The sequence below is a fragment of the Argiope bruennichi genome, chromosome 4, assembly GCF_947563725.1.
Source record: "Argiope bruennichi chromosome 4, qqArgBrue1.1, whole genome shotgun sequence".
In the NCBI taxonomy this organism is placed as follows: domain Eukaryota; kingdom Metazoa; phylum Arthropoda; class Arachnida; order Araneae; family Araneidae; genus Argiope; species Argiope bruennichi.
Window position 1 is genome coordinate 143,807,248 of NC_079154.1, and position 72,089 is coordinate 143,879,336.

At 29.0% G+C, this 72,089-nt stretch overlaps 2 protein-coding genes across 2 annotated transcripts; one reads left to right on the plus strand and one right to left on the minus strand.

Moving 5' to 3' along the window:
* Positions 1 to 2,287: 2,287 nt before the first annotated feature.
* On the minus strand, positions 2,288 to 7,663 carry LOC129966494 (uncharacterized). Its single transcript, XM_056080921.1, has one exon. It carries the CDS (start codon positions 7,661 to 7,663, stop codon positions 2,288 to 2,290), a length of 5,376 nt encoding a protein of 1,791 aa, XP_055936896.1.
* Positions 7,664 to 12,301: 4,638 nt separating this feature from the next.
* On the plus strand, positions 12,302 to 47,435 carry LOC129965480 (uncharacterized protein PF3D7_1120600-like). Its single transcript, XM_056079386.1, has 9 exons — positions 12,302 to 12,928; positions 15,845 to 15,958; positions 18,527 to 18,577; positions 18,710 to 18,782; positions 26,411 to 26,543; positions 29,914 to 29,998; positions 37,795 to 38,098; positions 40,523 to 45,155; positions 47,191 to 47,435. Exons 2-9 carry the CDS (start codon positions 15,849 to 15,851, stop codon positions 47,244 to 47,246), a joined length of 5,445 nt encoding a protein of 1,814 aa, XP_055935361.1. The 5' UTR covers positions 12,302 to 12,928; positions 15,845 to 15,848; the 3' UTR covers positions 47,247 to 47,435.
* Positions 47,436 to 72,089: the final 24,654 nt, after the last annotated feature.

Here is a 72,089-nt window from a genome sequence, read left to right on the forward strand (position 1 = left end):
TTTTCTGCAGTCCCAATTTAAAGATATAGCTGGCCAATTTTTTTTCTGAAATAAAAATTTCATTCCCAAAACTGTATTGTGTTCTCATATAATAAAAACACAATTTAAGACATTATTTGGGAACTTCATAAGTTTTACATTTATTTTCCATTAGCCAGTTGCAGTTATATAGTTTCTAAAAATAATTATGCTTTGATAAATTCTTTTTAAAAAGAAAAAATCCAAGTAAAATATTGCACACATAGATTCATAGTGTCTCTTTTAGAATGTACTAAGTATTCAAAAATTGATTATTCAAAATCAATTGTAGTATTGGCAATTTGAATCTTGGAACGTTTTTTAACGATAAAATGCGACACATCACATGATTCGTGAGAAGATATACTAGTGTTTAAAATACTTAGGTAAATTTTTCCTTCTTGTCGCTTTCTTTACTTTATTGATCCTGAAACTGTAATTATGGTATCTATGTTTTTCAGTTGTAATATTTTTTTTATATTATGCGTTGTTCTCATTCTTAATAAAGTTTACACATTTTGCGTAGCATTTTATATGTAGTTTGTGCATTTAATATGTGTCTATTCATTGCAAAACCCTCTTGATAATGTTAATTCCTTTCATTAAAATTTTACATTGTAATATATCAATTCAATAGACAAAAAAAATTTCATATTAGTATTTCAATTTAGTTACAGGCTAAATAATTTGCTGTTTTTATTATTTGATTTTTGAAAGTTATATAGTAAAATATTCTACATCCAAAGCATCTCCTATTATGCAATATCAATGTTTGTTGGACTAACTCGGTCAAATATTCATGTATAAATGTTTTTCATTGTTAGTCTTATAAATTATGAGAATTACCTATATAATTCAGTAAATAAATAGTTATTTTAATTATTTATTATTTATTTTAATTATTTAATAACTACCAATTATAGTTATTTTTTTTAATCGCTAACCACTTACCAAAGACATTTTTGGCAGGCATTCAGCTAAGTGTAGCCTTCTGTAACCAATCTGTAAATATTTTTACTATATTCTTTAACACTGTAACATTTCTATATTTTAAGTGAATAAATATTTTTCCTATATCTATAGCACAATTATGAAAATTACATATATAATGCACAATGGTTCCAATGCTAATTGAGAGTATATTATCTGTTTATCAGCCATTCATATTTTGGTTTCCTTAATGATTTTGAAGCAAACCTAATGAAAACAAATATATTATTTTCTTAACTGCCTCACAAAAATGAGCTTTTATGTAAATATTTGAAACAAGTTTTAATCAAATTGCTTTCATTCTGTTTACTTTGGTTCCTTGTCTTTGTTTCTAGTGTCCATCCAACTTTATTTTGTGTTTATTATTTTTTTTTATTGTAAAACAATAAAATAAATAATGTAAAATTATAGAAATATATTTCTTCTCATAGAAAATAACATATTTTTATATAAATAATAATAAAAAAATGGAAATAACTATTTTCATTATATTATTTTAATTTGTATTAAGTTTTTTTTCTGCCACTTAAAGTCAAATAGCACAATAAGTTCTTCAAATGAAGAAATATATTTTATGCTTTTGAAAAATTCTTTGTTTCTAATAAAACTACAATGCTATATTTTTTAATAATTAGATACAATATACCAATGGAGAAACTAAATTGCATTTGAAATTTTTAAAAAATCTGCCTTGAAAAATTTAGATTCATTTGTATATTAAGTAAAAAAAGTATTTCATTTCTTATTCTATATTCAATAAAGATAATAAAAAAAAAGTTGTTTGCTATAGAAAGTTTATAAAATATTATTATTTAAATTTATTAAATTAAAAGTTTCTATAAAATATCTATTAACTATCATCAAATTTATTCAATTCTTGAGAGCTGAAGTTCTACAGATTCACTAGTTTTTAGCATAATTATTGTAAACAATGTCAGTAAAAATATCGTTGCGGACGCCTTTTCTATTACAATTCACTCAAATGATCAAAAGATCTCCAGATGAGTGATATACTCACGAAAAAGTGTATTAATCAGTGTTCTTAAATGCAATTAACGACCTGATTGCATATCACAGCTCTTTATTAACGGACAAAACACATTCAAAAACAAACTACACTATTTACAAGATGTTGCCATACAGTACAAGCTAAATCAAAACAAAACAAATAATTCTTAGGTTATAGGTGGATGGTTTGTATTCAGACATTGAAAATAATATTGCACAATCTTAAATTGAACACATACATAAGACAAAAAAATAAACAGAGTGAAATGTTTTACAACATGTTACATACTCCCACCTTGCAAAGTGATGGGTTACAAACTGAACTTTGCAATATAAACAAATTGAAATTTATAATACTTAATTCCTCGTGAAATCTGGTTTTAGTATGGTGTATCTCCTCAGAAATATCAGTCCTTTCAACAGGAGAATTGGGAACCTGCTCAGCAGGTAAATCAGGAACATGATCAGCAGGTGAATCAGGAACATGGTCAGTAGGTGAATCAGGAACATGGTCAGTAGGTAAATCAGGAGTCTTCTCAATAGATAAGCCACTTTTTCCTGAGGTCTTCAAAACATCAATTTCAGTTTTTGCTGACACTTCCAATGGATAAAGCCTTTGGAAGGGACGGAACCTCTCACCATGGGAGGTTCTAATTCTCGCTACTCTAGGGACACCATCTTTGCCAGGATAAACCTCCAAGATAACACCAAGAGGCCAGTCAATGCGTCGAATATTGTCATGACCAATCAGTACAACATCGCCCACTTCTAAAACATCACTTTTCCTTGTCCCTCTGTGGACCAGAAGAGCAAGATATTCATTTCTAAATCTTTGTCTAAGATCTTCACGCAACTTCTGCAAATATTTGGTGCGCTTTACCAACGAAGATCGATCTACTTTATCTAAATCTGGCGTTTCATAGTTGCTGTTTCCGTGAATAAACATGGCTGGAGTCAAAGGTAGCAATTCATTTGGATCATCTTGTATGTATGTCAACGGTCTAGCATTGATTATGGACTCACAGTCACATAAGATGGTTAGGAGTTCTTCATAATTTATAATAGATTTTCCTAATACTCGACGTAAAAGCTCTTTGAGCATTCTCACAATACGCTCCCACCATCCACCCCACCAGGCTGCTGTGGGTGGGATAAATTTCCAAGTGATTTTCTGAGCAGTTGAGTACACAGAAATTTTATCCCAATCTAATGCTCGCAACGCATTATTTGTCCCTACGAAATTAGTACCGTTGTCACTGTAAAGTACTGAAATCCTGCCTCTTCTTGCAATGAACCTTCTTAAGGCTTGAATAAAAGTATCAGTAGTGAGTGATCGGACTAATTCAAAATGCACTGCTCTGTAGACAGCACAAGTAAATAAAACAATCCAGGCCTTTCCTTTCGACTTAAGATAAAGAGGACCTGCATAGTCTACACCTGTTACTTCAAATACCTTTGTCTGAGTAACTCTATCTTTAGGCAGTGGAGCGAAGGGTACTTCAAGATGTTTAGCTTTATAACGCTTGCAAATCACACACTCAGAAAGAACCTGCTTAACTAATCTTTTGGCTCTAATTATCCAAAATTTCTCTCTAAGCCGGGCAAGTAATATTGAAGAGCCTGCATGCATTGCTTTTATATGCTCCTCACGAATTAATTTTACTACAATATCATTGGCAGGTAAGAGAATTGGGAACTTGAAATCTTCCTTCTCACAACTATCTGCTAGTTTGGTTCTTATTCTCAGAAGCCCATCTTCATCTTTAAATGCTTGCATTTTAGCAAGAAATTTCTCATCTTGAAAGGCATTTGACTGCATGGACTTGAAACACAAAATCTCTGCTTGTCTGAATTCTTCATAGACTAAGCTTCCTTTTAGCTTGGTTGCATTTGAAACGTTATGAATAAAACGTAGAATCCATGCCACTACTCTGATGTTTCTACTATAGGTGGAAAAATATTCACTCTTTATATCTGTTGTTTGAATATTCACCATAGAGGTCACGATAGCTCTTCTCTCTTTATTCACTTCTTCCTCATTGACATCTACTACAACATCACTAACAGGCCATTCATGAGACGAAAGATACAACCAACTGGGACCTTCCCACCATTTCGAACTGCAAAGCTGCTTCGCTGAACACCCTCTACTCGGACAGTCCGCTGGATTCAGTGATCCAGGAACGTGTCTCCAAGCTTTGACTGGTGTCAGCTTCCGAATTTCTTGAACACGGTTGTAAACAAATACACCCCACGGTTCTTCTCTCTTCAACCAAGCCAGCACAGTAGTAGAGTCTGTCCAGAAATAAACATTGTCTGTTGGAAACTCTTTCAAGACAGTGGAAGAAAGACGAGCAGATATAGCAGCACCAAGAAGTTCCAGCCTTGCAATAGTTGTTTCCTTTTTCCCACAAGGTGCAATTCTAGTTTTACTCTGCACCAGTTGTATGTGTACAGAGTTTCCACTATCAACTCGTAGGAAAACAACCGCAGAATAGGCTAGTTTGCTTGCGTCGCAAAAAAAATGCAATGAAATATGCTCAAATCCGCTATCACAGTGTAACCACCTTGGTACTTTAACATGCTTCAAATATTCCAGCTCCATTAGCCACTTCAGAAAATCTTGACGTGTTTTTAGATCTACTTCTTCATCCCAACCGATTTTAGATTTCCACAAATTTTGTAGCCAGAGTTTTGGTAGTAGCAACACTGGACTGGTAATCCCCAAGGGATCAAACACTTTGTGGGAAGCAGCAAGAATATTTCTTTTCGTGATTACCTCTTCCATTAGTTCTCTCAAATCAGGAATATTTATTGAAAGAGTATCACAATGTCTGTCCCAAATCGTTCCCAGGATGATTGTAGGACTTGGTATTGGATCAGATGGGCTAGAGTGCTCCCACCCTCGTAAGTCAAATTTTCTTTCAGCCATGATCTCCGTGGCTACATCAATAAATCGTTCTAGCTCCGACTGGGTTTTGACGCTTGCTAAACAATTGTCCACGTAAAAGCTGTTCATCAACTTTTGAATAATGCACTCAGGGTATCTTCCACGGCCTTGCTGCGCTTCTTCCAACTTTCTCTCCAAGTGGTATTGGATTGTTGACCCAAGCAAGAAAGGGCTGCTGGAAACACCAAACACCACTCGGCAATGTCGGTAATGTATGAGTTCTCCTTCTTCACTGTGCCACAAAAATCGCAGGAAATTTCGATCCTCCTTATATAGACTTATTTGTAAGAAGGCCTTCCGTATATCAGCCGAAATGCCAAACCTATACAGTCGAAACCTTGTTAACATGGAAGGGATCAATTCAATCAAGTTTAATCCCTTTTCCAAACAGTCATTGAGGCTGACCGCTCCCTTTTGTTTTGATGAAGCGTTAAAGACGGGCCTAATTTTCGTAGTGCTGTTCGGCTTCACCACATGTCGATGGGGCAGATAGTGACAAGCGGACTTTATTTCCTCTTGGGGAACTTCTTCAATTATGCCTTCTCGTTCCCATTCTTTAAAGACATCACCGTATTCTTGAAATAAGTTTTCCTTCTTCAGCTTATGGGTTGTCACTTGCAACCCTTTGAGTGCCAAATTGAAGTTGTCTGGAAGAGGCAAATGACCGTCAAGCCAAGGTAGGGAGACAAGGAATCGCTCTTCTTCATCGACCTTGACAGTTCTTAAGAAGTGCTCCATCGACGCTTTATGAAGCTCCTCTTTGGTTTTTTGTTCTGAAGGATCTTGGATCCCCAAGGAATCTAATCTCCATAATTGGGAGATATCCATCTCTTTCACAAATAGGGAGGCCACCAGCATAGCATTGCATAATGACGACATCTCATTCTCAGGAACTTTACCTGACAGAGTCCAGCCAAGTAGTGTCTCCATGGCAACAAGCCCACAGGATAGAACTCTACGCTGGCCAGTCATGAGCTTCCCTATCACATCTGAACCAAGAAGCACTTGAACAGATTGTGGCTCCTCCCCTACATCTGATAGCCTGATCTTCATCTCACGGAGCTCTGTAATCCATGAACCTGGAGTGACTGATGAAATTTTGTCACATATAGATGGCTGGTCTAATGCTTCCAGGTTGCATGTAACACTGTTGTCTTGATTTCTCAGTTTTATCCTATAGCAATTATGTTCGCACTTGTCAGATTTAATGCCCCCAAACAATGAGTGCATCAGAATTTCCTTTCTGAGTGGGATATATCCCATTTTCTCAACAACATTCTTTAATACATAAGTCTTTTGTGACCCAGAATCTAGAATTGCCCTAACTGGGATTTCTTTGTTACCACACACCATTTTTAATTTCAACGTTTGGAGGAACACCCTGGGACTAGAAGTGTTGTTGGCCATATTAACTTCAACATTTGGACTCTTATTCTCACTCTTGAATGAATCTTGATTCTTAGCCTCTAGAGACTCACACATAAGTGGGACATGCTTTTTCCCACATATTACACATCTTAAAAATGCCTTACAGGAACGAGATGTATGCTTTGGTGTTAAGCAAGCAAAACAACATTGCTTCTCTCTTAAAATATTATACCTTTCAGCCAAACTCATCTTCTGAGCTTGAAAACAGTCTGGGCTCGAGTGTTTCCCAGTACAGAAAACACATTCTTTCTTCACTTCTTTTGAAGTTGTAGTCAATAAATTGGCAGCTGTAGGTACCTTTTTCATTGGAAAATCTCTTACTTTTTTCTTAAATGATTGGCGATTTTCATCTGCACCCAAGCCAAAACCAGCCATAGCCAAATTAATTCTTTCTTCGCCCTCCGTTTCTGCTTTAAGAAAAGTCATCAAGTTGGTTAAACGGTCTTTAGCATCAGTTGAGACTGCCGAAGAAGCACTTCTATTCCATGCTTTCAAAAAGTCCTCTTGAAAACAAGACTCCACCATGGGATAAAGAATTGAAGCACACTTATCAGTAGTCACTCCTAAAGTCTCTAAGGCTCTCAGATAAGATTCGAGTTTATCATAGAGAGATGTCATCGATATTTTCTCATGTTTCTGAACTGAGATTATCAACTTCAATAATTCCCGAACATAAACTTCTACTAATAGTTCATCTCTCCCAAATCGTGCTTTTAAACTTTCAACTGCTTTGGCATAATTGGCTGCTGTTGCCGGGAAGCTTTCTACTACTTCTCGGGCTCGTGATCCATTTACAGTAGCTTGCACAAGATATTGAAATTTGTTCTCAGGCGCGATTTCATCATCGTTATGAATGTGTTGAAATTGGCTCCAAAATTGTAGCCAATCTTTAATATCGCCATTAAACTGTCTAAATTCTAATTTTGGCAGATTAAATTTCTTTTTAGCACCAGATATAACAGTATTTTGAGACTCACCTGTAATTGGCAACGTTGCTCTGATTCTCGCCAATTCCAGTTCGTGTTCTCTTATTTTTCCACTTTCTTCGTATTCTGTTTGCTTTTGTTTTTGTTCTTCTTTTAGTTTTCGCTGGCTCACGGCCGTTACTAAAATATTTGTCACAAAGTCTGGATCATCCAAATACTCTTTGCTATTCAAAATAATATCTTTCAGTTCAGAAATTTTTACCTTATCAGGCAGTGTCTCTCCAATTTCTTCTGCTACAAACAACAAGTCCTCTTTCAAGAAGCCCTTAGCTGTTTTAAACATGTTTGTATTCCAAAACAATGTCCTGTCGCGTAACGCCAGAAATGTAAACAATGTCAGTAAAAATATCGTTGCGGACGCCTTTTCTATTACAATTCACTCAAATGATCAAAAGATCTCCAGATGAGTGATATACTCACGAAAAAGTGTATTAATCAGTGTTCTTAAATGCAATTAACGACCTGATTGCATATCACAGCTCTTTATTAACGGACAAAACACATTCAAAAACAAACTACACTATTTACAAGATGTTGCCATACAGTACAAGCTAAATCAAAACAAAACAAATAATTCTTAGGTTATAGGTGGACGGTTTGTATTCAGACATTGAAAATAATATTGCACAATCTTAAATTGAACACATACATAAGACAAAAAAATAAACAGAGTGAAATGTTTTACAACATGTTACAATTATAATATATAAACCAAAATACAGTTTGTAACATTTAACCAAATAACAGAATTGCAAGTCATCGTGCACAGAATTGTTGTCTGTAGTATTTATGTAAATATCTTTTTTTTTTATTGGTTAGATAATGCAGACAAACTCATTTATTGTATCACTTGCATATATATATATATATATTTAGTATTATTATATTTATCTATTTTATTTTAATACATTATAAAGATAAAAACGGAATCATTTTTTAATCCACCACATACATAACTTGCTTCAACGAACGAATAATGAAACATTTAATTATAAAAAAAGTGGAACAAATATATTTATATACTAATAATAAAGTTGAATGTGTGTGTTTTGGTGCTCTACAAGCCAAATATTTGACCTACTTGTATCAAATGTCACACATATGTAGAATGGTGGATGTGTGCACCTTGGATCGATTTTTTAGAAATTTTAAATAATATTTTAAGCTGAAATTCGCCGTTTTTCCATGATAATTTCTGAAAATATCACTGCACAAACATAAATTTTACATTGTTTGAAATTTTTTTAATTATATCAATTGAATTGTAGAACGAATATTTGCTTTTTTTAAAAATATCCCCCTCCCCACATTTAATGTTACATTATTACCCTGAAATCCAAATCGTTTTCATTTTTTCATCATGTAATTAATTGCATGGTTTTTGCCCATTATTGAAAGTCAAGTAAAGAAGTATTATATTTAATATCTGAGCAATTTATAAAACAAATAGAAAAAGTGAAGTTACAATACCTCAAATTTAGAAGATAGATGAAAGGGTTATTTACATTTTCAACAGTGCCATGATGTCAAGTAACAGTCTCAATCAGAAAAGTTTATGATCACAATACACATAGTAAATAAGAATATTTAAGTAAGTCAGTTAAAATCACAATTTTAATGCTAAACTATTTGATAAGACTCATTGATATGAAGTTATATCTAAACAATTTATCTAAAAACAAATACAACCAATGTTCCTGATGAACAAACTGGTCACCTGATGTGACAAGTATGAATATATATACTATGAAATGCATAACAGAATGATGGAACAGACTATAACAAATATGAAAACAATGTCATGTTTCAATATTGCATAGTATTCCCTTTCATAGTAATATTAATCCATTTTCTGTTTGTTACATTACACAATGTTTTCGTAATAAATATATATTGCGTTTTTATTATATTTAACTTTATTACATACTAAACATTTTACCATTTGTGAGCAATGTCAGTTAGATTACATCTCAAAAAACAGTTTGCTTCTGTAGGCTCTTCTAAATTTAGCTTTTAGTTTTTCTTGTTGTGATTCAAGTGAACTTGCTAATTATTATTTAATTCTTTTTATCATGATTTCATATTTGGTAAGGATATCTTTGTATTTTATTTGATAAACAGTAAGATGAGAATCTCATTTTGTCATTGTTTTGTTATTAAAATAGTAGAAACTTTAGTAATGTGTAAACTTGCACTATCATTTCAATAAGATAAGCATTAAGATTTAGATGAGAAAAATTTTGACAAATCAAATAAAACCTTTCTCATCATAAGGATTATATATATTATAGCTATTTCTTTTTATGACTCTTATAATGAAACCAACCAAGATTTTTCAAATAAATTAATAAGTATTGCAATTATTCACAAAAGGAAGATAACACGATTACTTCATTCCCAAACACTGTAAATATGATTTTATGTCACAGAACAACAATCTGAAAAAAATTACCATGAACACATTTATTTACATTTTATAGCTGTATAAAGCTAACAATCTATACATTATATTTTTCCTCACTCTAAAAACTGCCTAGTTATGACATTAACTTATTAAAGTTTAGTCAAAAAATTGTGTAATACAGTGCTATATATTATTTATTTTCTTTAGTTTTTATTTCATGTTAATTTGTTTATATTATACTGTTAAACCAATAAGAATTGATATTTGACTATATTTCTATTTTTCCAAATGTTATTGCTTAATTCAAAATTAGCTTGTTATTTAATTGTAGAATTTTCAGGATATTATATTCATACTCCTAAACATGAAAAAAATAACTGCTGCATGATTTAGCAGGTAAAATTAATTCTTTCCTATAATTTTTTTGCTCCAATTTTTACTTTTTTTAAATGAATTTTTAAAACTTCATTTTGCCATATTTCAAAAATTTTGTGTAATTAAACTACAGGGTGACCATAAAATAACTTTCCCCATTTGGAGGCATCTACGACTAAATAGAATGAAGCCAAATTCCACTAACCCTCTTTAAAAACGTTTTCACATGGAGACATTGGTGCTACTAGAAATAGAACATGTGACATGCTGAACATTCAGGCTTTCTATATTTGTATAATATATTAGTTCAATATCACTTCTTTTTCAGTTATTAACAGGAAAATTTAGTAGTTTCATTTTTTAAAAATAGAGATTTATTCCTTTCCTATATTCAGAATGTCAGTAACAGACTGCAATATTGTGAATATTCTGAACATCTTTTAAAAGACCATTATATTAATCTTTCAAGAATATTTATATTTTGAAATATACTGAGGAAGCTGCAAGTATGAACATGAAACTCTATATAACATGATTTCTTAATAACTAGAAAAACAAACCTTAATTTAAAGAAAACCAGTATTAAAAATAAAATTTATATCCTCCGAAATATTCGCAGGGAGTTACATTTTAATACTTTTATGTAATTGAATATAATCTTATACTTGTCATAAGAAAATTGAATTTAAATAGTCCTATGTTTAAAAAAAATCACTATAAAATACAATTTTTTGCAACTTTAAATTGCTAACAGACATTATTAAAATGTTATTTTTCAAATAATACTAATTGAACTAATAAAATAACTTCATCAAATGAAAATATTTTAAATATATTTACAATTGTGTCATTTATGTAGGACTAATTTGTTACAAAAGAACTTAAATTATCAATAAAACATGAATTGAAAATAGTTTTATTTCATGCATTAAAAAGGTTCATATTTTTATTGCTCATTTAATGAGATTTATCTGTTAAGTAATAAAACTCAATTTGTTTTATTTATTGAGAAGAGGAAAACAACTTGTGATAATAAAAATTTTAGAAATTTATAATATAGTAAAATAAATCTCAATCAAACATTAATAAAATCAGAATCCTTTTAAGAAAACTGTTTCTTGAATAAAGGCTTGACTTGATATACAATAAATATTACAATATATACCTACTCAACATGCTATGTCTTTTATTACACTATGAACCCCGAGTAGGAAATAAACTTTGTGCTAAAGTTGTTTTTACAGTAAGCACTTTATAAAATTATTTTTCTAAATTTGTGTAAAAGTTATTTTACTTATTTTTTTAAAAATAAAGATGACCTAGATCATTAAGTTTTGGTTATATGTCTTCTACTCACAAAACGTGTTATTTAAATTCAATAAGTTATTTCATTCCTGTTAGTTTATTACCTTTACAAGAATTTAACATGCATTTACTTAAAACTACAAAGCACAAGAGTAATATAATGGCAAAAAAAAAAAATCAAGTATGAAAATGAAATGGTTAATGATTTGCTTTATTTCCATATTCAGGGGTGTTTGTGGGACCCCAAAAAATCCCCTGAAACTTTTACGGACTTACTACCGACATTTTGGAGTTTCGAGAAGGGGGGGGGGAGAAATGAAAAATTACGATTATGAAGTATTCAATGACCTAATTATAAAAGTTCAATGAATTACTTTTTTTGCAAAATTAAGACCTTAGAACCCAGGTCACGTGATCGCACATCTGGTCGAACGAAGTCTCTCCCTTTTTTTTCTGCCGCGCCTACTTGCCGAAAAGAATCCAGAAGAGAATGTACGAGAACCAGGGGAATGAGTCATAACTCGCAATAAGGAAAAAACAAAAAAGAAGTTTTTTTCACGCATTATCACTGCCTTTGGAGAAAGAAAGTAAAAGTTTTCACCACACACACTGACCTTGCGTTTTCTGCTTTCAAAGCAAACAAAATTACCCAGATCAAAATAAATAATTCATTATTATTCCTACTTCCTTTTGAACGACGATCCCCGGAATTTCCGGGTATCGAAGTTCAAAATCCCCGGAATTCCGGGGTTTCCCCGGAGCACAAACACCCCTGCATATTACATACTGAAACTTAAATATCACATTACCTCTTCATTCACAATGTAATTTTATACATTTCTAAAAATTATATACGATCCGTTTATGAAATGCAACACACGAACAAGTTTGTAAACATTTTCAAAGATAAGAAATAGTGATTTAAAAATAGACATTAATAGAGAGGAAAACTATATCCACATTCACATGCTAAAGTAATGACAACGTATTCCCTCGTTGATCAACGAAAAGCGATTCAAATGAACCGGGATAAGCGTTGAGCTACAACTCAACATTTAAAAGCCAACGTTTATCCCTGCTGCCCCTCTCGGGCAAACGTACCTACCTGTGAAAAGTACGGTTCATGATGGATTCGCCCATCCCATAGGGATTACGTTGTGATTGAGACGCTAGTATTCCGTTGTAGATTGGAAGGGCAGTTGGAAATTATGTCCTGCGGTTAATGCTGTGGTTCAACCAATTTTCAAACTTCTTTCGCGGAAAATTTTGAACATTTCAAATTTGTAGCTTCAATCTTCATTTTCAGTTGTTTTTTTTAAAAAGCACTAAGAGCCACTTAAATTTAGAAGCTTATTTAAAATCGTGAAATTTCTTGTTTTATATTTCTTTTTTTGAATCTGGATGACAATCCACGTGTTGTCTAGATAAAGGCAACAGATCATGTAAAAACATACTATTTTCTAAGTAAGTGTTATTTTGTGCCCTTACTAGTTTCTCATGAATTTGTTTTAATAAAAAACGTAATGTTGCAAACCTTTTCCTTTCCGAATGAATAGATCATAAAATTGTCTTATATTTTAATCTGTTTTCTGGTAAAACATTCGCATGAAATCAGTACAACGTATTTCTTGTAGTACTACTTTACTTTTTGTTTTATATGTTTAAAATGTGTATATGTAAGTAAAACAGCTTTTTTGATATAAATATCTAATACAGAATATAAAAATTTAATTTATTGTATTGAATCTGTAAAAAAACCCTTTAATTCATTGATGTCACTTTTAAAGTAAATAATTATCTTTATAACATAGTAAGTTATTATAATACTTTTTAAAAAGTATTATAATATGAAAAATCCAGTTTTTAAAAGTGCGCAATGTCAAGAATTCTTTTGGATGGTTCAATAAATTTCTTAGTTGAATTTGTAAAATTTTGTCTGCTATTTATATGCATATAAGCTATGTGTTCAAAATCATATTTAGTAGACTGGTATAATTTTGAATTATTCTGTTTGTAAAAAGATATTGTCAGTAATTATTTGTTATATTAACAATGAATAATTTATGTTGATTATGAGAATAGAATAACTTGTTTGTAATATTTAAAAAAAGGTTAATTTATCTATAATAAATTCTGAGATTGCATTTTACTTTTATTTTTCTCTAATTATCAATCATTGGATATTTTATTAATGGAAAGTTTAAAAAAAGTTTTCAAAAAAAAAAAAAAAAAAAAAACCCTTTTAACCGACATTTTTTTTTTTAACCAGCTGATTTTTGGGAGTAATTGTTAAAAATTTTCAACTAAATATTTGATGCAGCTTGATCACTAATCATTCTTTGAGCAAGATATTTTTAAATTTTGATAAGTATATAATTTGGACTATTTTAGAAATCTTATTCCATCCTGTTCATTTGGTTATGCATTTCCCTTATTTGCTGTTAGCTCCCTTAAAATTTGCAAAAAGAAGAAGAAGAAAAAAAAACTATTGCTTTTAACCTTATAATATAATTGGACCAGGGGTGATCTCTGATTCAGGTCTAAATTACGATCTGTGGATGAGTGAATGACATGCATGAATGAAGTCCACTCTGTAAAAGGGTTGTGGCATGTGTTTTGCTAAGTCGTACTCTTGACTCTAGATGGCACTACTGAAAAAACAGGAGATGCACCCTTGGCTTAAAATCACTGACTTCTAAAAGTGGGCTTGTCTATGACAAGTGCTATTAGAAACAACAACTTAATTAAAGTTTAACATCAGTCATAATTTTTTTTTATCTGCTCTGTCTGCTCCTGTGACACCTTAAGTCTAATCCTATTTCTATCCTCTCTTTGTCATAAGTAGTAATATGATTGATATTATGAGGAAATTTAAATACTTTTATAATAAAATTATTAATAAATTGGTTTTGTCTTTAACTACTTTTAACTAGCTTAAAAATTACTTGCCTTTTCTGTTGGAGAATGGTGAGCTGTGTTGAAAGATGATCCATTTAGAATAAATTCTTTATAACAGATTATTATATTTGAGGTATAATAATATAATACACTAAACTAGTATTGTAGCACCATTAAGATCAATCAGTTTCCGAAAGAATAGATAGTGGCATGCAATTGTCTTCTTTTCTTTTTTCCTTTTATGTAATTTTATTGTGGGTTGTTTTTATTGCCAGTCCATGCAAGTTTTTTCTGTATTCAGACTTCTTCTAAAATAAAAATTTGGGTCATTGAAATCAAATACTCGTTAAAATGTTGATGCAAATTAGCAAGTAGCAGTTTATTATTGTGAATATATTTATGGTATCACATTTTATTTAATATTTAATTCCATATTGTAATCATCTTACATTTATAATCGAAATGATATACATGATTTTAACATTTTATCTTTTACTGTAATATGTTATGGAAATAGGTGATTACATCATTTGTTTTACCAGAATCAGGTTGAATTGGCTAAAGTGAGGTTAACTTACATGATTAATATAGATGAACTTTGTGAAATATTAAAAAAGGTTGACAAATCTGTAGGTATGATGTTGCATTTTTTTAAAAATTTGTGTAACATTCTTTGAATGATTTTTTAATGCAAACTGCATATTTTATTTTATGTCAGTAAAAAATTATATATACTGATGCTTCATTGCCATAAGCTTTGTAATAATTAAAAGAAGGGAAAAAAAAAAAGGATTTTGACTAGAAAAAATGTATCATTACTCCCCCCCCCCAATAATTATTATAATGAATTTATTTTTGCATGTTCACTAGCATACACGTATCTTTTTTGATTATTCAAGACATACATGCCTCACCTATAGTTAAAAGATTAAACAGATACCCAAACTAATGAGCATAAAGATATGAAAAGACAAAAAAAAAGTATCTTGCTAGCTGTATCTAGCTAGCAAGATAAAAAGTATCTAGCTAGTATCTTTTTTCTTTCTTTTCTTCCTTTTGTGAAAGCTGAAAAATCGAATAAGTGGTGTTATTTATAAAGTAGTGCAATAGAATTTATTTTCAAAATATAGGGTTGTTTATCCATTTCTTATATTGAAATTAATTCATGTGACAATATATTGTTTTGACATACGTAGTTACAATATATTACAATTCCAATGCAAGTTATAATTTACTGCTTCTGAAGTACTCAATCTCGCTTTTATATTCACTGTTAAATAATATATATATTAGTTAAATTAAGAGTTAAGGGAAAAAGTAAAGCATATGGAAACATTGGAGAAAATAAGTGAACATGTAGATATATTGTGATATTCAAGAAAGTTATTTATTTTTCAGTGTGATCAAAATATTGAAACAATCTTCTTAAAAATTTATATTTAATGTAAGATGTCAGTTTAATTTTAATGTGTATTTTTATAGCAAAATGAATAATAAAATAGAAAAGCAATTTCCTTGGGTCTCCATCATTAAAGGAGGATTTTTAAAATCATTTTCTGATGACTATGATATTGGAACATTGGAATTACTACAAAAGTAAATATTTTTTAAATATTATCTGTTTTGAGACATTTTTATAGATTATATATATATATATACATTGATGTGAAACCATATATGTTTTTAACCTTGTCATAACTCTTAGATTAATTGTTTTATGGCATTCATAATCATTAGAATCTTTGTTTCCATAATATTCTCAATATATAAAACCACAAAAACTAGTAAACATTTGAATATTCTGTTAGTACTGAGAACGTGCATACTTGCAAAAGAGTCTTTACATAAAAACACTTAAGCACACATTATAACAGATGAAGTATTGTTATTGTATTTTCTTCAAAATTGTGACAATGCGTATTGTGCATAACATACTCACTGTATCATTCAGAGATGTATATACTTTCATTACCAATTTTACTGATACACCACATTTAACAGTAGTTTGAAGATCATCAACATTTCTTATCTCAGCAGTTGCTGATTTCATTTTCTCAAAAGCATGAAGGGATTTTAAATCTTGCTTTTTGGAAGAAATAATTGCAAATTTAATGTAGTACAAAACATCTGTGAGATGTGTGAAAGATCCCCCCCCCCATAAAAAGGGGTTGTGCAAGCAAGTGTGCAAGTGTCATCTTCATATGAACTAGAAGTCAGACTCGGGTGGTCTGGTGTCTTTCCCTCGGAAGCTATAGCATCCCCTTTCTGCGGTAACACAGACACGGCATCATCATCATCATCATCAAGAAACTTCTCAGCAGAGAATCTTTTAACAATAATTTGTTGAGTGCATGTGAATTTGATTTTTATTTCACTGCACCTTTATTGTTTCTTTGAAGAACCAAAACCCTTTGAGAAGGGGCAGATTTTGCAATACAAACAGAAATTTGAATGTAAGTGAAAATTGAATCTTCCACCAAATATAATCCATTTTTGTTGTATTTTGAGCAGACGCTGTAGTCAAAACAAAGTATTTGTATATTAGTAATATGAAATTTGAAATTCTTTATCAGCAACATCTTTGAAATGTTTTTGAAGTGTCTGTAATTTTTTTCACAACGCTCTTTTTGTAGATGTTCTGTTTACAAAAATTGTTGCTTCTTTGGTGGCTGAGAAACAATTTCGATAAAATATATTTGATTGTTTTAATTTTTTTCCATTCATTGAAAAATTAAATAAAACAATCAAAATAAAAATAATGAATGAGTAATAAAATAAAATTAATTATAAATTGAAAATGGTAATTTTAAAATAATTTTAAAAAAAGCGAGCAAGCAACAATTACATATAATGAAAACATAAAAGAGAATTCCAAGTAAATGCTGTTGCTAAATTTTATTCCATAAAAATAATTCAGAAACTATCATATTGTGCTTGCTATTAGTTCTTATTACAAATTAATATTAAATTTAGTTTATATTGATAAAACATTGAGAAAAAATAAATGTTGAGTGTTCTCTGTGATACTTCCAATTTTGTTTTCCTCTGTTTTATTTTATTCAAACCTCTTATTAATTGTAGAAGCAAAACAAATACAAATTTTGAAATATAAATTATTAGGATTCAAAATAAAACAATAAGAGTAAGTAATTTAATCAAAACTGCTTAAGAAAATTAAGGCAGATATTTAAAATGTGAAATGTCGCAAATTTTATTGTTCATTTAATTCTTTTTATATTGAAGCACCTTTTAAAGCAGTTGACTGTTTTTAACCAAATTTCGTAATAAAATCATCCCTCATCCCATTAAATAGCACAATAAATATTGCATGTTAATTTGATAATAAAAGCAATTAATTTACATCAGCCTACAAACAGAAACCCTAAGGCTTTTTAAATATTAATGGCATACGAGGGGATTTCATATCCATCTTTGTTCACACAGCACTATTAGATTCAAAATCAAAAGTTGAAGTGGCGTAATTGTCAGAACAAGATATCAATTTATTGCATGTGTAGTAGCAGCTAGTAATAGCTTACAGAATAGAGGAGGAACTGTTTTATGATACAAAAAGGGGAAATGAATATTGAATTCCAGTATTAATTGTGAATCAACTTTCTGGCTTATGCGCTTTGTTCTTTAAAGAAATTCAATTTGGAGTCTCATTATACATATCCTTCTTATAGGCATATATCATCTCTTTTTTTAAGTATCAAAGTCTTAAGAATAAGAGTTGCTGTTATATTTTTGTGAAGATAAAGGGATTTTTTCCCCCTTCTTATCTTTGGAAAAGATTGGGAAATTCAGTATTTTGAGGTTCTAAAGTTTTTGGAGTCAGAGATTTCAGGTGAACATTAATATTGTTTTTTTATTTTATTTATAGCTTCAGTCCACTTGAATATTTTTTTTCTTAAGAACAAGCTTCATAACATCGACAAATTTTGCATAATTTTATTCTTAAACACGTTAAAACATTTTGCATAAAAGTGATTTTGAGATAATAATAATTTTGTAAAAATTGCATATACAAATTCTGGTCAATTAAATGTGAGTAATTAAATTGCACTCTCATTCAGTACATGAAATTCTGTAACAATATGTTTCCATTAGTTGTCTTTATTTTTAATCATGATCCATTTACAGTTCTACTTTTTTATTTATCAGGAATATTACAGAAGAGATTCAAAGAATTACGCCCAAATCTAATTTGAAAATGTAAGTTGTTTTTCTTCTTAAATTTTAGACTTGTTTTTGCATTTTAATTTTATAGGAAAGTTAGTTTTAGAAATTGATTGTGTAGTTTAAGTATTGAAGGTGATGATTATAAATTCTTTTTTCTATTTTTAGAGCAAAGCTTTTGTTTGAATGTATTGAGGATTTTTACTATCACTTCTGTAGGAAATGGTACCAAAGGAAAAAGGTAAAAAAAAAAAAAAGTTTTTGTAGTAATTGATTTAAAAAAAGTGTAACATTTCAAAGATCTTTAAAGCATCTATATATGTAATACTAATGGCACAAAATCGTTCTTATTATTTATTGATTAATGGTAACGGTGAATTGTAAACTACTCACCATACAGCTGTTTCTGACTGATTCATTGAATGCTCTTATAGCTGCACTGAATTCATTTGATAAATGTTATTTGATTGTTTACCCATTTGAACTCCTTCAAAGTTCACACTTAAGATTCAATTGCTTTTAAGTGTCAAATTTTTTTCATTTTGAAGGAATAAATGAGCATTCTGGTCCATTATGTATGGAGTTTAATATAATTCACAATTTTTCTTTTTATATCCTTACGCATGGTTTATTATTGCAAAGATTGTTTTAATCAGTATTTGAATGTTTACAACTTTATGTATAAAAAAAATAAAACTTGCTAAACATCTGAAAATTAAATTAAATTTCTTGAAAATAATTTTTAAATTTATTTATTTATTATTATTTTTAATTTGTTGAGTGAAAAAAAATGAATTTCAGAGTAAATATTTGATTCCAAAGAAATCTTTAAGATTCAGTAAATAAATTCTAAACAAAATTAGTCTTCATAACTTTAAAAAAAAAATGCTAAATTAAGTTGTTTAGACTTTTCAATATACATGTAACATTTTTCTTCACACAAAGATTGATACTATTTTTTTCAAAGACTTTTTCCCATAAAACTTCAATATAGCACAAACTTTATATATATATTTGATATGGTATACTACATTTGTTTTGAAAAAAATTCTTGACAACTGTAATTTCTAGTTTTTTTAATAATTATATTCATAATTTAAAATTTGTATTGCTTTTTGATATTTATTTTATATTAATTGTTTAAAAACTATTATGCATTTTACGCATTTTTTATCTCCAGATAACACAAAAAAATAACTTGTTATGAATTCATTTATTTTGTAACATTTTTATCCATAACACTTTTATTTGCATGCTTCGTATTTCCATTAAATCTGTGATTCTCAAGCTTTTTACTGAAATGCTTTTTCTTGCATTTTTTTTAACATCATATTTAATATGATACTTAAACCAGCAATGTGAAACCATCAGTGGTGATCTCCCTGGAACTTTGTTGTTTAGTTTCTAATTAAAATCTTATTCACCTTTCTCCCCCTAAAATTGTGCTCTGTTAGTAAGATTGCAACTGTTATGTATGACATTAGTATACAATAGCTCTTTGGTATGAATCTAACATTTTTACTGAATCTATCATGTGAATATGTATTTTGAAAACTTTTTACTGTCCGCAGAAAAACCGAATTGGATGCAGAAATAGTTGTACTTTTGTTTCAGTATTCTGAGAGTACGACTTTTCAAATCTCATTGAGGGGAGAGACTTAATTCTGGAATTATTCGTCATTCTTTGACTTTGATACTTTTTTGCACAATATTTTTTCCACATGTATGGGAAGAGCGTGTAATTTCTGAAACATCATGTAAATATCCCCTCCTTTCATCTTTCCTCCCATCCCTATTTTGACGAATTAAACCCATCCGAACGCATGTGCAAAAGCGTCGGGGATTTTAGAATCCATTGTCCAAGAATAGTCACATTCGAAATTTCATTGATTTAAATCATTCCATTTATGAATTATTGTGTTTATATGCTTGTGAAAATACAGATCAATTGATAGAGAACCCTTCAACAGATTTATATCGGAATTTCATAGATTATTATTTTTTATTTTATATGCTAAACTTGTGTACCATATTTTATTTACCTAGTTATTTGCATTTTGAAGTTACCGCGCTAACTTGTAATGGTTAGGCAGGATTCTGTGAACGAATTTTGTTCTGAATTTGATAGAAATCTACTATTTTGGTCATAAGTCCATATCCAAATTTCAACTGTCTAGCTCTATCATTTTTAAATTATCATGTTTACAGACAAACGTAATGCTAAAAATATGTTTTTCGAGCTCTGGGAAATCTTGTGAAATGTGAAAATTCATTAAAAGTTATTGAGTTAAAAATTTTTGACGATTTTAATACTTTCTCTATACTTTTTACATGGGAAAATAAAAAAAAAAAATGAGGACTAATCTATCAAACAGTTTGAGTGTTTAACTTGTTTTGAGTGCAAAACATCACATATTTCAGTTGCTGTGTCTCAAGTTTAAGCAAAAATCATTACATATAGTGCCTGAATTCTAACAAAAAGTAGCTCCAAAGCAGGAACATGGTTTATATATTTTTTCGATGAAATGGTCCGTTACAGTCTGTTCCGCACCCTCGTAGACTATGGGAATCTTTCTGGGTTACTTTATAGCTTTATCTTTAATCTGAGGAAATCTTTAACAACTGGCTGCTGTTGTTAATCAAGAGATGATGGAAATTACTATTATTGTTCACAATTGGTCATCTAATAATTTCCAGGTGTGAAAAATTTAAGAGTTTCACACTTCACTGAATTAGTAATACCTAAATCTATACTATAGCTATAAATTTAATCATTATCCAATGTGTCAAGGAATAAAAATAAAGATTAGTAAAAATGGATTAGTTTAATATGTTTTATCAAATCAAATAGCAGACTGTCAAATTATTGATGTGAAAATATATGAAATTGGGCATCTGGAAATCAGAATTCTGTGAAGCATGTACATTCCGAAATTGGTGTGAGGAGACTTTGGGGAAAAGATAATAGAAACATGAAAATTGATGTTACATAAATTGTTGAAGAAAAGGTAGTTTCAACACAACCTAAGTTCTTTTCTGTTTATTACTGAAGAATTCTTAAACATGGGTAATGCTGTTTTTTTCTTTGGTACAGACAATTGAAAAACCTAAAATAGTGAACCTATTTTTTCTTTCAAATTTTGCTCACAAATGCAAAGCATAGAAAATGTTTTGTGAGGGTTAATTAAATAGTTAATTCTTTACAGGCTGTGTTTCTGTGAATAGAAGATATTTTTGTTTTAAATGTTGCTATTCTTTGAGAAAATATTATTGCTATATTTTGTATTTTGAAAATATTGATATTTGCTTTCCAATTGTCAAAACCAATTTTATGTAACTGATATCAGGGGTGTTTGTGCTCCGGGGAAACCCCGGAATTCCGGGGATTTTGAACTTCGATACCCGGAAATTCCGGGGGTCGTCGTTCAAAAGGAAGTAGGAATAATAATGAATTATTTATTTTGATCTGGGCGATTTTGTTTGCTTTGAAAGCAGAAAACGCAAGGTCAGCGTGTGTGGTGAAAACTTTTCCTTTCTTTCTCCAAAGGCAGTGATAATGCGTGAAAAGGGGGAAAAAACTTCTTTTTCGTTCTTTCCTTATTGCGAGTTATGACTCATTCCCCCGTTTCTCGGACATTCTCTTCTGGATTCTTTTCGGCAAGTAGGCGCGGCAGAAAAAAAAGGGAGAGACTTCGCGACCAGATGTGCGATCACGTGACTCTGGGTTTAAAGGTCTTATCTCTCCTGGCGTGGCGCCAATAAGTAGAGAAGGGGGATTTTTCGCCGTATTAGCTATTTGTCATTGATCGCTTCGCAACTTTTTTTTCTCCGCTGTGTAAAATTTTCGTTTCATTTATTGATGCACGTGTAAATTTTTCGTTTCTCTTATTGAAATATTTTTTTATTTATGTACGCAAGAGAATTTCACTTTGAAATTTCAGCATATGAAACAGAAATTACCCCTTAAAAATTCATATCTAATTAGTTTTACAGCATTAGATTCAGAGCTAAGAGGTAAAACCAGTACAATATTAGCTTTTGAAAAATTATCATCTTTTATGTCCCTTATTTTTAGTGATAATGAAAAGTCAAAAGTAGAAGCTGAAATAAGGTTATACCAGAGTGATATTGATATCACCAAAGAAATGCTCTACACATCTGATGAAAGTGGAAATCAAGTCAAGTGTACAATTGATAAATATTGGTCTAAAGTTTTTAATTTAAAAGATGATTTCACAAATGATTATAAGTATCCTACATTGGCTAAATTGGTCAAAGCCTGCCTTAGCTGCTTCCATGGCCCATTAGTGGAAAGTGCATTCAACTTAATGGATACACTTGTCACTGACTATAGAACCTCTCTTAAGATTGATTCCCTAGATGCAGTGCAGACTATTAAATATGATTTAATGGCTTCTAAAGAAACATCATGTGGAAAATATGGCTCAAAAAATCCAATGACTGATCCAATTCACAAAGATCTCTTACTGAATATGAACAGAAGTTGGAAAACATATCAAGAGGACTTAAAAACATGTATTTCAGATGAGTCACCTATAAAAGTCTCTGAAAAACCTTCTACATTAGCAAAAAAGCAAACTGCTTCTACCTCTGCATGTGCAGTTCTCGAGGAAATTTCTTCAACTGTAAATGAGGAAAATAAAAGTCAATCTTCCTGCAATTATGAAGTTCACCACAAAAGAAAGACAAGCCCACAAACATCAGAAAATAAAAAAAAGCAGCAGAAATTAGATAATTTTTTTAAAGAATTAATTCAGGTAATTTAAAATATTTGCATAAAATGTAGTAGTTTATATGTTTGAAAATTTATGGTTATTAATTTTGCAAAAAAAGTAATTCATTGAACTTTTATAATTAAGTCATTCAGGGGATTTTTTGGGGTCCCACAAACACCCCTGCTGATATTTTCATTTTATTTAAAAAGTAATATTGTAGAAAGAAAAATTGTAAAATTATGTTTTATAATTATATTTTTTATATAAAAGTTTTTTTTACATAAAAAATTATGTAAATATGTGTTTGCATTCCACTGAGTGCTTAACATAAAATAAATTTCTATTTTGTCTCATTTAATGCTTACAAATCCGAAACATCAACATCTTGTTTGATGCATGGTATTTATAATCGTTATTATAATAATTTTATGTTTTGCTTTCATGACTATTAACCTAATTTTCAAGGATATATATTTAATATACTGAAATATGACTCATATTAACACAATAAGATAGGAAAATATTTCCATGCCAAATGACATAACCATATATCATTTGCTTTATAATATACTTCAGAATGAAAAAAAAAAAAAAAGCCATAAAATAATAATATGGCTTAGTGATGAGAAATGTCATACGGAATTGATGAAACGAAAATATTAAAATGGGGAGCAGAACTTGTAACTGGAAGGAATAAATTTAAATTGTGTAATAGAGTTTTAAAAAAATGATTCCACTCAATTTAATACATCTTATATAAAAAGATATGGAATTTTGCAGTCATCCACCACTTGATGTATGTTGGAGAAGGCAACACCAAAATAACAAAAAATAGTGCCATGAAAATCAGTATTGATTTTGTATGTTTAGTTTTCTTTGTGATTAAAGTATTGTCTAATAAACTATCTTTAATAAAAATCAATACAACTTAAAATTCAATTTAGTTAAATTTCATGCAAAATATAAAAAATGGGAAAATGCATAACAGCAGTTTATTTGGTTTGAAATCTTTGGTTGGCTTTCCAAAATAAATCTGTAAAAGGTGTTACAGAGTAAGGAGGATGGTGATTTGAAACATCGACTTCTTGCATTTAAATGAAGATGAATTAATGAGATAGGAAAATTTTAAACTAAAAAGTTGTAGGTATTAAATTACCTATATAAAGAGCTATCAAACACTATGATAGCTTAATTATTGTTTTAAAAAGTGTACATTTGGAAAAAATATTTTGTCTTTTGAAAAATTTGATTAAAATATTTGATATCATTTACGTATGTATTACTGAAAGAAAACACCTGTTATAAATTTCGGATTGATATCTACATAATTTCTTTAAAAAAATTAATTGTTGAAAAAGAAAAAAACAAGGTCATTGGAAAATAGCTATTAGTATTTTTCCAATAAACAGAATTTGTGGACCCCCCCCCCCCCCAACAAAAAAAAAACTGTTTTAAAAGTAACAGAATGACCAATCTTCCAACCTCCAAAAAAAATTATGGAAATTAAATTTGAAAAAGAAAATCTTTCTGCTGCTTGCTTACTTAATTTTTCTAGAACATAATTGTCACCAGAAAATGGATTCAGATATAATAATTGAGACAAATTTCAGTTTTGATCTTCCCGTTTTATTTCAAATTGGCCATTAAAACCATTTGAAATTATTAAGTCGCATATTTAGAATAGGATTTTTTATTTATTCAGTCTGCAAATTCTGGTTGAGAAAACTACCTATAAATGACCCAATTCTAATGATCTTTTTGTTTTTTTAAGTTGATCAAAATTTTCAAATAAATGCTGCAAATATCAGTTTGAAATTTTTACTAGTTATTGCCTTCTATATAATTGTACTTAAAAGTAAGTATGAGTTGCATAGAAGTACTTACTATAAGTAAAATTTCAAAAATTTTGCTCATATTGAAAAAAATATTTTCCCAGATTTACACATTTTTAGAATTTACTCCTGACAATTATGTTTTACAATTAATTTTATAGTTTTTTTTAATTATTTAAGCTTTTTCTCTGGGATCAATAGCTTTATATTTAAACATGAAAAATTGGTGTTTCTACCCCCCTTCCCCTCTTATTTTGATAAAATGATCATTTGTCAATTTGGGAGATTGTTTTGGATTGTAACTAAATAATTAAGCTCTATGTTTTGTGTGTTAAAATACAATATGATTGGACTAATGTTGAAAAAGGAGAGAAAGTTACAATGAAATTAGAGTGTTTGATATAAAGTATGCTATTACAATAAAATATAGAAATAATTTTCATAATTCTTGAACAGTGTTGCCCATAACTGGGGAATAGCAGCAAAATCACAGGCACAACAACCTGAAATAAATGTATGAAAATGAACTCAAAAAATAATAAATTTAATTTTTCTTTATTTGAACCAAAGAACTACTGTTGCTACAAACTAAATCAAATAATTGAGAATAAAAATTCTCTGAAAAGAACAACAACAACAACAACAACAACAAAAAAAAAAACAGTATTATGCTCTTTGAACTTATTTGGAAAATAATAAAGAATCACTCAACAAAGGTATTTTGATCATTCTTTGAAAGTGATGATCATATTAGAATGTTGAATGCAAAAATTTTATTTTCATTTCTTAAAATGATTTTAAAGAAATAGTTTTAAAAAGATTTGCAGAATTTCAGAGATTTCAAAACAGATTTTTAGAGTAACAATTGATTGCTCTTTTTGATGATGTAGAGATTTTTTTCCCTCCTGTTATCATTAGAAACCATACTAAAAATCATTCAAGGAAAAACATTAAATAAAAAATTATACTTTAGAACACAAATATTAAATTTTAAAATTCGAGCTTAAAGGTGCAGTAAGTCATCATTACAACTAACTTTACACTAAATTTTATGGCTATAAATGCAATGGATTTGCCTAAACATTACAGTCACATATACACAAATATTCCTTTTTATTTTATATTTAAAATCTATGTCTCAGGTATAAATAATTGAATGAGTATAATTGGTAATTTGTCTTACTGAAATTTTCATTGTCATTGAGACAATTCAATAACTTGTATATTTCTTGACAAACTATTGAATTGCTGTGTTTTAAAGTCTAATTACTTTGTTTTCCATGTCTCCTAATTTCTTTCAGTTTTCTCCTCCCATGGAAGTGGCTTGGGTGCATATTTTAACCAATTTTATCAAAATTGGCCTAATTCTTAGTCAAGGAAATAAGAAATCAAAATGGATACATCAGGTATTGTCTGCAGTAATGAGATTCCAAGGTAATATGTTATTCATTCTAAAGCTTTTGCTTTTAATTTTAGAAGCATTTTAAATTACTATATAAACATTTGTTGTTGCATTTTACTGTTAATGCAATTTTAATCTTTCCCCTGATACGTTTAATGTAATGAGATGAACATGTAAATATCATTCAAAGAGATTTGTAAGCATAGATAATAATCCACGATAAGTCTTTATTGTTAGAAGTTCCCACGTGTATCTTTAATGAAGTAAAGATTATTGTAAATTAAGGTACCCAATGCATAGCCAATTATACTGAAATATAATGTATCAGGTTTCTGAGCGAAGCTTTCAAACCATGAAAAGGTATTTGATCTAAACTTATCAATTCAGAAGGGAGTTTCCCTTATTTAGAAAGTTAAAACAAAGACATTCTATTTAAAATTAAAATTAGTTTCTCAATCTGGCAGTAAGACAAATCAGTTAAAGACAATTGAGATTCTAACTATTGGATTTTGAGATGCCCTGTTTAAAAGAATTTATTCTAATGGATAAATTGAACTCATTTGACTCTAGTTGCCTTTGGCGACCAGTAAGTTGGTTAGGAAAATTAATTGTGCTTCAGTTTTATTTATATTTCTGATGCATAAATTATGTCCCATAATTTATCAGAAAAGTATGTTTTAGTGTCAAATTATAGTAGCCATGTTATTTAAAAAGTGTTACTCTTCTGTTGATTTTCCATATCAACTTTCGCAATTTGTTATGTTGAAGATATCGAGTATTTGGGTTATCGCGGTTGGATTGTATCAAAATCATCATTATCACGATGCTTTTAAAAATGTAATTCTCTACCTTCCATATACAAAACATCTTTTGTAATACTGTAACTTAACTTTTTTTTTATGCTAACGGTACAGATAATAAGCAGAATCTTTCTTAAACTTACAGTCTGAAAAAAAAACAAAAAACGATGAAATTATGAAAATGATTAATTGATGAATTATTTCCTAAACTGGTATCATTAGACAGGCAATTTGTTGATTTTTAACTCTTTAACTTGGATGGTGACTCTCACTTGCCATTCAAGACAGTGTATTATTTTGACGTTTTATTTATTTGATTCTCAAAAATGCCTAGTAGCAAGAAGAAAGAGCAGAGTAGCAAAAAGATGCAAATTAATTAAATAGGTGAATTCAACTTAAAACAATTTATATTTATTTTTTGGAGTAATAAACTAGTCTTAAATGAATAATTAATGAATGTATTAAATGAATAATTGTGCATTGAATTCCTTTTCCGAGTGCAAAGGGTTAAAAGACAAAAATTCCTGTTATGCAATAATATTTTCTAGAGTGAAAAAAATCACCAAAATCTTAATTGACTTTTTAAAATTAAAATTTTAAAAAGTTTTTAGAAACATATTCTTAATTTCTAAAATGTGTCAGTGTTAAATTTGAAGTTTTATATTAAGGATTTCATGAATAGTGAAAAGAGGTAGATAGAGATACCAATGCTAACAAAAGCATCTCCTTACATTACTGAGCATTACATCCCCTTACTGAGAAATGCTAAGGATGCTATGGAAGCACTAATGTTATCACTTTGAAATATTTCCAGCATTTAATATTTTTTTTCAGCAGAGAGAATTCAGTGCAATTTTTTAAAAATAATATTCAGTTGTAATACACTGGTGGACAAAATTAAGAGATGGAAGACATTTTCCAAACATCTCAAAAAATACTGAATATAAATAATTAAAATTTGGTATGGATATAGCTTATACCATGATAATAAAGTATGCAAAACAAAAATGAAAGTGCCATTCACTACCAAGACCTATTGCCAATAAATCCAATGTAGTCTGAACTTAAGGATAAAAGATTACAATAAAAGTGAGGCTTGTACAGTGTGTGTTGCCTCTAGTATGGTGTATGGTCACCCCTGACAGACAGACAGCATGCACGAGTATGCATGCTGTTAATAAGGGAGTTAAGGAGGGGTTGTGGAAGACCCTCCCATTCTTCCACCAGAGCAATTTTTAACTCTAGAATGGTTCGGTGGGTTGGGGGGTTGGCACATCGCAATAGCTCTCCCAAGAGCATCACAAGCATGTTCAATAGGATTCAGGTCAGGGGATTTGGCTGACCAATAAAATCGTTGAATGTCCTCGCTTTCCAGATACTCATCAACCATGAGAGCCCTATGTGGTCGCGCATTGTCGTCCATAAAAATGAACTCAGGGCCAACAGCGCCCCTGAAAAGATGCACATAGGGCTCTAGGACCTCCTGCCTGTACCTCTGGGCATTCATGGAACCATTGTCAAACACATGGAGTGGTGTGCGGGTATTTTGCATGATACAGTTACTATATATGGCAATCAACTGTCCAGGTTTTGTGTGGTATTTTTAGAGAAATGTGCGAAAATGCTTTCCATCTCTTAATTTTGTCCACCAGTGTATTAATTTTAAAAAATAATATAACCCCTTTTATTGCCAATAGGTGCAATATAGTATTTAGAATCTCCCCATCCCTTCTCTTTATGTTAAAGTTTTTCTTCCTATCCCCTTGGTCATTAGAATTGGTTGATCCATACCTTAGTGTTTAGTTGCAATCTTGAAAGTTGATATTCTTTTGAACCTTTTTGTTAACTTTGGATGTTGAAATTATGACATTTAAAAAGAAAAACGTATTTCTTTTTTAAGTGGAGGTCATCAAAGAATATTTTCCTCCTAGGGTAACATTACATTTTGAATTTTGGTGCTTAGCCTTCAACCTTAAACAATCAGTCCTGTACATTGCTAACATGCATACATAGATACACATACCCACATTCTTCTTTACTATTGGTAGATAGGTATATTGTGAATTACTCCAAGCAGCTGAATTCAAAGAATTTTCTCCCACCCAAAGTGTAAGACAAGGGATGGAGGAATGTGGGGAGTGGACAAAAGGAAACGGGGTGAAGGAGGACAGCAGATCCCTGGACGCTGCTGTGGAGAAAGGATGTCGAGAGCTATAATGATAACTTATTTAATATTTTTTGTTGTATATAACTAAATGTATATAAAGAATATTATTTTAATCAAAATATTACTAATAAATGATGTATATAAATCCTGTTTAGTCATTGACTGAGGTAACTAAGCATCAATATCATCCAAGATGTTACAACTTATTTTTTATGTAATATTTTGTTATGTATTTATTTCTTCTGTATGAGGTATATTTGTTTTTTTATCCAATACAGAATATATAGATGTGATATTGTATTTATTTTTTGATATATTATTTTTGTTATTTTGAAAATAAACAGTAAAATGAATGTGTGTGTATATTTATATATATTTATGTTAAATATCCTTATATTTTTTTAATATTCATAAGTATTCTTTTTTTCTTCATAGGCAAAAATAATCTGATTTATGATGCACTTCTGTCCATTCACAGTCTAAATAAGAAATATCAGTGTGCTTATGGTGCAGTTTTAATGTAATTAAAATTTATTTTTCTTACTTTTTAGTTTTAAAATTTGTTTTTAAAAAACTTTTTTACAAGATTACACAAAAAACATGTCAAGTCATTTAAACTTTGACCTGTTTATAATCCATAATTTTTTAAATTTTTATTTATTTTTTGCTTTTGAAAATTTTGATTTTAAGAAAGATTAAAATATGTTTTTAACAAAAATAATTTAAAAAATGCTGAAATTTTATATTATTAAAAATAGATATATTTGTTTGATTTTATGCTGTATATGCTGCATTTAAAATCAATTATTACAAAATTACAAAGAAAATTGTTATACAATTAATAGAAAAATTGAGTTTGAATCTATTTGTTGATGTTTCTTTTGGCTGTACTTCATCTTAGGCAGTTCTGAGTTAAAATAGAAAACAGCATTGTAAAAATTATTTAAAATTGATGTGATAAATTAAAGTTAGCTAATTATGTTACAGAACATGAAGAGTCATACATCACATTTTTCAAAAATTTATTAGATTTCAGGTGAAGCAAAATAAAAATTGGTTATAAGCTAATTTTTGCCTTTTTGATCTTTCTTATTTACATTTATTATTATTTATCAGTGATATATGAATTCTACTTATGTACATTAAATAAATAAATTAAAAATTGCAATATTTTTAGCAATGCATATAATTTTGCACTGTTTTCACAAGTATTTCAAATTCTATAAATATGATTTATACTACTTTATTCTGTAATGTTTACATGATAGATAAATTGCCATATTATTTACAATTTTGTCTTCAGAAAATTTGAAGTAAATCTCATTGTACTCACTAACCAACTTATTATTTTGATCTTTCAACTTTCATTACTTAAATTAATGAGCTTTTTTGAGTTCCACTTTTTTTTATGTGTATTCAAATCATCCCTCCGTTTCATAATCATTTATACTATTTTCTTACTTGTTTTGGTTTTGAAAGAATGGAAAAAGTAATTTGTTCAGCTACTTTCAGGTTTAAAAGTGCTTCCAGTGAAAAACTTCTTATTGCATCTTGTGAAAATTTTAATTTCTTATAATAATGAGCTGCAAGGGTAATTGAGTTCAAAAGTTTTGACTCATTGAAAGGGGATTTTTCGATGCTGTCACTTTGGGACACATGTTCCCCCCCCCCTCCGTTGTTAAATAATGGTATAAAATTTAAAACTTCTTTTAGCTACAATATTTATTTCCAAGCCTGATTTTTTTGTGGAGACATTAATTTAAGGTACAAAAACATACAAAGGAAAGGAAATTTGTATTCAGTAAAAAGATTTAATTAAATGAAATCTTGCCAATGCAGTCTCTATGCTAAAAATAAGGAGATAACTATCTAAAATTGTATTTTGTATAATTTTTAAAAAACAAATATGATACACATTTGTTTATTTACTCCTTCTAAAGGTCCAAAATATATTTATTGTAATAATTCAAATAACTTATTCTTAACATAATTGTATTCATTGCGTAATCTAAAAATATGCATATACTGTAATCATATTTTTAATCCTAAACTGTAAAATAGATTACTGCTAACTATGTTTGTGAAATTTTAGTCATTAATGCTGAAAAGTATTCTTTTCAGGGTGTATAATGTCATAAAAAGTGCTTAAATTTGAACACCATTTTTAAGCACTTTAATTTTCAGAAAAGACCATTAAAAGTGATTAATTTTCTCTTGAAGATGAAGAAAGCTTTCATTTTGTTTTGTTTCCGCACAAGTTGAATATGATGATTCGAAATCATGGTCATAAAGGCTTGCTTACCGGATGCATCAAAAAAGAAAACCAACAAAAGGGAAGAATTCGAAGAAGTATTCCAGATATTTCAGCGCATGTTAAGATAAGGCTTAATGATTCCTTTCCTCTTCCCCTCTTTTTTTCTCGCTTTCCGACTTTTTTGCTGTCTTTTTCTTCAACTATGTGTAAGTGCCCTTTATTAAAATACTGGAATAGCTATCTGGAAGGGGCAGCACGAAACGTGTACTATGATGTTTTAGATCTTGAAGAATTTGTTTAAGTTATGCCTAGTAAGTATATATTTGAACGATTATGTGTTGTTAAAGAAGAATATGGGATATGGTCTGATAATTTAGAACTATGAAAATAGCAGGATGAATTTGATGCGGCAAAACGATATATCGAACATGGAAAAAGCTACTATAAAAACAGTAACATATTCGATCATCATTCTCATTAATGTATAGTTTTTGAGCAATCGCTTGAACGACCTATTGCAGGTATTCAATTGTGCTATATTTAATTGTAATTAATTGCAGTATGTAATTACGTTAGTCAATCGCATAAAATCTAGCATGATGAAATTTTAACCTGAAATCTTAAATTTTCAATGATTGTGATATCTTTCGCGGTATTTTTTGAATGGCCCCATCCATTTGAACATTTTTATTTGTTGGACTAATCTTGCCAAATTTATTTTTATTAAGAAAAATAGAAACTGCTTCATTCCTTTAAATATTTTTAAAGAATTGAAAAGAGTTAAAATCTTTTTTTCACGATTTAGGTTCTTATTTTATAATTTTTCTTTTTATAACTCTTATAGAAATCCCCCCCCCCCAATAAAATCTTTCTTTACTGATAAAGTATTGTCCTGAGCAACGTTTAGCATACTGTCTGTCCACGACAAGAACACTGCTAGACAATCGTCTATGTTTACGGCGGGCGTTATAGAAACAGGTTTCGGTAGGGACGATCCATTTTGAATGGGTGGAATCGGACAGAAGTTTGGGAGGTATTCTTTTTCTTGGCGTCAATGTGAATCGATAAAAGAAAACCTGTTGCTCATTCGTCTTCTCGCTTTAGTCGCAGTTGCACGTATCTTTATATTCGCTTAGCTTACTTCCTTTATATTTTATTAATCTTTTCTTTGGTTAATATTAACTGCATTTCATTATTTAATATTTTTTTGTCTCTTAAATTTTTACATCCTTTAAAAAGATTTTATTCAACTGTATAATGGTATGAAGAAAATATTATATTATAGATAGCGCATTACTTTTTTTTTCAATAAAATAAAGAAAAATAGTCATTTATTCAGGCTTGTTTTCTCGCCTCCTGTTGTTTCAATAGCTTTCCTTCTTAACTATGATTCCAAGAATCTAAAAATTTATGAACGTTAATGTAAGTTAGAAGGATTAAAGTATTTAACGAGATTCCTTTCTACTCAGGTGCACTGATTGTGATAATAAAACGGTAGCAGATAAGTATTCTCAAACGGCGTTGATGGGCTTTGAATAGAAATGTGAAGAACATTGGGAGTGAAGAATTTTCAACCCCCGAAATGATAAAATGCATGCAGGAATTTGGATCCTTTATTGCTTCGAGCTCATGACTACTGATATACATTGAAAGGAAAAGCTCATTTATTACTCTATTATTTGAATTGACGGTTCGTGAGAAAAAAATTTTCTTTGAAATAATTGTATTTCTTTTTCAAGCCGGGGGAAATGAATAAATGGTAATCTGGAATACAGAAACTAACTTTTACCTCGTTTATCGTAGAATAATGTAAAGCGATGTTGGGCTTATTTAGTTGGGTTCCTTTAAGTCCGGGACATCTGGCACGTGCATGAATGAACACTTGAATTATCTTCAAATTCAGAATACTTTTACATATAAACTTTGCGAAATTAATTATGCTATAAAAAGCTTGTGCATATTGAAAATAAGTTACAAATCAAAGTTTGATTTTTAAAAATCTGAAAATTGATAGTATGGTAATCGTTAATTTTGCGTTTCGGGAAATAGCATATACATCAGAAAAATAAATAAATATAAATTTGGAAAGATTTCAAGCATATTTAACAATGAACATTTTACTTTATAACAGAATAAAAGCAACCTTTTATAAATATTATGAAATAATTACGATTAATTATGTTATAGTTTTTATGTTAAATTAGACAGATTACCTCGCGTTTGCTGCAAAAAATTTGATATTAATAACTTATATAAATTTAAAAGAAATGAAATGAAGACGATTAATGTTTTGTCATGCATGATTTTACTTCTTAATTAATTTTTTTTTCTTCTTGTGCAATCGTTAGACATACAAATAATTATTCAGTTTTTCTATTTGGTTTGTTTTGTTCTTTGTATACATATGACAGGAATATCAGATATTTTCAATATTCCGAGTAAACAAATGATTTTCAGTTTAGTGAATTATTTTTTAAATTTGTTTTCAAGAATTAAAAGCAATAATACAAAATATCGTCAATTTGGCGCTAAACGTGCCAACGTAAGAAACTTGAATTTCTACCTCTGCGAAATGAACTTTTCCTACAGTAACCTGTTTCTATAATGCCCGCCGTAAACATAGACGATTGTCTAGCAGTGTTCTCGTCCTGGACAGACAGTAAAGCCATTGAAGTTAGGAGCATGAAATTCGGGAAGTTATTTTTTTGGCATTAGAGGCACACTAAGAACGGATTTCACAAAATTTTAATTTGAAGTTTAATTAAAAAATCGAATTTTAATGCGTTTTTATCATAACATCAAAGCATATTATCGCATAAAAATTATTTTAGCACCGTTTTAAAGGTTAAAAAAAGAATAATTAATTCTGTTTAATTTTGAAGCAATGCTATATAATGTCTCGCGCTGGCTTCAAGAAGGTTTTGTTTAAAAAAACACTTCAAATGGTATTTTTACTTTCTACTATACAAAATTTAGAGAAAATATTGCAATCGTCAAAAAATTCGAACTCGAGATTTTAATGTTTCTCCATGTTTCATACCTCCTTGAATTCGAAAACACATTTTCGGAAAATGTCTGTCTGTTACAAAGATAACACAGAAACACTGAGCTACGTGAATGAAATTTTACAAAGATAACACAGAAACACTGAGCTACGTGAATGAAATTTGGTATACGGTCTTCACACCAAACTTCTAGATTTCAATCAAATTTTTAGCAACATCTGTTTAGAGGAAATCTGTTTGAATGTAAGTTAGTATGATAACTACAAAACGATGAGAGCTAAATAGTTAAGGTTTGGTACACAGATTTAATATTTATTGTATAAATATCTGTTGAATTTTGAGCCTAGTCCAACAAGGGGTTTGCCGCATGTCAGTCTGTGCTTTCAGAAATATGTAAACTCAATAACTAAAAAATGTAGTGACTTAAATATATCAAATTTGGTATGTAATTTTGTAATTATAAGTGCAGTTTTGACTCAAATATTTTTTAATCAATTGAAAAGAATGAGTCTAAAACCCAAATTCGCTTTTTTAGTAATCTCAACTACATGCCAGATTAATCTCAAAACACTTGCTAATGATCACACTATAGAGTTAATAAAGATGCTTAATTCACGTCTAGTGTTAATATTCCATAACTATCATATGCTAATGTCACACAAGGCATTTCCTGGCAATATGGAAGAAAGTTTTGGGGAGACTCTCTGGCTGATTTATTTCTGTTTTGCTTCTAACTACAGAACTGATTTCTTTTTCTTTTTTTTTTAAGACTATTAATTTGTTTCCGTTATTTATGAAAACTAGGACTTTTTAAAACATTTTCATTTCTTGGTAAAATATATATAACATTTCTTCTGTAACTTTTTTTAAGTAAGAATTTTTGCTTATAGGTTGCTACAGGTTTTAATTAAATTTTAAGAACATTAAAAAAAACTTTTACTATACTTTAGAAATTTCTTTTTTTTCTTTCTTTAGAAATTTCTTTCTTTTTATTCTGATTATTTGTGACTGTTGCTATTTTCTATTAAAAATGATTTTAAATACTTATTTAGGACATGGTATTGTCCTATCATCAATTTCATGGCAGTCTTGCTGGTCATATGATGATAGCCATAGGAATGATTTAGTTCTTAGCTTTATAAGATTCCAAATAAAATTAGTGAATAGAATGAATCAGTGTAGGAAGAAATTTACTCTATCCATCCCAGCTATGTTGGATCATAATTTCTATTGCTTATGTAAAAATCAAATACAAAATTTGTTGCCATGTTGAACTTCTACATCACTATCAACATTTTCAGAAATGTTGTGTCTATTTGATATTTTATTTTAAGAAATGTTGAAAAAGCTCTCAGATCTTTATTGTTAATCGTTTAAAAGTTGGCTTAATTTTTTTTACATTAATAATTTTTTTTTTTCTTTTTCATTTTTATGATCATTTCTATGCTTTTGTCAAATACAAAAAGGCATAATTTTACAATAAAATGTTGTGAAAATACAGGAATAATTATTAAAACTTAAAAAATAAGCATTCAAAATGAATGAAAATTTTTTTTCAATAAAAACTATGCATCACTATGTAGAGGGGGTGCTTTATTATAAAACAGAAAAGAAAAAAAAAATACTATGCTTAGAAAATTTGCAGCTTATGTATGCATAATAAAAAAGTTGCTTAATTTTTGGGATTAAGGTGCTTAAAAAGTGCTTAATTTTCTGCAGCAGTTTCTCACTACACGCCCTGCTTTTGATTAATAGCCATGGCACATATGATAAAATAATTAGTGTATGAAAATTATTTATAATAAAACTAAATTTACTAGTGTTTTGTTTTGAAATGTAGAGTGAGAGTAGCTATAGATTAAAAGTAAATAAGCTAAAAAGATCGTTATTTTTTCATTCATTTAAAACTCCAAAAAATCATTAAGAAAGATCAACAGTACTCTGAAAGAGTGAACTGATCTTTTGAAACTCTTTAACGGAGTAAGAACTAGGAATAATTTTCACTTAAATAAAAGCAATTGACATTGTAATTGTATTAATAAGAAGTTGTGGTGTGATTTAAAATTTTGTGAATGCAGCATCAAAAAAATAAATAAAAAAAATGAATGAAATATTTTTATTTAATTATGCTGCAATAATAAAATTATTTCTGTAATTTTAAACCACATGAAACAGTGGTAAACTATGAAATAAATCTCATGATGGCATAATGCACAGAAAGACTTATTCACATTGCATTTATAATCCCACCTTGGATATGTAGTCCTTATCAAAGACATGTCTTTCAGACATTATTTGAACAAGACAGCTATGAATCCTTTCTTGGCCGATATTAATATGAAATTTTACATTTAGGAACATATCAGAGGTAAAATTTGAATTATTAAAATTAAAGATATTTCCAGTAGACTTAAAAAGTAATTTAAAACTATATACCTTTTTGATAATATAAATCCCTTTGATTCTTTATATGCCTAATTATTTTAATCTTATAGATTTAAGATTTAGAAAGTTTGAAATTTTTTAAAAATATTTAATTAAATTCCTGCAACTTAAAAATATTTATTCTTGCCATTTTAAGAAAATATTTTTTAAAGTATGAATTTTTTACTTTTGAACTGAACATAGAAAAGGGCAGTTAGAGGGTTTTTTATCTATTAATGCAAGTTTAATTCTTTTAAGAATTCAGTTCTGCGCTATATAGAATGTCTTTTAAAATTAAAATATATCTAACTATTTTATTTTTTAAAAATTTTATTATCTGATAAGACATTTAAATTGTTCAAATTTGCTTCATGTCAATGTACATCAGTTTGTAAAAATGTGTAAATAAAAGCTGATCTACTTAATATATATATATATATATATGGCACTCAAATTTATTTAAGCATTTTCTTATGTTTTTGTTTTATACAAAAATTTTAAGATACCAGCCGAAAAGAATTATTTGGAATATTCTTATTAAGAAGAAAAGAGAGTAAAGAATTAATCAAATTTATTTCCATAGTTATAAATTCATTAGATATAAATTCATTCATTTTGTTAAATGCTTTTCAGGCATATTCTTATCTACATCCCTACCTTTGTCCCTGTGATAATTGATGAACCAGCTGAGTACCTTAAAGTGTTTCTTCTAGTTAGAAGGCTCAAATTTTTAATAAGAGATCCTGTAGAAAAAGCTGAGCTACGAATGAAGGCTTCTAAAATTTTGGCTCCTCCAACCCTTTCAATTTGGCTGTTGAGCCATGACTTTAATGTAACCTGGATGAATTCAGTATGCAAAATCAACCTTGGGATAAACATTTGCAAGAAATTGAAAGGAAAAGGATCTGAAAAAGTGGTTGTGGAGACACTTCGAAAGGTATTTGATGTTCCAAATAAAATTTTTGCATCCACTTTGCGCCTAAATCATTGATCCCATTATCCTACAGAAAAAAAGTAAACAGTTCTGCATTGAAATATTAGTATTATTCCTGTATTCAATTTATTATATTATATTTTTATTTCTTGTCAAAAGAATTATTTAGCAAAATGCTCACATTTTGCAATTGATTATAATTTCTTTCTCTTTAAAATCCATATTGTAATGAATTGCTTCTTAATATAAATTAGTGCATTAAATTTTTTTTTTGTATTCATTCAATTTTTAAATACTATTGGAACATCCCTCCTCCTGCTCCCTGAGGGTCTTAACACAACAATAAGTTTAAAATGCTCGGAAATTAAAATTTAATGAATCCATGGTCAATTAGCATGAATAGTTCAAATTTGCATAAGCGACAAAACTATGCTTTTGTCACCTGGAGCTTGATAGATATTCTGCATAATAAATTAATCTTGGAAAAAACAAAATATGGCAAGCATTTATGCTGATAATAGCATAAATGATTGACCATATTTTATCAGTACTCAATAAGTGTCAGTACATTAAAAAATGTGATTGCAAAAAATTAAAAATGGCTACATTAGCAGAAAAAGTTGTCTGTTAAAATATGTGATATTTTTTTTAATTTTATTTCTGTGCAGCATATGTTTAGAAATCAGTATGGAAAAGAAACATTATTATTATTTTTTTTTTTTTCATATCTTGGTTATGGTAAAAATACAGGTTCTTGTGCTAAAAGGAAAGTATGAGTGACCAGTGTCATGGAAGAAACTGAGGATGGGATGATGCCATTGTTATCAAAGTCCATAGAAATCAGTTGTCTGTGAGCCCATAAATTGAAATTCTCTAGAAAATTTTACAAATTTTTTTCATAAATAATTAAATTCCAAGCCCTGTCATTTATAACTTCAGGATTGAAAATTAGAAGATAAAAATCATCAACTAGATTTTTGCTCTTGCATTCAAGAAACATTAAAATATGAAGATTTTGCCATTAAATTAATTTTTCCAGAAGTTGCAACATTCCATGTATGAGCAGATGTTTATCACTAAAAGTTTAGAGTTAGGAGCATTTTGGCATCTCATGAAATTGTGGAGTTGTAGAGAATTCACCAAAATAAGTGTTTTTAGTTCTAAGTCACAAACAAAAGTTTATGACTTTTTTTTTTCTTCAGAGAAAATGATAATTAGGTGGCAATTATTTGAACATGTTGGAAATATGGTTCTTTCCATCTGAGGGTAATATGAGTTCTATCTTTCAATTATATCAGCACACCATTGAGATTTTAATGTTCATTGCGATCTAGATGAGGTAATGCTCTTTTTCTGGGTAGCTCCTAAGTTTTGGTCTTCTCTTTTTTTGAGTACCAAATGATTCAGCCAAAAAGATCTGTTTAGTGACTTAATTGTTATCCTATCTTATTAAGTGTCCTGCTTATTTAATCCTCTGTATTTCTATACATTTAATAATATTTGGCCCTTTATATATTTTTGTCTGGCTATTTGTGTGTAATCAAAGAGCAGAAATGCTGGCCCCCCTGGCCCAGCTATACACCAATTCAATGGGTATCCATTTTAAGTTGACAATGTAGTATCTAAGATATTTATGATCACTTTGACTGCAAATCAAACTTAAAGTATTAAAAAATATAATTTAACATAAATTTGTCCTTTGTATCTTGAAATGGTATTGTGACCATAAAGAAAAAGCCTGGTTCCAAGTTTCATGCTAGTTAAATTTATATGAATAACTTCTTTTAAACTTTCTTTTTTTTTTTTCTTTGCATTACTAAAATATAATTTACTACAAAATATTTAAAATAGCAAACATATTTGGCTGACTCAAAAATAAATTTTACCTAGCTGATAGTTTAAGTTGTTTGATACCTTACCTTAGTTACCTAGCTGATTGTGTAGTTATTTTAGTTTAGTATATGTTGAAAATGTTGTTTACTGAATGAAGCAAACTGCAAGTATATGGAATGTTTTTAAAAACAAGCAAACAAAAAAGAATTAATTTAGTAAAATCATTGAAGCAGTTGTCTTGATTCTCATTCTTTCAGATTTATTAGTTTCATTTCAACTTCAAAATGTGTCCTTTGAAAAATTTCAGTATTAAATGTAAATAATCAAAACATTTTCAATCATTAGAAATGCTTTAAAGGATTTATGTAAATTGTTAATATAAAAAAGAAATTCATATAAATAATTCTAAACATTTTTTTTTCTTTAATCTGGAAAAAAAAAATTTTTTTTTTTGTTGTTGGAATTATTCTATTATTTTACTATTATTAAATTTCTTTACATATTCAATTTTCTGAATTTGATTAATATCACACTTATCAATTAATATGGTCTAGATGCTTCAAATTATATATATATATATTCTTCTTTTCATAGATATTACTACCTGGAATATCCACAGAGAGAAGAGCTGAACAACAAGCATCATGCTTGGATTTAAATGAGACAACCCTTTCTGCCATCAAGAAGAAAAATGACAGGAGCCCTGAAAATACACAAACATATACCACAAATCCATCTAAAACAAGAAATATTAATGTGACATGCAGTAACCCATTTCTATCAAAAGATGATAAAGAGGTCACAGTATGTAAAACAGAAATTAAAATGAAAAAGAAAAGAAAAGATCTTCAAATGACATGTGATGATCAAGCTCCATCTAAAGAAAAAAGGGAGATTACTGTTAACAAAATTAAGAGGGGGGAAATGCAAAAGAGAAAAAACTATTTCAGTATGATACATTACAATTCACTTCTGTCTGAAGATAATGATGACCAGACTCTATCTGAAGTTGATAAAGAGGAGAACATAGCAAGTGAGATTAAAAAGATGCAAAAAAGAAAAAAATATACTAGTACATTCCAGTATGACCCATTTCCTTCAGAATATGATGATGAGCATATAAATATGGATAAATCTGATATGAAAAAATCTATTGAGAATATAAAAGACATAGTTGTTTCTGAAGAAAATGCCTTTAATGCAATAAATCATTCTCTGACCATCAATGTTTTTGATAATAGTAAATTAGTCATCAATAAGAAGAATAGAAAAAGAAAGGCAGAAAACCTGCAATGTAAAATTAAGCAGGATGATCTTCCTTATCATGAATGCAGTTCGAAACCTGCTAAAAAAATTAAACAGGAGAACCAAAAATTGGACAAAGTGGCAGAAAAGAAAGCAAATGAAGTTAGTCAAAACTCTATCGATTCATACTTGCTGAAAAACATGAAACAAAGCTCATTTGATGAACCAAACAAAGTTCATTTGATTCATCAGAATGATGAAAAAGGAAAACAAAGAGAAGAAGTGCTAATTATTGCTGAAAAAAATCCAGAGATTATAAGTGAAACACCTAATAATCATTCTTTACCTAAAAATATTTCTCAGTTTTCTGAAACTACCAAAAATGGACAAAAAAAGTATAAAATACAAAAAGCAAACAAACTGGATAGCAATACTAAAGAAATTGAGTTTATTACTGTAAATAGTGATTATGATGTAGAAGATTCACCAGTCATTATAGATGAAATTAATGTAAGTGAGCCTATTCCAAATGAAAAGTCATGTATTTCTAAATGTAGAAATGTGAATTCTTCTTTCAGCTGCTCTGATGATAACCAGCCTGTCATTGTGACAGAAATTAAAAATTACTCAAACTTTGGTCTGAACTCTTCTCACGAAAAGAAAAATAAACCCATAAAAATAGAACTAAAATCTAATACTGGGACCGAGATTATGACTGAATTTGTTAATCCTTCCAATTATGATTCTGCTGCAGATCAAATTGCATATGATACAATCAATGATGTCATACAAAAGAATGAATCAATATGTGCTAAATCTGAAAATATGATTGACAAGGAAGAGTATTTGAATTCATTGATCAATTTAACTGATTTGCAGGATGACACACTATTCGTAGAATCCAATTTAAGATTGAAAATTGCTGACAAAAGTCATACTTCTGAAGAAATTCTGAATTCATGTGCTAGTAACACAAGAAATGACCAGCAAAATCCTATTTCCAAGTTAAATATTACTGATAAATGTTTCACTTCTAAGGAAAACAAGAACATACTCACAGATAACCAAACTAATCTAAATGTAAATCATGAAAATCATAAACATGAAGAAATTCAGTATTCATGTTCAGATAGCTCAAATCTAATGAGAAATGACCAACAAAACCCCATTTCTGAATCAAATATTACTGATAAACGCATCATTTCTGAGGGAAAAAAGAGCATGCCCACACATAACCAAACTAATATAAATGTGCATGGAAAAAATTATAAACATAAAGATGAAATTAAGGATCAGTGTCCAGACTGCTCAAGTCCAATGAAAAAGGACCAACAAGAACTCTTTTCAGAGTCAAATTTTACTAATGAACATCTCATTTCTGTGAAAGAAAATATATTCTCAGAAAATCAAGTTGATGTGAATATAAATGATCAGAATTGTGAAAATGTTGATTTGGGCAAAGTTATTTCATCATCTATGGAAGGACATTCAGGTCGCATTAATGAAAGTGTTGAGGAGTCTTCACAAGATTCAGCAGTACAGACTAATATCATAGATTATTCGCCAAATCAAACTTCAGAGTTTATAGAAAATTACAAAAGTCTTACATCTGTTCACAATTCTGAAAAACTTGACGACAAAAGTAAAGAATTATCCATACACACAGAATTAAAAAAAGAAAAGTTGGACATCATTATTTCTCATGAAGCTGTACCAAGATTAGAGTCAGATTCATCTTACATGTGTAATTATTCTTCATTAAATGATGAGAATTGCATTCAAGAAACTGAAAAGGAAAAAGGTAAATCTGAATCATTTGTAACTGATGAATTTATTTCTGATACCAATAAGGTCAATTTTTCTGAAATAAACTTTGTTAATACTGAAATAACAAAAAATAATCCATTATCTTTTGTGATTCATAAAAAGAAAATAACTCAAAAAGATGGATTTTCTGAATCATCAATTGAGAAGAAAGTGAATTCACAAGAAATTGAAATCAAAGATACAAAGTTAATATCAGGTAGTAATTTGTCAAATAAAGTCGATTCTAAAGTAGTTTATAATTCTGATAGCAATAGCTCTTTTGAGATAGATAACCCTGAAGTTGTGAAAGACAATATTTGTATTAATACACAAAGCCTATCTGAAAACAGTTTAATTAATGATCTGTCAAAGTATCAAATAACAGGACTGTTTTTTGATGCAAAATCTCCTGTCTTAAACACAGATGCTGACTTGCCTGAAGATTCTCAAATCTTGGATGATGTCATGAAACAAAAACTGAATGGTGAAACTAACAATGTTGAAATTAAAACTCCTTGTTATGCTGCAAGTGAATTGATGGAAAACATGTTAAAGTTAGTAGAGCAAGCAAGTAATGTTAACTCTATAAGGCAAAATATTTTGAAAGGGGACCTTACATCAACACTTAATAGTTCATCTGCAGTTTCTGCACCTGCAAATGAAGAATCTGCAAAATGTTTATCATTCTTAGATATTTCTGTGGAAAATGTAAATAATCTTTGTGAAACCTCAAGTTTTGACTGTCTTGCACCTAAAGGCTCGGAATTTTTACAATATAGGGAAATTGTTCGTGATCAAGAGGATAACAGATCTGAAGATACTCTTTCAGAAAAGAAAAGTATTTTAAAAACTGGTGCAAGTGAGTATTTTTCTGATGCAAGCATTGAAACTGAAAGTGAAGAAAGCAATTTTTCTCCTAGAGATTGTAATTCTCCTGTGTCTTTTGATGCTTTTACTGAATCATCTAATCCAAAAAATAATTATGATATGTACACTGAAAAAACTGAATTTTCTTTAGAGAATACTATTGATAGACATCAAATCCATAAAGAAGATGATGAAAATGATATAAGAAAATTGCAGGACACTAAAACAAACATTTCTATAAAAAACATACTACTAGAGGGATCTATGTTGAATCCTGTTGTGTATTTAGGAAAAAGATGTGATAGTAAAAACTTTATTTTTGCAAATTCTACTGTATCTGCAGATTTTCATGACGCTACAACAAATTCATCTATACCTTCTGATTTTGGAGATGGTGATGAAGGAATAAATAAAAAGAAGCCTTCCATATTGGGTTTCAAATCTGCCCAAACTACTTCAGAAATCAATAAATCATTCAATCCAATTAATGAAATTTCAATCAAGCCAAAAGTAATCGAAGATTTGCCATCTGGCATGCATGTTCCTTTCACTCATAAATATATTAAAATTAGTGAAGTGGGGCATGATATCAAAGTAGAAGTTCAGTCTGAACAGAATGATTTAAAAGAAAGATGTTTGGCAACATATAAAAAAATTTATATTTCTGAAAGAGATCAAGAGTCCATTGAACATGTTTGTGAAAAAATACTTTCACAAGATCAGGGAGGTACTGAATGTGACAAAGATCAGCAATTGATTATTTATCACAAAGAGTCAGTTGAATTGGCAAGTGAAATAAAAGTTTCACGAGATAAAGAATGCACAGAATGTGATAAAGAATTGACTGAGACAAAAAAAAGAAGAGAACCTGAGCCTTCACTTAACATGAAGTTAAGAAAAAGACCTGTTCCTTTAATTCAAAAATTTGCAGATATTGATGAAAGTTGCAATGTGTCCAACCAGAACACTACTGCAAAGTATTTGATGACTCTGAGGAGTAGAAATCCCCCTGCATCATCTAGTCAAGATGTCAGGAGGGGTAAATCTCAAATTGTTACCAAATGCTCTTTAAAAAAATTAAAGACAGAAACAAATTTGGATTTGGATTTTAGTGAACTTAGTTTAAATTCTCCTAAAACTCCAAGAACTACACTAAATGATTCTTCAAATAAAAGCAATTCTGCAATTGTGAAAGACAGCACTGAGTCTCCAACCAGTGGTCAAGGAAACATTTGTAAGGTATTAACTTGTGCATCAATTATTTCATCAAATGATACCAGAATAAAAAAACAAGACACTGACTCTGAAGGTAAATTTATTTCATTTTTACAAACTTCTGTTTAATTTTTTTTCATTCTTGTAAAGATGGATTTTTATTTATTTGTATGTTCTTGATGAGATTCATGTAAATAAAGTAACAAAGAACAAATTTTCAGATGCGTTTAAAAATTGAAATATTTAAATGATCAAAAAGATCTCTTGATGAAATGGAGATGGAATCATTTAGAAAAATAATAGCTATTTTATTTTCTATGAAAAAGAAACTTTTGTATTCCATTACAAACTTCACTTTCTCAAGCAAAATTCTAAACTATATCTATGATCTGCATTCTAGTAGGGGGAAAAAAAAAAAAAAAAAAAACCAACTTTTTTTAGAGTTTAGATGTAAAAATAAAAATTGATTAATTAAAGCAATAATATATAAGAATACAAAACAAGTTTGTAATTTTGAAATTTGATTATCAATGAATAAAGCAATTAATATTAATTTGATTTCACTTGTACAGTACTACCTCTAGTAAACTTGAGATTTTTAAAATAAAAATTCCTATGGGGAATTTATAAATTAAAGATTAAAAAGTAGAAAATAGAATTAAAAAAAATTATAATTTTTAATGCATTAATATAAATGTGTTTTAAAAAATTACTTTTATTAAATTTATTTTAATTTTGAATAATTATAGCAGAGAATGAATGAGCTATGAGCTTGAAAAATGTTAATGGATTTTAGAATTAATTTTTGAAATTTTTAACATCATTTTTGCAATCAAGTTAACATTGATATTCAGTACATTTTGTCTAAAAGCAAATTTCTACTTATAAAATATTTGTAGTTCTACCGAACTTCTGTGACTAATCGCTCTAATTAATTGCAATAACTTTTGAACTTGATGGATTTCCTGCAATGTAGATTACTTGCTGAATTAAAAAAGATTTTAATAATGATAAATGATAGTAATATAGTTTCTAGTTATAGATGTATTATGTATTCATTAAATTACAGCTTCTAAATCTGCGGCACATGTTCTCCTGGTGGTGCATGGGAGAACAAGCAGGGTTATGCAGAAGTAAAAAGAATAGTGGTAAATAAAAAAACAAAAACAAAGAGAATAAAGGGAAGGGTGGGGAAGGGGACTTATGAAGTAATTAAAATTAAAATTTTATTCATTTGTCTCATAAGCCAACTTTAAGCCCTTAACTATATTAAGAAAATTTTGCACAACAGCTTGGTGGGGCAGTCAAGATATGGCAGCAGGGGATAATCAAATATATAAGATCTAATAAGAAAGTATGAGATTAAATAAATGTTAGGAATTTCTACATTAATGAATGGAAAATGTAATTTTTTTTTTCATAATTTAGAAATTTCAATTAATATAATTTAATACAATAAAGTTTTGAAAATTTTAAGAATATCGCTTCATAATGAATTAATGATACCAAATATATATAAAAATTTACAATGAATCAAATACATTGTATTTCTTTAAAAAATTCCACATTTGTCTTAGAATAAAAAGGCACCAAAAATATTCAGGTTCAAAGCATTTTTAACTAGGTATAAATAAAACTAACTATCAGGTCTCAGAAATAAAGGACTATTGAGTCCAGATGCTCCGTCAAAATATTCATCATGTCTTCCTTTGCCTTATTTTTTATAAGACAAAATCTGGAAAATAAATGCTTTTTGTCCTTTCTTAGTAAATATGTAACATCTAAAATTTAAAACGAAAATTATTATTATAATTTTTGAATGCTTGTTCTTATGTGTTCAAGCAAAATGGTATTGGTTTCTTGAAAAATTACTTTATATATTAATTTTTTTATGCAAAAAATTTAATCAAAAGGAAATAATGTACTAGAATCATATTACCATTTTTGAGATATTGCTAAATTACATCTCTGTATTGTGTAGTACAGAGTTTACATATGCTTATTATATTTAGTACAAAGTTAATTATGCATTAAAGTGCTTAATAAAGTAACATTATTTTTAAAAAATTATTTGAATCTTTCTTTGTTTTGAAGAATGAATCCTAATGCCAATTTTCTCTGTTTTGAAGGTTACAATTTGAGACCAAGAAAGTCAGTTATAATGCCTGGAAGATTGAAACTTTAATTGCTGTTGTTGATGTTGCAGAAATTAGGAGAAAATTTTTTACTGTTGTTCCTAACAATTGTATATTTGCTTTTCTAATAATTGATTGTGTTTGATTTGTATATATTACAAAACATACTTTATATGTATTTTAATATCATTGGTTTGTATCTGATTGAGTATTTTCTCAAATAAAATGAAATTCCATCATTTGTTTATTTATTTTTTTCAATTCATCTGCTGGCAATTTAATACTTATATTATTAAGTCAGAATCAATTCATGTATTATCAATCATATCACATTATAATATCTCACTGCATATTCTCTTTGTATTTTTCTTCTAATGAGTTGCACAGTAGATAAAAAAAAAATGATGCAATACGTTTCATGATAGCATATTTCAACCCCACTATGAAATTTGTTTATCACCAGAGCTGCTGTTGACAGTTAGCTTTAAAAATATCAATAATTAAGATACAAAGAAAAACTGTGTCTATAATTGCATTTACAAATCCCATAACTTTTTTTATTGTAAAGCTGTGATAGTTGTTGCTCAACTGTTCATGTACCTGATCAGTTCCATTCAGAATTATAGATCAGATATGGTTATTATATATATATTTTTATAACATCAGTTAAAAGCACTGATCATTTTTAATTAAACTTGTGGCACTTGCCTACACAATATGGAACATTATGATCATCAAACTGAATATTAAATAAAATAAGAAAAATTAATTTTTATATTTAAATGCGAGTTCAATTGGAAATTTATGAATTTCAGTGAATAAATATATTTTTAACAAAAAAATTAGAAAGTTGTAATTTGATGAAAATTTCCCCCAGTACTTTGGAAATTCATTAAGATATAACATTTCCCAACCCCCTATTTTTGCAGTGTAACTATTTTTCTTCACATTCAGCAAATTACATTGTTTTATAATGTTGCAAATTTACAATGTTTTAAGTCAGCACTATTTCAGAACAATGCATAATTGCTAACTTCTAGTCTTGATTGATATTTATTACCTGAATTTTTAATTTCTGTAGGAAAACTCTACATATAGTTTATGCTTTCTTTATGTTGCTGTGTGTGTTAACCATTTATTGACAACAACTTCATTTATTGTATTTACAAATCCCATAACTTTTTTTTATTGTGAAGCTATGATGGCTGTTCAACAGTTCATGTACCTGATCAGATGCACTCAGAATTATAGATCAGATATGGTTGTTTTTTTGCATATCTTTTTTTTAATGCATGAAAATATATTTTAGTTAAATGTATTGTAAGAAATGAGCGTAATATTTGAAGTAAATACAAGGTGGTCAGAATTAAAACACCTTTACTCTGAGTTCTCTATACAGTAAACTTCTCAGTGTAACGGCTCCATAATTGTTGAACATGCTATTCAAGACCTGAAAAAAGAAATTTAGTTCCAGAAACACTGATAGATAGTATTATACAACAGAAAATATGCTGAAAAGACACAATCACGCACACAAAAAAGGAACATTCAGTATGGAATTTTGCCTTTTTAATATCTATTCTTAATATGAAAAAAAAAAAAACGAAGAAGATATGAAGAAACTTAAATTATCATTGTAACTGCAATTTTGCACATAAGCAGAAAAATTTAGTTCTGGACATAAAAGGGTATAAAACTGGGAAAATGTCATTCTTATCAGTAATGGCTGTCACATTACAAAAACGTGCTTTGTTTGTGAAGTTGTTTTATGAAAATGAAGAAAATGCTGCTGCTGCACTTTGAGAGTTTCATCGACCATTATTTCCACAAGCTGTCAGGAGAATGATCTCTCGATTTGAGAGAACTGAAAACCTTTGAGTTCACCTGGTTGAAAACAGAGATCGACTGGTTCAGATGTTGCCACCGCTATTATTGAACAGTCAATGGATAATGTAGGCTGTAGTAGTGCACGTGGCTGTTCCCTGTGGAACGTACTGAGAAAAATGGTGCATTTTTACCCATACAAAATTCATTACAATTAGCAGTTGCTGCTCATCGATAGGGAGTTACAATTGACGTTTCTGACTTGAGTTGATTAGGATGCGTCGTGGCCATAGCAGATTCTGGGGAGCAAGAAAGTACAATCAACACCCATAACTGTCGCATTTCGGACACGGATAACCCCCATACCTTCCAAGAGATTCCACTTCATTCACCGAAAGTCAGTCAGGTGTGGATTCGCAGCCACATTTATTCTTTGGCCTTTCTTTTTTGAAGAGGATACACACAGTAACCCTGTGACATGCACCGTGATGGCTAAGAGGTACAAAAACGTGCTCGAAACTTTTATTATCCTAAATACAACAGCGCCAATGTCTTGATTCAGCTACCTTTTTGGAATATGAAGTACCTTCACACATTGGATTCTGTGTACAAGTTTCTTCAACATTTTTCTAATAGAGTAATTAGTTGTGCGTTTCAGACAATCTGGCCATCTCGTTCTCCAGTTCTTAATCCCTGTGATTTTTGGCTGTGGAGATAGTTAAAAAATCATGTTTATCGAAAATGTCTGGTAACCTATGCAAATTTGAAAGACAGTATAACTCTGCATATGAGAAGTATCTCAATCGACCCATTAGAATCCACAGTTGTACAAGTTGGTAAGCATCGATAAGGTCCTTGTGATTGAATGTTTGATATATTTGAATAAAATATGTTACAGATGTGCATTTTGTCATTTCAGCATATTTTCTGTTGTACAGTGCCATCTGTCAGTATTTCTGGAACTAATTTTTTTTCGTGTAATCTTTTTTTCTCTATCTTGAATAGTATGTTCAACAATTTTGGAGCCTTTGAATAGTTCGCTGTATAGAGAGCTCAGAGGTTGTTATAATTCTGACCACCTTATATATAAATGTTAATATATTACTTCAAATACCCCAGGCTATTGATAAAAAATTTCGTGAAAATTAAGGGTTTACATTTATTGCAACAAAAGGAGATTCCCAATCTTTATATAGAGGTGTGAAGAATTCATAAATAAAAATAAATACATTTGTTTCGTTTTCAGTGGAAACTCACTTTAGGAGAATACCTTTTACAGAGTTGTGATACCTTTTACAGAGTGGCTAATATTTTTAATTGAAAATGTGGAAGTTACATGTTTTTTAAGCTTTTATGATATGTTTCTAATTTATATTATTACATCCTATATTATATTAGTAATATGAATCTTTAATTGTTCATATTTCTTAGGAATTTTGAAACGTTTCTGAATTTTATAATTTTTACTATTTAAAATTGAAAAAAAAAAGTTATTTTTTAATTATTAATTTCAGTGCTTAAGCTTAAAACTTGATTTCTATATTAAAAGATTAAGCTACTTTTCAATTATTAATAGTTGTTTTTCCAAAACAATACAAATGGGACTTTATCTTGAAATGAAATTTCAATTCTATATTCCCAATTGGGAACATGATTCTATAAATGGTTAATGGTAGCAAGAAAAATCTTTTTTTTACCCGAAAAATTTGCGAACATGAAAGATTCTTAGCTGGAAGAAATAGTTTTACTCCGTAACATACAATAAATAAAAAAAGAATTTGATGTGTCCAAAAAATACTATTTAACTTGGCTGAACTAAACAGTTATGTGTAAGTTTAAAAACATTTTTTTTTTTTTTTGAAATTGGCATTGTTGTACAACATTTAATAAAGTTTATATGTAAAATTGATGAATAATAATTAAAAAGACATAAAACATTAAATTAGTTACTCTGCAAAATGTGCGAAATATTTTGGAATAAGTGAAGGAAAAAGACATTTTTTTGACCATAGAGATTTCAGAGAAAAATTGGATGAATGCTGCGGGAAAATGGGGAGAAACGTTCAGAAATATAGAGGAAATTTTAGAGAGAAATAGTGAAAATTTTAGGAAAAAATAGGGGAAATTTTAGAGTAAAATGGGAGACATGCTGGGGAAAATGGAGAGAAATATTATAGAGAAAATTTTAGAGAGAAATAGTGCAAAATTTTAGTGTAAAACTCCAAAAAAGTTTGAAAAATTTAGGAAAGAATAGGAAAATTTTATAGAAAAATAGAAGAAATGCTGGGAAAATGGGGGGGGGGGATGTTCAGAAACATAGAGGAAATTTTAAAGAGAAATAGCGAAAATTTTACTATAAATCTGCAAAAAAATTCTGAAAATTTTAGGAAAAAATAGGGGAAATTTTAGAGAAAATTGGATAAACCATGGGGAGAAACGTTCAGAAATATTGAGGAAATTTTAAAGAAAATATTGAAAATTTTAGTAAAAAATAAGGAAAATTTCAGAGAAAGATTGGAGAAATGCTGGGGAAAATCATGAGAAGTATTCGCAAACATAGAGGAAAGTATAGAGTTCTCTCTATACTTTCCTCTATGTTTGCGAATATTGAAAATTTTAGTGTAAAACTGGAAAAAATTCTGAAAATTTTAACAAAAAATAGGGGAAATTTTAGAGAAAAATAGGAGAAATGCTGGGGAGAAATGTTCAGAAACATAGAGGAAATTTTAGAAAGAAAGAAAGAAAATTTTAGTGTAAAACTGCAAAAAATTCTGAAAATATTAGGAAAAAATAGGGGAAATTTTAAACAAAAATAGGAGAAATGCTGGGGAAAATAGAAGAAATGTTCAGAAACATAGAGGAAATTTTCCAGAGAAATAGTGAAAATTTAGTATAAAACTTGAAAAAATTCTGAAAATCCTAGTAAAAAATAGGGGAAATTTTAGAGAAAAATAGGAGAAATGCTGAGGAAAATGGGGAGATATGTTCAGAAACACAGTCGAAATTTTAGAATGAAATAGTGAAAATTTTAGTGTAAAACTTGAAAAAGATCTGAAAATTTTAGGATAAAAATGGAGAAATTTTAGAGAAAAATAGGAGAAATGATGGGGAAAATAGGGAGAAATGTTCAGGAAATATAGGGGAAATTTTAGAGAAATAGTGAAAATTTAAGTGTAAAACTGCAAAAAATTCTGAAAATTTTAGGAAAAAATAGGGGAAATATTAGAGAAAAATAGGAGAAATGCTGAGAAAAATACGGAGAAAAGTTCAGTAACGTAGAGAAAAAGTTAGACAGAAATATTTAAAATGTTAGTGTAAAACTGGTAAAAATTCTGAAAATTTTAGGAAAAAATAGGGGAAATATTAGAGAAAAATAGGAGAAATGCAGAAGAAAACAGGGAGAAAAGTTCGAAAACGTAGAGAAAAAGTTAGATATAAGTATTTAAAATTTTAATGTAAAATCGGTAAAAATTCTGAAAATTTTAGGAAAAAATAGGGGAAATATTAGAGAAAAACAGGAGAAATGCTGAAGAAAATAGGGTTTGGTTTGGTTAGGTTTAGTTATGTTAACGTCCCGTTTGAAGCAACACTTGGGCTATTTTGGGACGGACCTCGTAATTTTGAAAAGCGGTCAGATGACAATGACGACACCTGAACTGGGATCCCCCTCTCCACACCACACCACACCACACAATCGGGAGGACGTTTGGTCAGGACGAATTTAACCTGCAACAGACCCCCTTACACGGCGGTTCTTCGATGGAATCGGGTATCGAACCTGAACAACTCCGGTTTCGAAGCCGAGACCTTAAAACCCGGCCACCGCGGCACTGAAGAGAATAGGGAGAAAAGTTCAGAAACATAGAGGAAAAGTTAGACAGAAATAGTCAAAATTTTATTGTAAAACTGGAAAAAATTCTGAAAATTTTCGGAAAAAATAGGACAAATTTTAGAGAAAAATAGAAGAAATTCTGGGGAAAATAAGGAGAAATATTGAGAAACATAGAGAAAATTATTGAGAGAAATAGTGAAAATTTTAGTGTAAAACTGCAAAAAAATCTGGAAATTTTAGGGGAAAATTTGTGAAATGTTGGGGAAAATAGGGAGAAATGTTCAGAGACATAGAGGAAATTTTCCAGAGAAATAGTGAAAATTTTTGTGTAAAACTGGAAAAAATTCTGAAAATTTTAGGAAGAAATAGGGGAAATTTTAGGTAAAAGGGGGAGAAATGTTCAGAAATATATTCGAAATTTTAGAACGAAATAATGAAAATTTTAGTGTAAAACTTGAAAAAAATCTGAAATTTTAGGAAAAAATAGGGGAAATTTTAGAGTGAAATAAAAGACATGCTGGGGACAATAGAATTATTCAGAATTATTCAGAAATATCGAATTTAGAGAGAAATAGTGAAAATTTAGTGTAAAACCGCAAAAAAATCTGAAAATCCTTGGAAAAATAGGGGAAATTTTAGATAAAAATAGGAGAAATGCTGAGGAAAAGGGGGGGAAATGTTCAGAAACGTAGAGGAAATTTTAGAGAGAAATAGTGAAAATTATATAGTAAAACTAAAAAATTCTGAAAATCCTAGGAAAAAATAGGGGAAATTTTAGAGGAAAATAGGATATATGTTGGGGAAAAAAGGGAGAAATGTTCAGAAACATAGAGGAAATTTTAAAGAGAAATAGCGAAAATTTTACTATAAATCTGCAAAAAAATTCTGAAAATTTTAGGAAAAAATAGGGGAAATTTTAGAGAAAATTGGATAAACCATGGGGAGAAACGTTCAGAAATATTGAGGAAATTTTAAAGAAAATATTGAAAATTTTAGTAAAAAATAAGGAAAATTTCAGAGAAAGATTGGAGAAATGCTGGGGAAAATCATGAGAAGTATTCGCAAACATAGAGGAAAGTATAGAGTTCTCTCTATACTTTCCTCTATGTTTGCGAATATTGAAAATTTTAGTGTAAAACTGGAAAAAATTCTGAAAATTTTAACAAAAAATAGGGGAAATTTTAGAGAAAAATAGGAGAAATGCTGGGGAGAAATGTTCAGAAACATAGAGGAAATTTTAGAAAGAAAGAAAGAAAATTTTAGTGTAAAACTGCAAAAAATTCTGAAAATATTAGGAAAAAATAGGGGAAATTTTAAACAAAAATAGGAGAAATGCTGGGGAAAATAGAAGAAATGTTCAGAAACATAGAGGAAATTTTCCAGAGAAATAGTGAAAATTTAGTATAAAACTTGAAAAAATTCTGAAAATCCTAGTAAAAAATAGGGGAAATTTTAGAGAAAAATAGGAGAAATGCTGAGGAAAATGGGGAGATATGTTCAGAAACACAGTCGAAATTTTAGAATGAAATAGTGAAAATTTTAGTGTAAAACTTGAAAAAGATCTGAAAATTTTAGGATAAAAATGGAGAAATTTTAGAGAAAAATAGGAGAAATGATGGGGAAAATAGGGAGAAATGTTCAGAAAATATAGGGGAAATTTTAGAGAAATAGTGAAAATTTAAGTGTAAAACTGCAAAAAATTCTGAAAATTTTAGGAAAAAATAGGGGAAATATTAGAGAAAAATAGGAGAAATGCTGAGAAAAATACGGAGAAAAGTTCAGTAACGTAGAGAAAAAGTTAGACAGAAATATTTAAAATGTTAGTGTAAAACTGGTAAAAATTCTGAAAATTTTAGGAAAAAATAGGGGAAATATTAGAGAAAAATAGGAGAAATGCAGAAGAAAACAGGGAGAAAAGTTCGAAAACGTAGAGAAAAAGTTAGATATAAGTATTTAAAATTTTAATGTAAAATCGGTAAAAATTCTGAAAATTTTAGGAAAAAATAGGGGAAATATTAGAGAAAAACAGGAGAAATGCTGAAGAAAATAGGGTTTGGTTTGGTTAGGTTTAGTTATGTTAACGTCCCGTTTGAAGCAACACTTGGGCTATTTTGGGACGGACCTCGTAATTTTGAAAAGCGGTCAGATGACAATGACGACACCTGAACTGGGATCCCCCTCTCCACACCACAACACACAATCGGGAGGACGTTTGGTCAGGACGAATTTAACCTGCAACAGACCCCCTTACACGGCGGTTCTTCGATGGAATCGGGTATCGAACAACTCCGGTTTCGAAGCCGAGACCTTACCACCCGGCCACCGCGGCACTGAAGAGAATAGGGAGAAAAGTTCAGAAACATAGAGGAAATTTTAGAGAGAAATAAAGAAAATTTTAGTGTAAAACTACAAAAAATTCTGAAAATATTAGGAAAAAATAGAAGAAATTTTAGAGAAAAATAGGGGAAATGCTGGAGAAAATAGGGAGAAATGTTCAGAAACATAGAGGAAAAGTGAGACAGAAATAGTGAAAATTTTAGTGTAAAACTGGAAAAAATTCTGAAAATTTTATGAAAAAATAGGAGAAATTTTAGAGAAAAATAGGAGAAATGATGTTGAAAATAAGGAGAAATGTTCAGAAACATAGAGGAAAAGTTAGACAGAAATAGTCAAAATTTTATTGTAAAACTGGAAAAAATTCTGAAAATTTTCGGAAAAAATAGGACAAATTTTAGAGAAAAATAGAAGAAATTCTGGGGAAAATAAGGAGAAATATTGAGAAACATAGAGAAAATTATTGAGAGAAATAGTGAAAATTTTAGTGTAAAACTGCAAAAAAATCTGGAAATTTTAGGGGAAAATTTGTGAAATGTTGGGGAAAATAGAGAGAAATGTTCAGAGACATAGAGGAAATTTTCCAGAGAAATAGTGAAAATTTTTGTGTAAAACTGGAAAAAATTCTGAAAATTTTAGGAAGAAATAGGGGAAATTTTAGGTAAAAGGGGGAGAAATGTTCAGAAATATATTCGAAATTTTAGAACGAAATAATGAAAATTTTAGTGTTAAACTTGAAAAAAATCTGAAATTTTAGGAAAAAATAGGGGAAATTTTAGAGTGAAATAAAAGAAATGCTGGGGACAATAGAATTATTCAGAAATATCGAATTTAGAGAGAAATAGTGAAAATTTAGTGTAAAACCGCAAAAAAATCTGAAAATCCTTGGAAAAATAGGGGAAATTTTAGATAAAAATAGGAGAAATGCTGAGGAAAAGGGGGGGAAATGTTCAGAAACGTAGAGGAAATTTTAGAGAGAAATAGTGAAAATTATATAGTAAAACTAAAAAATTCTGAAAATCCTAGGAAAAAATAGGGGAAATTTTAGAGCAAAATAGGATATATGTTGGGGAAAAAAGGGAGAAATGTTCAGAAACATAGAGGAAATTTTAAAGAGAAATAACGAAAATTTTACTATAAATCTGCAAAAAAATTCTGAAAATTTTAGGAAAAAATAGGGGAAATTTTAGAGAAAATTGGATAAACCATGGGGAGAAACGTTCAGAAATATTGAGGAAATTTTAAAGAAAATATTGAAAATTTTAGTAAAAAATAAGGAAAATTTCAGAGAAAGATTGGAGAAATGCTGGGGAAAATCATGAGAAGTATTCGCAAACATAGAGGAAAGTATAGAGTTCTCTCTATACTTTCCTCTATGTTTGCGAATATTGAAAATTTTAGTGTAAAACTGGAAAAAATTCTGAAAATTTTAACAAAAAATAGGGGAAATTTTAGAGAAAAATAGGAGAAATGCTGGGGAGAAATGTTCAGAAACATAGAGGAAATTTTAGAAAGAAAGAAAGAAAATTTTAGTGTAAAACTGCAAAAAATTCTGAAAATATTAGGAAAAAATAGGGGAAATTTTAAACAAAAATAGGAGAAATGCTGGGGAAAATAGAAGAAATGTTCAGAAACATAGAGGAAATTTTCCAGAGAAATAGTGAAAATTTAGTATAAAACTTGAAAAAATTCTGAAAATCCTAGTAAAAAATAGGGGAAATTTTAGAGAAAAATAGGAGAAATGCTGAGGAAAATGGGGAGATATGTTCAGAAACACAGTCGAAATTTTAGAATGAAATAGTGAAAATTTTAGTGTAAAACTTGAAAAAGATCTGAAAATTTTAGGATAAAAATGGAGAAATTTTAGAGAAAAATAGGAGAAATGATGGGGAAAATAGGGAGAAATGTTCAGAAAATATAGGGGAAATTTTAGAGAAATAGTGAAAATTTAAGTGTAAAACTGCAAAAAATTCTGAAAATTTTAGGAAAAAATAGGGGAAATATTAGAGAAAAATAGGAGAAATGCTGAGAAAAATACGGAGAAAAGTTCAGTAACGTAGAGAAAAAGTTAGACAGAAATATTTAAAATGTTAGTGTAAAACTGGTAAAAATTCTGAAAATTTTAGGAAAAAATAGGGGAAATATTAGAGAAAAATAGGAGAAATGCAGAAGAAAACAGGGAGAAAAGTTCGAAAACGTAGAGAAAAAGTTAGATATAAGTATTTAAAATTTTAATGTAAAATCGGTAAAAATTCTGAAAATTTTAGGAAAAAATAGGGGAAATATTAGAGAAAAACAGGAGAAATGCTGAAGAAAATAGGGTTTGGTTTGGTTAGGTTTAGTTAACGTCCCGTTTGAAGCAACACTTGGGCTATTTTGGGACGGACCTCGTAATTTTGAAAAGCGGTCAGATGACAATGACGACACCTGAACTGGGATCCCCCTCTCCACACCACACCACACAATCGGGAGGACGTTTGGTCAGGACGAATTTAACCTGCAACAGACCCCCTTACACGGCGGTTCTTCGATGGAATCGGGTATCGAACATGAACAACTCCGGTTTCGAAGCCGAGACCTTACCACCCGGCCACCGCGGCACTGAAGAGAATAGGGAGAAAAGTTCAGAAACATAGAGGAAATTATAGAGAGAAATAAAGAAAATTTTAGTGTAAAACTACAAAAAATTCTGAAAATATTAGGAAAAAATAGAAGAAATTTTAGAGAAAAATAGGGGAAATGCTGGAGAAAATAGGGAGAAATGTTCAGAAACATAGAGGAAAAGTGAGACAGAAATAGTGAAAATTTTAGTGTAAAACTGGAAAAAATTCTGAAAATTTTATGAAAAAATAGGACAAATTTTAGAGAAAAATAGAAGAAATTCTGGGGAAAATAAGGAGAAATGTTCAGAAACATAGAGGAAAAGTTAGACAGAAATAGTCAAAATTTTATTGTAAAACTGGAAAAAATTCTGAAAATTTTCGGAAAAAATAGGACAAATTTTAGAGAAAAATAGAAGAAATTCTGGGGAAAATAAGGAGAAATATTGAGAAACATAGAGAAAATTATTGAGAGAAATAGTGAAAATTTTAGTGTAAAACTGCAAAAAAATCTGGAAATTTTAGGGGAAAATTTGTGAAATGTTGGGGAAAATAGGGAGAAATGTTCAGAGACATAGAGGAAATTTTCCAGAGAAATAGTGAAAATTTTTGTGTAAAACTGGAAAAAATTCTGAAAATTTTAGGAAGAAATAGGGGAAATTTTAGGTAAAAGGGGGAGAAATGTTCAGAAATATATTCGAAATTTTAGAACGAAATAATGAAAATTTTAGTGTTAAACTTGAAAAAAATCTGAAATTTTAGGAAAAAATAGGGGAAATTTTAGAGTGAAATAAAAGAAATGCTGGGGACAATAGAATTATTCAGAAATATCGAATTTAGAGAGAAATAGTGAAAATTTAGTGTAAAACCGCAAAAAAATCTGAAAATCCTTGGAAAAATAGGGGAAATTTTAGATAAAAATAGGAGAAATGCTGAGGAAAAGGGGGGGAAATGTTCAGAAACGTAGAGGAAATTTTAGAGAGAAATAGTGAAAATTATATAGTAAAACTAAAAAATTCTGAAAATCCTAGGAAAATATGGGGGAAATTTTAGAGAAAAATAGGAGAAATGCTGTTGAAAATAGGGATAAATGTTCAGAAACGTAGAGGAAATTTTAAAGAGAAATAGTGAAAATTTTAGTCTAAAACTGCAAAAAATTCTGGATATTTTAGGAATAAATAGGGGAAGTTTTAGGGAGGTATAGGAGAAATGCTGGGTAAAATAGGGAGAAATGTTTAGAAACATAGAGGAAATTTTAGAGAGTAATGTTCAGAAACGTAGAAGAAATTTTAGGGAAAAGTAAAGGACATTTTAGAGAAAAAATTCTTTGGAAATAATATAGAAATATTAAGAAACATAGTCGATACTTTAGAATGCAGTAGTGAAATTATGTGTAAAATTGAAAAAATTTGGAAAATTTTAGGAAAAAATTGGGTAAATTTTAGAGAAAAGTAGGGAAAGAAATGCTGAGGAAATTGGGGAAAAATGTTGAAAAACATAGAAGAAATTTTAGAGAGAAATAGAGAAAATTTTAGTGTAAAATTACAAAAAATTCTGAGAAATTTTAGAGAGAAAAAGTAAAAATTAAAGTGTAAAACTGCAAAGAATTCTGAAAATCCTTGAAAAAGTTTTCAGAAACACAGAGGAAAAGTTCGACAGGAAAAGGAAAAATTTTAGTGTAAAAATGGAAAAAATTATGAAAATTTTAGGAAAAAAGAGGGGAAATTTTAGAGAAAAATATGAGAAATGCTGGGGAAAATAGGGAGAAATGTTCAGAAACACAGAGGATAAGTTACACAGAAATAGTTAAAATTTTTGTGTAAAACTGGAAAAAATTCTGAAAATTTTAGGAAGAAATAGCTGAAATTTTAGGTAAAAGTGGGAGAAATGTTCAGAAATATATTCGAAATTTTAGAACGAAATAATGAAAATTTTAGTGTAAAACTTGAAAAAAATCTGAAATTTTTGGGAAAAAATAGGGGAAATTTTAGAGCAAAAAAGGATATATGATGGGGAAAAAAGGGAGAAATGTTCAGAAACATATAGGAAATTTTAGAGAGAAATAGTGAAAATTTTAGTGTAAAACTGCAAAAAATCCTGAAAAGCGTAGGAAAAAATATGGGAAATTTTCGAGAAAAATAGGAGTAATGCTGGGGAAAGCAGGGAGAAATATTCTGAAACATAGAGGAAAAGTCAGACAGAAAAAGTGTAAATTTTAGTGTAAAACTGGAAAAAATTCTGAAAATTTCAGGAAAGAATAGGGGAAATTTTAGAGAAAAATAGGAGAAATGCTGGGGAAAATAAGGAGAAATGTACAGAAACATAGAAGAATGATTTTATAAGGATCAAATTCTGATTAATATATAGAGTTCTAAAACATCATAAAATCCTATGATTTACAATTTTTTCAACAAATAAAAATATTAAAATTAATTTTTATTAATACCTAACATTTTCATTTCAAATCATAAAATCTGAGTTTATATATATCAGTAAATATTTATATTGCAATCATAAGTATTAATGGGTCAAAGAAAACTCCAAAGGCATTGAGCTGACTATAACTATCGAATAAATGAAAAGTATTTTGTTACAGAAATCCTTTTGTTGTAATTGTTTTTCTAAATAATATCATGTTTCATATTTTATTTCATAGATACGTGTTAAGAATTGCATTTTCCTAGATTTAGTTTTTAGTGAGCATATTAGTTTTAGTTTTTTTTTTTTTTAGTCTATTAATTTGAGCTTTTGTTAACATGATAGCAAAGCACTGAAAGATCATTTTATTTCTTCATACAAGCATAACGTATTTTTGCATGTTATATGTCTTGTGTGTGTATGTATGCATACAAACATATTATTGAAACACATGTTTAAATTATTTAAAAACTGACTGAAAATCGAAAACAATTATTTTTTGTTGTTGTAATATTTAAATCTTATTGCCAAAAACAAAGACAACAATAACAACAAAAAAAAAAGGTTAGAAATAAGATAAAGAAAGTGAACACGGTTTTTAAGTTGGCTGTTAATTAATTTTTTAAGTAACAAGAAAATGTCCTTTCCTTTTTAGGAAAAAAATTTCTATTATCTCGACATCCTACATTGCCACATAATAAACTTACAATTTTTGCAATGGGAAAGGAAAATAATAAGATTTAATTAAATCACATGAACTTTCCTTAAGGGTTTGATATTTAGTGTTCTTGTAACTGACTTGATAGGGTCAGGTGGGGTAAAATGGTCATGATTCATAAAAAAAGTTTAAACTCTTAAATAATTATAATTAATTTTTTTTTTTTAAATTTTGGTTGAAAAAATAAAAACAAAGTTTTTCACTAAAAATTTTACTTGTGGCAACATAATTCTGGCAGTTGTCATTCATTCTCCATGAGTGTTTTTTACAGCTTGTTCTTGACTTGCATTAACTTTTTAGCTACATTTTGTTTGATACAAATATTAATAAGTTGGCAGTGCTGAAGGATTTACTCACATCTCAAGAGCATATTTTCATTCATAAGTAAGTTTCATTTATTATAGATATAATTTAATAATAATTTTAGTTGCATAGGGTAAAGTGGTCATAGGCTTAAGTTAGAGATGGTTGATTAAAATTAGTCATGCCTAGTTGATAAATACCTATTAAACATTGGTCTAAATGCTAATTATGCTTGGCTAGTTTTTAATAGTTATTAATTATTCTTAAAGCATAATTAATTAATCAAAATTTAAAAAAAAACAAGCTTAACTATTACCAGGTTTAGAATAGTATTGTAATTTGATTGAAATTTTGAGAATTTTTTAAAACATAACATATTTTTCTTATTCTTTACAGCTTCAACATGCCTTTGTAAGGAAGAATCCAGAAAGCCACTCTGATTCAAGTTTAAAATTAGCGGTGCTTTCTGTAGAAAAAGGAAAATCTATATACGCTGCAGCTAAGGATTTTGAAATTCCCTATCAAACTTTAAGAAGATGGGTTATAAACAAGCCAAAACACAAAAGTCCAGGAAGGGAACCATGGTTAACACATGATGAAGAATTTTGCATAGTTGAAAGTTTAAAATTTCTTGCACAATGTGGATATCCATTTGATCGTTCAGATGTTTCAAACCTAATTTTTACGTACTTTAACTCTCCAAATAGTAGAGAAAGTCCTTTTGGGAGAAAACCTCTAGGATCAGATTACCTAAGAAATTTTCAAAAACGCTGGGCAAAAGAATTAACAAAACAGAAACCAGAATTACTTACTACAGGTAGAGCGGCTAATTTAAGAAACAAAACCGTAACTTCTTTTTTTGATAACTATACTCATCTTATTGAAACAAATGGTCTTCAACAATGTCCCTACAGAATTTTTAATGTTGATGAAGCTGGACTAAGTACAGATAGCCGAAACAGCCCAGTATTTGTTCAAAAATCTTCTCGTACTACTTACATGAAACCAGCAACACAAGGAAAGACAATGTTCAGCGTGATTTTTGGGATATCAGCTAGTGGCCTCCTTTTACCATTTATAAGGGAGTTCATATGAGTCATGGACTAAGGGTGGTGCTCCAGGAGTCTTATATGCTCGTACAGAATCTGGCTGGATGCAAAATTCAGTATTTGAATCTTGGATGGATTATTTTATAAAATATACAGAAAGCTTACAGAAACCTGTTCTTCTGATTTATGATGGCCATGGAAACCACATGACTTATGGCACAGTAAAAAAAGCCATAGACAATAATATTATAATATTGTGCTTGCCCCCTCATACCAGCCATGCCTTACAACCTCTAGACGTTGGTGTCTTTTCACCATTAAAAAAAGTTGGAAAGCAATTTTGAAGAAATGGTTCAGAGAAACCCGATTGCAAAGTGTCTCAAAAAGTGTTTTTCCTTTTTTATTGAAGCAACTATTTGAGTGTATCCGCCCACAGAATGCCATCAAAGGTTATCTTGGTAGTGGATTATATCCAATAAATTTCCAAGAAGTAGAAAAGCGCATTGTTCTAACTGAAATATCAAATCCGATACACTCATCAGATCAACAAATAAATCAAAATCAAGATTCTGAGCCATCAACATCTACTTGCAACTCAGATTTGAAACAGGTGGATATATCGCATGTAGATAACCCAACAATTGCATTTTCACTAAAAGATCTAAAACAAGCTATATTAACAACATTATCTCTACCCATCTCAACTATAAATGAAAGAGCTAAACAAAATTATAAACAAAAAAGGGAACGTGTTCAGGCCAAAACTGGGGAAGTAATGACAGACGAAACGGTTGCATTGCGTCTACAAAAAGAATATGAAGAACGAGAAGCCCAAAAGAAGAACGTTCAAGGCAGTAAACCTCCTTTGAATCAACTTATGAATAAACACCCCCAGATTTCTCGAATCATATTAGAATCTTGGGTATTCGTAAAATACGAAGGAAAGATATCCGTTAAGGAATTTATTCGCCAAGTAATTGCTGAAAATGAAGAATTGCTTTCTATTAAGTACCTAAAAAAGTCTAAAATTGGAAATTATTATACATTCCCAGAATCAGATGATACAGATGAAATTGAAAAATCAGAGGTGATCAGAGTCTTGGAGGAGCCAAGTTTCAATAATAGAGGACATTATAAATTTGGAATTTAATGGAACAAAATAATAATATTACAACAAGGAGAATTGCAGGCATTAAATTTACATTGTATAGTACTTGTCATTAATAAAATGTGACCATTACTTCATTAGTTTCTTTTTAAATTGTCATTGTTTATGGTATGACCACTTTATCCCATGCACTACTCACTTTACCCCATCCTCTGGGGTAAAGTGGTCATAAAACTATTTTTTTTAAAAAATGTTATAAAATAAATTTCTTTCCAACAGATAGTCCTGAAATCCTGTGAATGTGCTCTTGAATAATGTAATGTAAAATAACATCTAAAGTATTAAGATATATTTCATAAATTCTTATGTTTATATTCTGTGAAAGCTAAAAATATGTTTTTATGACCACTTTACCCCACCTGACCCTAGTTATGAATGGAATAATATGTAACCTATATCAAATTCTTCTGTTCACATACGCAAATCTTAACAGGACAACTTATTCTGAAAGGAATTACCCCCTTTTTATTTTTACGTTCACCATTTCGTTCTGCCCTCGAATTGATTCTTGATTGATATGACGGATGAAAAAATTGACATGAAAAATAATAGAATGTTTTCTCACAGCATATTTGTTTACCAGATGATTTTTTAAAAATAAATATGAGTACCAATAGTTTCAGATTCTAACCAAATTTTAAAACTTGTCCTAGAATTGAAAGAATAAATTTTGATGTTTTTAATGTCATGCATAACATTAAGATGCTTATTTAAATTCCATACACTAACATAAGCTTCATTACATTCTGTACAAAAATACGATTCATGCTTCTTGTTACCGGCACAATTTTTTTGTGTGTTCATTACTGCTATAAAATTGACCACGCTCCAGACAAAACTGGGGAGAATTTTCATATTTATCAGTTAAATATTGATTATCTAAAGTTATCTCGACTGGAACAAAACATAAATTGGGCTTTTTTATAATTTCTGCTTGAGCCTCCAATAAATTATTACAATTGCTTTTTGGCAGAGTTAAAACATTACAAACCTTTGGTTTACAGCATTTTAAATGATTTACAAAAGATGATTATGAGGAATAAGATTTTAAGCATACCTCACATTCTTTAGGATACATACTCTTAAACTAAGAACTGTCTTTCAACAAATATAAAATAATTTGAAAAATTATAAGAATTTTTTTGTCATTCTCAATTCCTAATGTTTATCTGGATATCAATGTAAAAAATAATTATAATTTTATCATCAGTATTATCATTTGACATCATAGATGCCAGCTTTTGAATGGCAAATGTTGTCATAGGCAAACAATTATGTGCAATGCTGAAACACACTGCAAATAATTGTCAATTTCTAAATTTTTAAAAATTACTTGAAGCAATCTTGAAAAATAGTCAATATATGATAATCTTAAAAAAATTTAGGGAGGCACAGAAGTCTGAAGCAAATCAAATCATAAAAGAATAAGACTTTACTTATTTACAATAGATCAACATTTATAACAATTAATAAAAAAACAGTATCTAAACCTTTCCTAAAATACATACGCAGTTTGCATAGCTATATTAAGAAGCACAATACTCTCATTTACGGGGCTCCAAAAATAAAAATTTGAATACTCGTGATGTATGCGACGTTTATTAAGTTCCATTTTTGTGGTAGGAGGAGGGATGATAACATTATTATTAGAGAGTATACAAAAAAAGTTTCAGGAAGACTATTTCTGTTAACATTAAGTTTAGCTGCGATTTTTTAAGACTTCAAAATATTTTGATGAGTATGAATATTAGAGTGAAGATCGACAAAATTCCTCGAATTACAATAAAATATCTCCATTGTAATGCTTGAAAAACCACTGTTAAGACTTTATATTAATACTTTAAATTAACTTTCATGCAAATATTTGCCTCCTCACAAAAAAATTTCACTTTCCATTTGAAAGGTTATGAAGATAAAATTTGCAAATTTTACTCATCTTTGGTTTTGAAAAATTTCAGTCAGTAAACCGGAAGGCGTTGAAAAATTTTGTTTACTAAGCAATAAAGTAATAAAAAATACAGCTCTTCCGTCATTTTCCCACCAACTTTATAAAAATAGAGCTACGAAAATGAAAGACGCGAGAGAATGTAACCAGCATGAGTATTCTCCTTTTTTCCTTAAATTTTTATAATTTATCCTGTTTTACACTAAAATTTTCACTATTTCTCTACAAAATTTCATCTATGTTTCTGAACATTTCTCCCTATTTTCCCAAGCATTTCTCCTATTTTTCTCTAAAATTTCTCCTATTTCTTTCTTAAATTTTTTAATTTTTATAGTTTTACACTGAAATTTTTACTATTTTTCTCCAAAACTTCCTGTATGTTTCTGAACATTTCTCAATGTTTTGGAACATTTCTCACTATTTTCGAAAGCATTTCTCTTATTTTTCTTTAAAATATCTCCTTTTTTTAAAAAATATTTATAATTTTTCAAGTTTTACACTTCAATTTTTACTATTTTTCTACAAAACTTCCTCTATGTTTCTGAACATTTCTCCCTATTTTCCAAGCATTTCTCCTATTTTTCTCTAAAATATCTCCTTTTTTTCCTTAATTTTTCATAATTTTACCAGTTTAAAATTTCCACTATTTCTCTCCAAAACTTCCTCTGGGTTTTGGAACATTTCTCCCTACTTTCCAAAGCAGTTCTCCTATTTTTCTCTAAAATATCTCCTTTTTTCTTTAAATTTTTATAATTTTTCCTGTTATACACTCAAATTTTCACTATTTCTCTACAAAACTTCCTCTATGTTTCTGAAAATTTCTCCCTATTTTTTCAAGCATTTCTCCTATTTTTCTCTAAAATCTCTCCTATTTTTTAATTAATTTTTCATAATTTTTCCAGTTTAAAATTTCCACTATTTCTCTCCAAAACTTCCTCTGGGTTTTGGAACATTTCTCCCTACTTTCCAAAGCAGTTCTCCTATTTTTCTCTAAAATCTCTACTTTTTTCCTTACATTTTTATAATTTTTCATGTGTTACACGCAAATTTTCACTATTTCTCTACAAAACTTCCTGTATGTTTTTGAACATTTCTCCATATTTTTCCAAGCATTTCTCCTATTTTTATATAAAATATCTTTTTTTTAAATATTTATAATTTTTCAATTTTTACTATTTCTCTACAAAACTTCCTCTATGTTTCTGAACATTTCTCCCTATTTTTCAAAGCATTTCTCCTATTTTTCTCTAAAATATCTCCTATTTTTTCCTTGAATTTTCATAATGTTTCCAGTTTTACACTAAAATTTTAATATTTCACTAAATCTCTGTTTTGGAACATTTCTCCATATTTTCCCAAGCATTTCTCGTATTTGTCTCTAAAATATCTCTTATTTTTTCCTTAAATTGTCATAATTTTTCTAGTTTTAATCTAAAATTTTCACTATATCTCTCTAAAAACTCTAATTAAATTTTCATAAATTTTCCTTTTTTACACTAAAGTTTTCACTATATTTCTCTAAAACTTTCTCTAAGTTTCTGAACATTTCTCCCTATTTTCCGAAGCATTTCTCATTTTTTTTCTCTAAAATCTCTCCTTTTTTCCTTAAATTTTTATAATTTTTCCTGTTTTACACTAAAAATGTTCACTATTTCTGGACAAAACTTCCTCTATGTTTCTGAACATTTCTCACTATTTTCCGAAGCATTTCTCCTATATTTCTCAAAAATCTCTCCTTTTTTTTCCTTAAATTTTCATAATTTTTCCAGTTTAACTCTTTAATTTCACTATTTCTCTCCAAAACTTCCTCTGGGTTTTGGAACATTTCTGCCTACTTTCCAAAGCAGTTCTCCTATTTTTCTCTAAAATATCTCCTATGTTTTCCTTAAATTCACTATTTCCTTATTTCACTATTTCTCTTCCAAACCCTGTATGTTTCTGAACATTTCTCCATATTTTTCCAATCATTTCTCCTATTGTTCTCTAAAATCTCTCCTTTTTTCCTTAAATTTTTATATTTTTCCTGTTTTACACTTCAATTTTTACTATTTCTCTACAAAACTTCCTCTGTGTTTCTGAACATTTCTCCCTATTTTTCCAAGCATTTCTCCTATTTTTCTCTAAAATTCCTATTTTTTACTTGAATTTTCATAATTTTTCCAGTTTTACACTAAAATTTTCATATTTCTCTCCAAAACTTCATTTCTGTTTTGGAACATTTCTCCATATTTTCCCAAGCATTTCTCCTATTTTTCTCTAAAATATCTCCTTTTTCCTGTAATTTTTACAATTTTTCCAGTTTTACACTAAAATTTTCATATTTCTCTCCAAAACTTCATCTCGGTTTTGGAACATTTCTCCATATTCTCCCAAGCACTTCTTCCATTTTTCTCTAAAATCTCATCTATTTTTTCCTTAAATTTTCATAATTTTTCTAGTTTAACTCTAAAACTTCCACTATTTCTCTCGAAAACTTCCTCTGTGTTTTGGAACATTTCTCCCTACTTTCCAAAGCAGTTCTCCTATTTTTCTCTAAAATCTCTCCTTTTTTCGTTAAATTTTTATAATTTTTCCTATTATACACTCATTTTCACTATTTCTTTACAAAACTTCCTCTGTGTTTCTGAACATTTCTCCCTATTTTTCCATGCATTTCTCCTATTTTTCCAAGCATTTCTCGTATTTGTCTCTAAAATATCTCTTATTTTTTCCTTAAATTGTCATAATTTTTCTAGTTTTAATCTAAAATTTTCACTATATCTCTCTAAAAACTCTAATTAAATTTTCATAAATTTTCCTTTTTTACACTAAAGTTTTCACTATATTTCTCTAAAACTTTCTCTAAGTTTCTGAACATTTCTCCCTATTTTCCGAAGCATTTCTCATTTTTTTCTCTAAAATCTCTCCTTTTTTCCTTAAATTTTTATAATTTTTACAGTTTTACACTAAAATTTTCATATTTCTCTCCAAAACTTCATCTCTGTTTTGGAACATTTCTCCATATTTTCCCAAGCATTTCTCCTATTTTTCTCTAAAATATCTCCGATTTTTTCCTTAAATTGTCATAATTTTTATAGTTTTACACTGAAATTTTTACTATTTCTCTCCAAAATTTCCTGTATGTTTCTGAACATTTCTCCATATTTTTCCAAGCATTTCTCCTATTTTTCTCTAAAATCTCTCCTTTTTTCCTAAAATTTTTATAATTTTTCTTGTTTTACACTAAAATGTTCACTATTTCTCTACAAAACTTCCTCTATGTTTCTGAACATTTCTCCCTATTTTCCCAAGCATTACTAATTTTTTTCTCTAAAATCTCTCCTATTTTTTCCTTAAATTTTCATAATTTTTCCAGTTTTACACTTAAATTTTCAATATTTCTCTCCTCTACTTCCTCAATGTTTTGGAACATTTCTCACTATTTTCCCAAGCATTTCTCTTATTTTTCTCTAAAATATCTCCTTTTTTTAAAAATATTTATAATTTTTCAAGTTTTACACTTCAATTTTTACTATTTCTCGACAAAACTTCCTCTAAGTTTCTGAACATTTCTCTCTATTTTCCCAAGCATTTCTTCTTTTTTTCTCTAAAATTTCTTCTATTTCTTTCTTAAATTTTTATAATTTTTATACTTTGACATTGAAATTTTCAATATTTCTCTCTAAAAGTTCCTGTATGTTTCTGAACATTTATCCCTATTTTCCAAAGCAGTTCTCTTAATTTTCTTTAAAATCTCTCCTTTTTTCCTTAACTTTTTATAAATTTCCTTTTTTACACTATATTTCTCTAAAACTTCCTCTAAGTTTCTGAACATTTCTCCCTATTTTCCGAAGCATTTCTCATTTTTTTCTCTAATATCTCTCGTTTTTTCCTTAAATGTTTATAATTTTTCCTGTTTTACACTAAAATGTTCACTATTTCTTGACAAAACTTTCTCTATGTTTCTGAACATTTCTCACTATTTTCCCAAGCATTTCTCCTATTTTTCTCTAAAATCTCATCTATTTTTTCCTTAAATTTTCATAATTTTTCCAGTTTAAAATTTAAACTATTTCTCTCCAAAACTTCCTCCGTGTTTTGGAACATTTCTCCCTACTTTCCAAAGCAGTTCCCCTATTTTTCTCTAAAATCTTTCCTTTTTTCGTTAAATTTTTATAATTTTTCCTGTTATACACTCAAATTTTCACTATTTCTCTACAAAACTTCCTCTATGTTTCTGAAAATTTCTCCCTATTTTTACAAGCATTTCTCCTATTTTTCTCAAATCTTTTTCCTTAAATTTTCATAATTTTACCAGTTTAACTCTAAAATTTCCACTATTTCTCTCCAAAACTTTCTCTGTGTTTTGGAACATTTCTCCCTACTTTCCAAAGCAGTTCTCCTATTTTTCTCTAAAATCTCTCCTATGTTTTCCTTAAATTCACTATTTTCCTTAAATTCACTATTTCCTTATTTCACTATTTCTCTTCCAAACCCTGTATGTTTCTGAACATTTCTCCATATTTTTCCAAGCATTTCTACTATTATTCTCTAAAATCTCTCCTTTTTTCCTTAAATTTTTATATTTTTCCTTTTTTACACTTCAATTTTTACTATTTCTCTACAAAACTTCCTCTGTGTTTCTGAACATTTCTCCCTATTTTTCCAAGCATTTCTCCTATTTTTCTCTAAAATTCCTATTTTTTACTTGAATTTTCATAATTTTTCCAGTTTTACACTAAAATTTTCATATTTCTCTCCAAAACTTCATCTCTGTTTTGGAACATTTCTCCATATTTTCCCAAGCATTTCTCCTATTTTTCTCTAAAATATCTCCTTTTTCCTGTAATTTTTACTTTTCTAGTTTTACACTAAAATTTTCATATTTCTCTCCAAAACTTCATCTCGGTTTTGGAACATTTCTTTATATTTTCCCAAGCATTTCTCCCATTTTTCTCTAAAATCTCATCTATTTTTTCCTTAAATTTTCATAATTTTTCTAGTTTAACTCTAAAACTTCCACTATTTCTCTCCAAAACTTCCTCTGTGTTTTGGAACATTTCTCCCTACTTTCCAAAGCAGTTCTCCTATTTTTCTCTAAAATCTCTTTTTTTCGTTAAATTTTTATAATTTTTCCTGTTATACACTCATTTTCACTATTTCTCTACAAAACTTCCTCTGTGTTTCTGAACATTTCTCCCTATTTTTCCAACCATTTCTCCTATTTTTCTCTAAAATATCTCCTATTTTTTACTTGAATTTTCATTTTTTCCAGTTTTACACTAAAATTTTCATATTTCTCTCCAAAACTTCATCTCTGTTTTGGAACATTTCTCCATATTTTCCCAAGAATTTCTCCTGTATTTCTCTAAAATATCTCCGATTTTTTCCTTAAATTGTCATAATTTTTATAGTTTTAACCTGAAATTTTTACTATTTCTCTCCAAAACTTCCTGTATGTTTCTGAACATTTCTCCATATTTTTCCAAGCATTTCTCCTATTTTTCTTTAAAATCTCTCCTTTTTTCCTAAAATTTTTAGAATTTTTCTTCTTTTACACTGAAATGTTCACTATTTCTCTACAAAACTTCCTCTACGTTTCTGAACATTTCTCCCTATTTTCCCAAGCATTACTAATTACATTAATAGAGATTTGAATGAAAAATAGAACTGCTTTGGAAAATAGGGAGAAATGTTCCAAAACCCAGAGGATGTTTTGGAGAGAAATAGTGGAAATTTTAGAGTTAAACTGGAAAAATTATGAAAATTTAAGGAAAAAATAGGAGAGATTTTAGAGAAAAATAGGAGAAATGCTTAGGAAAATAGGAAGAAATGTTCAGAAACATACACGAAATTTTAGAGAAAAATAGTGAAAACTTTAGTGTAAAAAAGGAAAATTTATGAAAATTTAAGGAAAAAAGGAGAGATTTTAGAGAAAAATAGGAGAAATGCTTGGAAAAATATGGAGAAATGTTCAGAAACATACAAGAAGTTTTGGAGAGAAATAGTGAAAATTTTAGTGTAAAACTATAAAAATTAAAGAAAGAAATAGGAGACATTTTAGAGAAAAATAGGAGAAATGCTTGGGAAAATATGGAGAAATGTTCAGAAACATACAGGAAGTTTTAGAGCAAAATAGTGAAAACTTTAGTGTAAAAAAAGAAAAATCATGAAAATTTAAGGAAAAAATTAAAGATTTTAAAGAAAAATAAGAGAACTGCTTTGGAAAATAGGGACAAATGTTCAGAATTATAGAGGAATTTTTGTAGAGATTGAAAATTTTTGTGTAAAACTGGAAAAATTTTGAAATTTTAAGGAAAAAATAAGAGCGATTTTAGAGAAAAATAAGATAAATGCTTGGGAAAATAGGGAGAAATGTTCCAAAACATTGAGGAAGTAGAGGAGAGAAATATTGAAAATTTTAGTGTAAAACTGGAAAAATTATGAAAATTTAAGGAAAAAATAGGAGAGATTTTAAAGAAAAATAAGAGAACTGCTTTGGAAAATAGGGAGAAATATTCAAAAACATAGAGGAAGTTTTGTAGAGAAATAGTGAACCTTTTAGTGTAAAACAGGAAAAATTAGAAATATTTAAGGAAAAATGGAGAGATTTCAGAGAAAAATAGGAGAAATGCTTGGAAAAATATGGAGAAATGTTCAGAAACATAGAGGAAGTTTTGTAGAGAAATAGTGAATATTTCATTGTAAAACTATAAAAATTAT

Coding starts and splice junctions, on each gene's coding strand:
- LOC129965480 (XM_056079386.1), top strand. CDS start 15,849: ATGAATAATAAAATAGAAAAGCAATTTCCTTGGGTCTCCATCATTAAA. Junction 18,783..26,410: donor AATGGTACCAAAGGAAAAAG/GTAAAAAAAAAA, acceptor AATTTCTTTCAG/TTTTCTCCTCCCATGGAAGT. Junction 45,156..47,190: donor ACAAGACACTGACTCTGAAG/GTAAATTTATTT, acceptor TCTGTTTTGAAG/GTTACAATTTGAGACCAAGA.
- LOC129966494 (XM_056080921.1), bottom strand. CDS start 7,663: ATGTTTAAAACAGCTAAGGGCTTCTTGAAAGAGGACTTGTTGTTTGTA.